This window comes from Equus caballus, chromosome 5 (genome assembly GCF_041296265.1).
Source record: "Equus caballus isolate H_3958 breed thoroughbred chromosome 5, TB-T2T, whole genome shotgun sequence".
NCBI lineage: Eukaryota > Metazoa > Chordata > Mammalia > Perissodactyla > Equidae > Equus > Equus caballus.
Genome location: NC_091688.1, coordinates 39,106,956 through 39,179,044, shown reverse-complemented (window position 1 = coordinate 39,179,044; position 72,089 = coordinate 39,106,956). Strand labels below are relative to the sequence as shown.

The 72,089-nt window shown below is 44.6% G+C and overlaps 2 protein-coding genes across 2 annotated transcripts; both read right to left on the bottom strand.

Annotated features, from left to right (window-relative positions):
• Positions 1-36,059: 36,059 nt before the first annotated feature.
• On the bottom strand, positions 36,060-42,515 carry LOC138924182 (Fc receptor-like protein 5). Its single transcript, XM_070267584.1, has 5 exons — positions 42,495-42,515; positions 40,387-40,687; positions 37,257-37,535; positions 36,690-36,797; positions 36,060-36,136 (listed from the first exon to the last, which is right to left on the bottom strand). The coding sequence occupies exons 1-5, from the start codon at positions 42,513-42,515 to the stop codon at positions 36,060-36,062; spliced, it is 786 nt and encodes a 261-aa protein (XP_070123685.1).
• A 5,533-nt stretch (positions 42,516-48,048) lies between these two features.
• Positions 48,049-65,899, bottom strand: LOC138923984 (Fc receptor-like protein 5). Its single transcript, XM_070266422.1, is given in 9 exon segments — positions 48,049-48,101; positions 49,533-49,811; positions 52,657-52,979; positions 53,238-53,439; positions 55,529-55,813; positions 57,379-57,663; positions 57,963-58,217; positions 59,176-59,430; positions 65,806-65,899. Coding segments are annotated over 9 exon segments (2,031 nt in total).
• Positions 65,900-72,089: the final 6,190 nt, after the last annotated feature.

Here is a 72,089-nt window from a genome sequence, read left to right as displayed (position 1 = left end):
TCTCCTCTTAAACACCAGCTTTAGCTAAAGACAAAGGATGATGTTGGGGGTGAGGGGAGTCAGTTATGGGAGATTACCAGAAAAGCACAGTAAAGGAGAGTAAGGTTATTATGCTGATTAGTCCTTGCCTTCCACATTGGTAAGAGTTTCTGGAAAAAAGATCCTGCCCCCTCCTTCCCGGTACAGCCAGGGAGTACCTTTACAGTTGGAGATTTCCCTTACAAATGTAAATGTCTCTCACAAATGGTGAATTCTACTTTTATTTGGTTTTCAGAGATGTTTCCTATGTTTGCAGTTTTTGAAAGTAACCAGCCCCAAATAATCCTCATGCCAAAGAGACACAAAGGTGGCCAATTCTGATCCATCATGTTCGTGGACGCCTACTGACGTGGTCAGACACGGGGAAAAGCAAGGAAGTGGTTATCTGGGAGGGGAGGGGGCCTTGCGATTTGTAAGGGACACAGAGACTCCTGGGTGCCAGGGTGTTCCACCTCATGACCCGTTGTGCTTACATTGAGTGTTTCTTCATGACAGTTCACTAAGCTATACGCTTGTCATTATGTTCTCCTTGTGTTGTGTTTCTCGATCAAAAAGGTCTGTAACAAGGAATACCGTGGATAACTTTTGAACATAAAGTGTTTCCAATATTTACGGTTTTTTCCTTAGGATTTAGTCACAGATTCAGCAATGAAGCACATGGTGATGTGGATTAAGGCTGCCCCAGAGAGAGAAGCCCAAGGCCTTCTGGCCTACCTGCTGATCTATACCACCCTCCAGGAAGTATAGGACGTCCTGACCTGATTCGTATCTAAAGTCATAAGACCACACGATAACCAGACCCCACCTGCACTGATAGCATTTTAACGACGTTTTTTACTTGATCTTTCCTTTGTCTTGTAAAAAATAACTCACATACCTATGCCTTATAAATTCATCCCTACCCTCAACACATTGCAGCTCTTCACTCCCCATGGGTCCTGTCCCCATGCCCTTCTCTGAATAAAGGAGCACTACCACCAGAACTTGAGAGTCCAAGAAATCTTTCTTTCAACTCCTCGGCTCGCGGAGCCCGCATCACATGGTATGAACACTTTATAGTTCTTGATACACGTTACATTTGCATGTCTATGAATACTATTAAGTTAGAAAATGTGCCCAAATGTTTCTTAGCTGGTTGGATTTTCTACTTTGTGAATCATCTACACATATCTTTGAATATTTTCCTTTGAGGAAATCTAGTCATCTTTGTGATGGTGACTCCTCAGCATTTTGAGGGGAGAGAAGGACCCACGGAGAGGAAGATACTCCAAACACTGAGGGGACCTGGGCTACTGGAGGAGCAGCCAGGCCGCTCTTCTTCCAGAACCTGTGACGAGCTGGGGCCCCTTCCCAGGCTGTGGACACAGAGTGTGCGAGTCCTTTCCTGTGGCTCCATTCATTCTGTGTCCACTGCAGCAGCTCACAGGCAGACCCTGGGGATGCGGGTGAGCTGGCTTTCTACCTGCCCAAAGGGAGCAGGTCCAGAGGGGTGGCAGACAAACCACAAGACAACTGAGCCCCAGTTGGATGGAATACGCACAGTGATGGGTGTAGACGATGCACACAGGTGGGGTTGGGGAAAGGGGCACTTGAGCTGGGCCAGGAGGAGTTCTGGAGAGAGGGCTGGTGGGTGGGGAGATGAAAGAACCATGAGCAAGTAGAGAACTGCAGATTTTGGGTGAAACATGGGGCATGTTCGAGACTAGTCTGGAGAGACCACAAGAGACTGTGAAGGCCTTGGATGCTGTGCTCAAGGTTCAGCTTTATCTTATAAGGCAGCGTTAGTCATGAATTTAGCAGGCGCTCAGTAGAGCTTTTACTTGAAAAAAGAAAGAAGGAACGTGGAATCCCATGGTCATGTATGTTGTGAATTACCAGATGAAAGAATTTTAAACTGATGTTCCCTCCGGAGTCAGGACTCTGAATATCTCAGAAGGGATCCGGTCTGTAGCATTTCCCAAATTTATCTGAAGTTTGCACCCCACTCCTTCTTTGAGGAACATTCCTCAGAATGGGTGTTCCATGGAGCACACAGAGGATATCTGACGTAAGTAAACTGAGTGCCAGTTTGTGGATTTGGTGAGTGACAGGGGCCAAGCTATGTGTGTTCTCCCACGAGCCCACGCCTTCTTCTCGCTCTCCCCACCTGTGATCGCTCATCAGCAATGTGGGCCTTTCAGTGAAACCCCGTTTTGGTCACAGTAACACAACCATTGCTACTCACTAAATATGAGCTATTTAGGGTGGACCTGTCTGCCCCCCAACCAGGACCCTCCTCAGTGGTACACTCAGTTCTTCAGCAATGGTCATGAGCTCCTGCTGCATGCCAGCCACTGGTCCAGGTGCTCAGGACACATCCATGAATGAGTTCAACAAACTCTCTGCCCTCGACTAACAGGAAGAAGGCACTACACAATAGTCGTAATAGACAAGGAAATGGTACAGGATGTGAGAAGGTGATAAGGGCTCTGGAAAAGAGCAGGTTGGGAGGGTCAGGACCTGGGGGGGAGGTTTCAATTTTACATCAGGAGGTCAGAACAAGCTCCATTAAGGAGCAGACTTTGAGAAAAGACTGGAAGGAGGTGAGGGAGTGACCAAGTGGACATCTGGGGGAGTAACTTTCCTGGCAGAGGTGACAGCCTTGCAATGCTCTCAGAGGGGACCACGCCTGGTGTGTTCCAAGAGCAGGAGGCCAGTTTGGCTGGACAGATGTGAGCACAGGCAAGAGAAGTAAGAGCTTCTGAGATCAGAGAGGTAACAGGGAGCCAGATCAGGTCCATCCTGACCTAGAATCTCGGGATGCCCGAATCCGAAGGGGCCTCGGACACTGTGTGGTAACCCACCGCTTGCTGGACAGGTGAGAAACGAGGTGGTCAGGGTAGGATGCATTGGGTCCTGGACAGTCCTTCTCAAACCCAACTCTTGCTGGAGAAGACCTTGCCTGGGCCCTGTGCAGGGCTGTGCTCCCCACTCTCCAAGTGTCCAGGAAAGACCGGCCACGGGCCAGGGTGCAGGGCTGGGGACCTGGCTCTGGGTGGCTGCCGCTGCAACACTCTCCACCAGGGGGCGCTGGCCCAGTGCGCAGCTTCACCCTCGCTCTCTGCAAACCCCCTGTTCTGGGTTCACAGGGCAGCCCCCACCCCATCTGACCCTGACTCCAGCCCACCCAGTGATTCCTTCCCCCCTGCTTGACCTTTTGCCTCAGTTTCTCTCGCTCACCTCTGCCCCTGGCTGTGGGGTGGGACAGCCCAGCCCCACGAAGAGCTCTGAAGAGGGGATCCCAGCCTGGGTGTTGAAGGGCAGAGGAGGGGGAGACAAGGAAGGATGCCTGAGGGCCGGTTGTGGGGCGGTGTGGAATGTGCACAGTCACCCTGTTGTCTGCCCAGTGCCCGGGGGGCTTGCTCTTGCTCTTTTCCTCTTGTGTTTGCTGGGAAGGGGTCCCCAGGGGCTCATTTGGAGCCAGGGAACAGGGCAACCAGGGGATAAGGGCAGAGGCGAGAGTCAGAGAGGAGAGAGAGGCCTCGGGATGACTGGGAGGCATTTACCAGGCCAGAGCCACTGGGAAAGGAAGCCATTCCCCCACAGCTCCGTCCACAGGGGTCATCACTTCCTACAGCAGCAGACCCAGACAGGGGGAAACAGGCACCAGAGAAAAGGCTGGCCTCCAGGTGCCCTCCTTTCCTGCCCCTAATTCCTGGATGTCTCAGGTGTCTCATGGGGACTCTGCCCACACACCCGCTCTGCTCTGGGGCCACAATGGGGTTCCCATGAGGGCTGGGGAGGGTGGTGCTGCCACAGGCCCCTTACCGACACTCTGTGCCCTGCCACACCCACCTGGCACACAACCCAGCTGGGAGAGGAGACAGTCCCTGCTCCATAGGCTGAAGGATGGGGGAAGCCAGGACTGGCAGAGGCAGGCAGGGGCAGCATAGAGTGTCTCTCACCCACTGCCCTCAGTGCCTCCTCTACCTCTTGCCCCAGGCCCTGACCTTGTGCTCTGGGCCTCTGAGGCCTAAACCCCCAAACCTGAATAGTAGAGGTCAGTGGGAGTCCCCAGCTGACAGGGAAACAGGCTCCTCCCCTGAACTTTGGTCTGGCTTAGTAGCTGGCCTGAGGCCAACTATCAGGTTTCCCATATCCAAGGCCTACTTCCTGCTGGCCCCCAGCTGGGGAAATCCCAGAACATGAACTGTCCTTGCCCCCAGGGACTCACAGCCCCCCCCAGGTCAGGGCAGGGAGCTTCTGTGCCCTCCTGATGGCAGAGGGGGTCCCAGGGCAGAGGGTGGGGCTGGGCACTCAGGGAAGGGCTCAGGCTGGGACAAACCAAAGAGGAGGGATGGGGGTTGAGAAGGGGGCTGGGAGATACAAGAGGACAGGGCGGGGCCATGCGGGAGAGAGAGATGACTTCATTCACCTCATTGCCTCTTGGTTATCAGATTTTATCTCTATCAGCCAGCTCAGGGCAGAGGGTGAGGGCTGGGGGAAAGTGGACAGGAGGGGTGGGGGCCGGGAGACACTGTGCAATGCTCAATTTGTCTGTTGGGACCAGACTGTGGGCCCTGCCAGCCAGGAGGAAGGGGTGGTGATGGGCTGAGGGGAGGCAGGAGGCACCTGGCAAGGCCCACCCTCCCCCACTTGCTGGGGGGTGGTGGCCCCACCTCCCCAGGGTCTGCTGGGGCAGAAAGTTGGGGAGTGGAGGAACAGGGAGTGGGAGTGAGGGGTGTCCACATGGCAGAAAGCAAAGCCCCACAGGGACAGAAGGCCCTGAGCATGGAATGGGGCTGGGCACTGGAATGGTTATTGTCATCCTGTCTCCTAGAGATCTCATCTGGGCCCTCACAATAGCTGTAGTGTGTTCTTTCTCCAGCATCCTGCTGACGGGTTAGGGGACCAGCCTGGACTCCCAGCCGGGGGCAGGAAGCCTAGTCTTCCCTCAGTGAGCACCCCCCTCCCCAGTTCTGTCTTCCTCTTTTGCAGCTGACTGCCCCCTGCTGGCCAAAGCTGAGCCTCCTCCCCGCCTCATCCTCTTCTCCAAGAAGCTCTCCTAGACTGACCCCTGTGCACCCCACTCACTCCAGGGCTCCTCATCCTCCCACTGTGACCAGACACCCTTTCTTTTCAAGGCGTTGATAGGCAGCTGTGTAAGTGTTCTAACACTGTGGGTTCCTGAGTGTGTCTCAGGTGTCTCCCTTTAGGAACAACTCGTGGGCCAGGACCTTGACGTCAGGTCACATGCCAGTCCATGATGAGGGCGTGAGGGAGCTGCCAGAAGGGTTGAGCAGCCTGGAATGCTAATTCAGTGGCCACCATCTCTGCATCACAACCTGCCTAAACCTGACCTTTGCATCTCCTCTTCCCCCACTTTCTTCTCAAACCCGAGCCATCAGCTTCTCCCAACTTCCCTTTCTCTGCCAACAGTTCCACCTTCCCCACCTACCCAGATGTGAACCCTGGAGTCATCTTTGTCATCCCAGATATGGGCTCATGTGGAGCCCTGCCTTTTCCAGGAATCCCATCCCCATTCCCTCCTTTCAGGTCAGGTCAAGAAGCATTCTTGCGCACCTTCCAGGGGACGTCAGTGCTGGTCCACAAAAGATGAGTAAGACACCAGCCTTGCCCTCGAGGGAGTCCCTGACTATAAGCAGACTGTAACAAGTGTTATTCTAGAAGCACAGAGAGCTTTGGCATCAGGGAGATGAGTGTCCACTTGGATGAGGAAGGCAGTCTGGACTGTGTTTCTCCTTCACAGAAGGATGGGCTTCTGGCTCCCCAGTGACGGGCTGGGTGGCCTTGGGCAGGTTACTTAACCTCTGAGCCTTTGTTTCCTCAACAACAGTGTGGGGATGATGCAAATCTTTGAGGGATTTGAGGGGATCGGCTATAATAATAGCTAACGTTTATTAGCTCTCATCAGGTACCAGGCGCTGTCCTAAGTGTTTCATAAGTATTGTGTCATTTTTTCCTTGCACCCGCCCCAGGAGGTAGATGACATTGTTGTCTCTATTTTCAGATGGAGAAACTGAGGCTCAGGGAGGTAAGGTAAACTGTCCACGTGAGACCAACTAACCAGGAAGGAGCGAGGATTGGATGCAAGACAGTATTTCATAATCCAATCCATGCGACTTTGTCTTCAAAATAACTCTACTAGTAGCTAGCTTTTTTTCAGCATTACTCTGTGCCGGGCTCTATGTGATTGTTTTCATTCCTTTTATTCCTTAAAGCCATCCTAAATAGGAAAATACTCTTATATGATATTATGAGAAAATTGAGGCCCAGAAAGATTAAGAAATGCCCAATCTTGCAGGTAGCTCCCTGCAGAGCTAGACTTAACCCTAGTCTGTCTGAAAAGGAGCCTACCTAGCCTAGAGTAGAAGTTTATAGAAGGCTTGGGTTGGGAGAAAAGGCAGATTATGCAGCCGTCACAGGCTCCAGAAGCTTCTCTCCTGCCCCTCCCTCACTCAGCTTTGAGAGCAGGACATGCAGAGAGCTCCAGGCTGGGTCGAGGAGGGGAGGTTGTCATTTTCCAGGGTCACTCAACACAAGGCAGTGGCATCAGGTGCAGCAGTGGGAGGGAGAGCAGAGGCATTTCCCCTTCTGCGCTGGCAGCTGCTTAACCTGGGTTCTCACTGCTTCTGCCCCTTCAGAGCCTCAGACCAGGATCCTGGGCCTGGGAGATGCAGAAGCTGTGAAAGGGTGGAGGGGAGGAGTGCACCCAAGGGCACCTCCAGCTATGCGTGGAGCACGACATCAAGAGCAACCACAGTCTTGCCAGCTGAAGGAGCCAGAGGTCAGAGATCAATGCTGTCAGGTAGCTGGAAGTTTGAAAGGAAAATCTGGAAGCATGGGAATTTAGGAGTGTGAAATGCAAATTCATGAAATAAATTAAGTGCCTGAATGGCAGCTAAACTATTTAGATATGAGCAGGAGATGCTCATGGCCCGGCAAAAAAGAAGGGATGCAGCAAAGAGACATCAGTTGTTGTCAAATAGAACAATGCAAACCAGACCTGTGAATCTTTTTTTCTTTTAACTGAATTCATGCCCCAAATGTGTGCTGCTTGATAGTAAAAAGCTGGAGCCAGGCAGGCTTGAAGTGTTAAAGAGCAGAGTCCACATGTGACAGAGCAACTGCAAAAATGGGGGAATACCTAGAAGCAAGGAACCGATGGAGAGGGTGAGGCCATCGCCGCTCAAACCTTGGCTGATGGTCTGTTTCCCAGGCTCAGGAAGTCCTACGGGCTAAAGAAGCAGCAGTGGCAAGTCGGAAGAACAGATATTGGCAGCTGCATACTGCAAGGGAGATGACTTTTTCAGCTTCAATTTAAGCAAATTAACTGCCCGCTAGAACAATTTTCATCTTCAGAAAAACGTGGCGGAATCCAGAAATGCTATGACATATTGTTCACAATGCTAGTTTTTAACCAAAAATACTAGACATGCAAAGAAAGAGTGAAGTGTGATCTATGTAAAGAAATGGTAAAGTGTGATCCATATGCAGGAAAAAAGACTGTCAATGGAAACTACCTTTACAAGGACCCAGATACAGGATTTAGCAGAGAAAAATAAAAAATTAAGTGTTGTAAATATGTTCAAAGAATTGAAGGAAATATGCTACCAATGAAAGACCACGAAGAGTATCTCAATGGAAAAATGGAAATTACAGAAGAAATAAGATGGAAGTTCTGGACTTTAAAATTACAATAACTGAAATTAAAAATATTTGATTTGCTCACAAGTATATTAGATATGATGGAAGAAAGAGTTCATTAACTAGGAGATAGATCAATAAAAATTTCTCATTTTGAAAAAAATTAAGATTGAACATTGAATGAAAATGAACAGAATCCCAGACCGGTGGGACAATATGAATAAGTCCAAGGTATGTGTAATTGAAATTCCAGAAAAAGAGGGGCAAAGAAGTGGAAAATATATTTGAAGAAATAAAAATGATTCCAATTTGTCCAAAATTTGATGGAAATCATTAATTTTAGAATCAAGAAGCTCACAGAAAATAACCACTAGTCACATTATAGTCAAACTGCTGAAACCCAAAAGTACAGGAAAAATCTTGACAACAGCGGGAGAAAAATAGTGTCTTAGCTACAGGGGAACAGTGATGATGACTAACTTTGCAGCAGAAGACATTGGAATGGTTATTCAAAATACCGAAGGAAAAAAATGTCAATTGATATCCAATGAACTTGAAATCTAATGATGTTCTCCTTCAAAAATGGAAAAGTAAAGACATTTTCAGATAAACAATAATACAGAAATTTGAGTCCAGCATATCTGTACAAGTAATTCCAGAGACTTCTTCAGTCCAAAGGGAAATGACTCAAGAGGACAACTCAGATAAGCAAAAAGGAAAAAAGACACTGGAAATGGCAAAAATGTCAATAAATATAAAAGATCAAACATAATTGTGGTTTCCTTCTCTTGAGTGTTTATAAAGACATGGTACTATAAAGCAAAAATTATAACACTATGTTGGAGGCTTTTATACATCTTTCCCAGAAGTTAATACAACAATTAGAAAAAAAAACCCACTAAGAATATAGGTGATCTGAATGACATAATCAACTTCTTTAACCCAGTTGACATTTATAGGAACTACACTCAGCTGCTAAAAAATGCACAGTCTTTTCAAGGGCACATATAAAATGCCCATCAAGATAGACCATATTCTCAGCCATAAAACAAACCTCAATAGTTGTTGAAATATTGCAGAGTATGTTCTCTGACCACAATGAAATTAGATTAGAAGTCAAAAAATATAAAATATCCTTAAAAATGCCCCCAAAGTTATGGAAATTAAACAACTCTCTTCTAAATGACCTGTGGGTCAAAGAAGAAATTACAAAGGAAGTGAGAAAGCATGTCTGAAGTAGGTGACAATAAAAACACAGCATATTAAATTTGGGGGATGCAGCAAAGGCCCCATAGCATTACGTGCTGATAGAAGAAAGTAAGAAAGTTCTCAAATGACTCATCTAAACTTCCACTTTAACAAATCAGAAAAACAAGAGCAAACGAGATCGAAAGTAAGAAGAAGAAAGAAAACAATACAGACAGACCAGAAATCAACAAAACCGAAAGCGAAAAACAATAGAGGAAAACCAGCAAAATCAAACACATGAGGAAACAATGGAGAGAGGACACAAATCAGCAACATGAGAAGAGAGAACATTGCTACAGACACAGCACACATCACAGTAATAATAAGGAAATATCACAACCAACTTTATCAATAAGCTTGATGATGTTGATGATATAGACCAATTCTTTGAAAGACACAAGTTACAAAAGTTTACTTAAGAAATAAATAATTTGAACAGGACTTTATCTGTTAAAGAAATTAAATCTATAGCTAAAAATCTTCACACAAAGATAATTCTAGTTCCATATGGCTTCACTGCTGAATTTTACCAAACACTGAAGGCAGAAGGATCACAAATCTCCAGAAATGCTTTGAGAAAATAGGAGAAGAGGAAACACTTTCTAACTCACCTCATAAGGCTGGCATTACCCAGATGCCCAAACCAAACAAGACACGACAAGAAAATAAAGCTACTGACCAGTCTTCCTCATGAATTTAGATGCAAAATTCCTTCTGAAAATATTAGGAAACAGGATCTTGCAATATACAAAAAGGATACAATATTTTGACCAAGTGGGGTTCAAGTCAGGAATGCAAGGTTGATGGAACATTCAAAATCAAGCAATGTAATTCACCATATTACCATACGATCATCTCAATAAATCCAGAAAAACTATGTGACAAAATTCAATGCCATGATAAAAATTCCCAGCAAAGTGGAATGGAAGACAACTTACACTGATGAAGGTCATTTATGAAAAATGTTTAGGGAGTCCATAGAGTAAGAGAAAATATTTGTAAAATGTATATCTGATAAAGAACTTCTGTTAAGAATATATACAGAACTCTTAGGTTCCATAAGATGAACAACCTCTAAAAAACAAGTAAATGACCTCAACAGACATTTCACCAAAGGAGACGGACAAATTGCAAAGAAGCATCTGAAAGGTGGAGAAGTGCTTATGTCATTAATCGTGAGGAAAATGCAAATGAAAATCGCACTGAGATACCACTACACAACCCTACAATGGCTAACACAGGATAACTGGAAATACCAAGTGTTGGAGAGGATTTGGAGCAACTGGAATTCTCATATGTTGCTAGAAGTAATGAAAATGGTACATCCACTTTGGGAATTTGGCAATTTCTTATAATTTTAACCATACATTCACCATATGAGCGTTCCACGCATAGATATTGACTCCACAGTGCCGTTCCTAAGGAAATGAAAACCAAGGCTGAGATTAGGTGAGGCAAGATAGGGGCCCAGGGAGCACAGTGCCTCCTTATGTTTTGTACCCTAGATGCCTGCCTTTCCTCAGACCAGTCCCAGCCCTGAGGAAACATATCTACACAACTGTACGCATGTTCACAGTGCCTTTATTTGTAATAGCCAAAATCTGGAAGCAACCCAAATGTCTATCCATCGGTGAATGGATACCACCTAGTGGTCCCTCCATACAATGGGTACTACTCAGCAACCAAAAGAAATGAACCGCCAGTACTCACAGAAACATGGAACACTCTCCAAGGCTTTACGCTAAATGAAAGAAGTCAGACGCAAAAGACTACCTACTATGTGAGTTCATTTACACAAGTTTCTAGAAAAGACAAAGTTATAGTGTCAGAAAGCAGATCTGTGTTTCCTGGATGGAGGAGGATGCGGAGGGAAGGAGATTGATTGCAAAGGGATACAACGGAATTTTTTGGAGTAATAAAGATATTCTACATCTTGATTGTGCGGTGACTACTTCACTGTATACGTTTGTGTGAATATGGGAACGAATGCATCCCTCAGAGGCAGACAGAGTTTGTTGGATCCCTGAGACAGACTTAGAAGCCCTGAGGCTGAAAGACAATATACAGACTCTGCTGGTGACTGACCCAAATGCCAGAAGAGGATTTCTTGAGTCCAGGGACTTTTCATCTTCCACGGACTGGGTGAAAGGTAACATCCTGGGCTCATCCGGTGATGAGCAAGCAGCTTCTTGTGGAGCTTAAATCTAAAGAGAGAACCACACATTAAAGAAACAGACATATCCGTCCTTAATTACAAATAAATGCTTCAGAAGCACAGTAAAGGGTGCCAGAGATCAGATGTAGTAGGAAGGAGCTGGGAGTTGGGAGAGAATGGATATCACATTCCAGGCAGAGAGAATGGCATGTGAAAAGCCCTGAGGTAGGAGGGAGCAAGGTTCACTTTTCAGAGAATGACTATTTTATATTGAGATGTCATTTACATACAGTGGCCAATTTTAAGTGCATAAGAAAATTTTCTTATGTTTCCTAGAGAAAAATTTTAGCTTTTCTACAACTGTGTATTAGATTCATCCAGGGTTTTATTTCTTAAATTGGAGTGGGAACAAATTGGTCTGGCATTTTCCTCAAGATGTTAGAGTACAACCATGCCTCCCTATCCTGTTTGGAACTTCCCTCGAGAAGCTAAGTGGTTGGGCCAGATGTTGATGTTGGCTGTGTAGCTACTCACTTGTTGAAACAGGTGGATTTAGACATGGGACTGTGGGTGGCCATTCTGAGAACTTAGTCTGTGTGGTTTTTCTCTGAATTTGCTAGAACCGCTTGCACCTCAGGCCAGTGCCCTGGGCATATGAGTTTGTTCTATTCCGTGATGCAGTAGTTCCCCTTTGATTTATATGTGTGTGTATTTTCATTTCTGCGTGGCCCAGCAAGTTTGGTAACCAGCATCACTGGTATTATTATCTGTAGGAGCACAGCCTGGAGAAAACAGCATGCTGGCAAACATTGGTCACTACAGACCCTCCCGGAAGAAATTCTTGGGTGACGATGAAGATGTTGGCAGAAGTTACAAAGATTTTTTTTACTGCAGCAAAAAGCATAGTAGGGTATCTAGGCTGTTGTAGGACCGAGATTTGGGTTGCCTTGGAAGTAAGCAGTTCCTCTCACATGAATGTTCATCAGTATTGGGGCAGACCAGCTTCCATTGTAGAAGGTTGGAGAAAATATTGAAACTACAATTGAGTATTCGGGAACTTTTTTCAACAGATGCCTAGCCACATCTTCCAACATCTTGTCGTGTACAGTAGCATCATGGTAATGGACTGGTAGCTGAGGTGAGCTGATGGGGCTCCTCTCCTTATACTTTAAGTTTCAGAGGCTTGGGGATGAGTGGAACGCTGGCATGGATTCCCTGCATCATGAGGTGCAGAGCTGAGGCCCCTGAGCTGAGCTGAGCTGAGCTGGGAGGGGACCCAGATGCTTGGCCTCACAGATGAGATCAGCTGCAGCAGCTCATGGCCCTGAGGTCAGCGGTCTCTGACGCAAAAGCTGGTGGAGGCGGCTATGTGGGGCCTTGAGGCTGCAAGGACCTCCAGGGCAGGGGCGAGCAGCTGCACATCTTGGCCCTGGCTGCACCACCTGGGTTGTTAGGAGGATGGAGGGGACCTGGTGGCTTCTACTCCCCAGGGTCTGGCCAGCTGTCATTGGCTGAGGAGCATGAGGAAAATATTAATAGTAACTGCAATGGTTTGTGTTTACGCATAACTCTTTTAGGAGAATATTTCAAAGGTCATTAGCCTTAGAATGAATCAATACTGCAAGGGGTCGTGTAAAATGGGGTATGAGTGAATTGAGTTATTGAGGTTGCAGTCTTCAATTTATTGACTCATGGAAATAAATGGTTGATGGCTTAAAATGAGTAAATTTTTAAATAGGAATTTTAGAAATGACTCAAATGATGGTCAGTCATGTTTATCGTAAATCAACTCAAGTCAATAACCTTTGGAACAAAAACTGTGAATTCACAGTAATCTTATTAAATTCCAATCACCCATTTAGTTGCAGCAGAATAACATTGCCCACCACATGAAATTAATGTTAACTTGAATTTTATTGCTCTGTTTCAGTTTTTATACTTTAAACTTTTATTGATATGAGACAAGCATAAAATGTATAGATTTTGTATTTATAAATCTTTAAGTAATGTACCAATAAAATAATTTAAATCAAAACTGGGGTTCGAAGTGTACGTGATGAGTTTTAAAGAGATCTTTGATTCTCAGTCCTAGGGCAAGTAGTGTCCGCCAAACGTAATGTCAGTGACACCTAGTGGTTGCAGGAAGCACTGCAATTCACTGAATGCTGGCCCGTTTAAACAGCCTTGCCTTGGATAAACTTCTGCGTTCTTCTGGTGAGGTCTTGAAATGAGGTGAGCACCAGTCCCTCATCTCTCTCATGTTGGCCTGTTCCATACTGCGGTTCTCTAGCTATATGAAGCAACTATATGAGCGCGAAAATTAGACTCTGTGTGCTGAGAACAGAATGTGGGAACAAATGATGACTTTCAGAGTGAGGAAGTTTTCAGGAAAGTGTTGCTAACAGAGTGATCCAACAATGTACACAGTTTGGCTAGAAATTCTCTTCTCTTCGATTTTTACTTTTGGAAGCTCTAACATTTCTTGACCTTTTGCCCTCTGGGTAATCCATTCCCCACCACCAGAAGAGTTTAACCAGCAGCTAATGACCAGCGGTCAGGGATTCTATTGACGGGCCTCCTGCATTTGGGTCAGAAGGCCTCCTGGCTGGGCGCAGTGCAGCCCTGAGAGTCTATGGGCTCAGAGTTGAATTTGATTCCAGCGACTCTATGAAGGTAGGAGGGGGAGAGGAGGCCCAGAGCAGGTGGGCGGGACGTGTTGGTCCAGCTTGTTGGGCTCAGGCCCACTCTGCTCCATCCGCTTCTGAATGGTGTCCATCCAGGTCTCCATCCTCACTGTCTCCATGTCACTTGAGCTCTTATTAGGGTCACTTGAATAAAACCTTGCTACTGCCCTCTCCACTGGGGTGTCCTACAAGTGACTTTGCTGACCAGGGGACAGAGACACTCAGCCCCTGGACTGTCCTGAGCCAGGCCTGAGGGGGCATCTCTCCATCTTGTGGAGTCTTTTGCCAAATGAGTGAGGAGGTAATGCAGTCAGCTCAGGGCAGGTTGGGTTCAGACTCCTTGTCCTGGGGGTTGGGGATGCCCTGGCCCCCACCTGGGCACAAAGCAGGAGCTCCATGGAGCTTGAAACAGGAGGCACCCCATGAATGGAAGCCAAGCAGGCCTTTCCCTAACTCTGTCTTGAGCCACCCTAGGAGAAACGTTGAACCTTTTCCTTATATGATAAACAACAGCTGAATGATAAGACCTATTGTTTACATGAGGAATCTTGGTTAAACCAGGTTACAAAGTACAGGTGTGCCGTTGCTTTAGTTTTATATCCAGTGCTTGTGTGACAATGGCCGTCAAAAATATGTACAGGATTAACCAAAAAACCAACTCAATGTAGGAACGTAGCCCTAAAAGACAAAATATTATGTGGGAGATACATGTTGAAGACTGACCCAGAGACAAGGCTGACCTCCTGGTTGCCACTCCTGCCTCCCACCTGGGGTGTGGCTCTTGTCAGCTCCCCGAGGTTGAAAGCAGTGGCTTTCCTGCCCTGGGAGTGATGGAGCAGAGGCCAGAGGAACTCTGGGTAAAGAGGTACCAGAACAGCGCGATTCTTGAACGTTTTTGCCCCTGACTCACAGTAAGAAACACATATTACATCACCAGCTCTAGGAAATCTGATGAACTCTGGGACTTCCATTCCATTCCATTTCATTCCATTCTGTTTTCTGGTCCACTAATTGGCTTTTACAACATTGGGTCTTTGAGACTTTTGTTTTATTTATTCGTATATCCTCAGTCCCCAGGACAATATTGCTTGGAATAGAGGAGAGTAGATGCCTAATAAACACTGGTCAAAGGATGAAGAACTAATACGGAGTGATGACTTGCACCGGGACGTTTGTGGTTCGGGATGCTCTGAACATTTTGTGATCTGTTGACGTGTGCTCTAAAGTTATGTGTTGCATCTGGCTCTTTTATGATTAATTAACTTTATCTGAAAAATGTAATACTTTGTCTTTTAGGAAGTAGGTCCCTGCATTGAATTAAGTTGGAATGTGTGTGTCCCTAATTAGTTTTGGATAATTATGTACATATGTTTGCCTGCCATAGTTATGTAAGTGCCAGATATAAACCTAATCCATACTTTGTAACCTCATGAAATCAAGATTCCTCATGTAAAAAGCGGGTCTTATTTTTCGGCTATTTCCTGTATAAATAAAAGTTGCTGCTTAAAGGAATCTCCCTGCATCTCCGACTGACAGAGCCTGGTAAAGGAGATCTCCTTTGCACCAGGACATGTTGGCAGCTTGGGCACGTGACTGCCCTGACGCTGGAAGCCGAGGGGTAGAAGACAGTGTGACTGTGGGGCTCAGTGGGGAAGGGATGCATGTCCTGCAAACCAACACGACTCTGCTCTAGAAACAACGGTACTGCTTAAGCCAGTGGTTCTCAAGGTGTGCTCCCAGGACCAGCAGCATGGACATCATTTGGGAACTTGTTAGCCATTCAAATTCTTGGGCTCCACCCCAGGCCTTCTAAATCAGACACTCTACGGGTGGGGCTGGCATCCGTGTTCCAAGAGGCCTCGGTGGTTCTGATGCAGCTGGAGCGTGAGAATCCATGCCCTAGAGGAGGCTACCTAGGCCCAAAGATGGTTCTTGAAGCTCTTTTTGAGAGCAAACATGCCCCAAATGGCCAACAGATCAGGGAAAGAATTGCGCCTTTGTCACTATGAGAGAATCAGAGGTGGCCATGTTCTTAACGTGTGACAATAGTGCAGATGGGGACTCAGGAATCAAAGTCATAGATTTACAGAATAATCCCAATAAGAACAGTAGGTGCAACCCCTAAAATCCTCTCACCGGTGTGAGGCCTGTCCACTATCACACCTGAAGGGAGACCGACAGAAGCCAGGAAGAAGAGTGGGGACAATGTGAGATTGTCTAAAACAAATATGATAAAATCAGGCAGGTCATGGGCAAAATGCAACCAGAGGTTATGAGATATTCACTATGAGTACCACTGTGAACGAGGTCCTGTTTAGAAAGAAGAGACTTATGGGGATCCTGAGATAAGAAGAACTTGTAATCTAAAGAAATATTGAAAACAGAGCAAAACCAAGGAATTGCTGTGGTTCCTACAGAACTAGAGTGGAGACAGAACAAGGGAGTTCTCATTAAATGAAGGAGGCAACCTAACACATTCAGAGGCATGTGAAGGCCTCAGGGTTCCAGGATCCCCAGAACTGGGAAGACATCATGTGCAAAAGCCCTTCTCAGCAATGTCCCGAGGCCTTTCCTTGGGATTGAATTTCTGGCCTCAGAGCCTCTGTGTTGCAGGCCCTGGATCTGTGCTGTTTGTGGGAGGTGCTGCTCACTTTGGGAAATCTACTTGATCTAAGACCAAGATCCACATGTTATGCAGGGTGACCTGACCATCGTCTCCATAATTGGTTTCCTGCCTGCAAACTACCAGGTGGAGATTGCGGGTGCCCTGGCTGAACTTGACAGGAATTTCCTCAGAATCAGGTGATGCTGTGATCTGCTGCCCAGGGAGAATGCAGACTTCTTCAGTGAGCCTGGCCTTTGGGCCCATTTGGGGTGCCCCTGGCAGCATGGCCATATTATTGGGTACAAGCCCAGGCTTTCCATGTGGGGGCAGGGCTGGTCCTCATGGAGATACAGGTGGATCTGATGTCCTGCAAGGATCAGAGGGAGTTTGTGTGGCCTGGGGATGGGGCATGGTTTTGTGGGTCCAAAATGTGACTGACCACCTGGAGACGTGCTCTGAGAGCAGAGACTGAGTATGCAGGCCTTGCAGACAGGCGGCGAGCTCTGTCACCTTCTAGTTGAATGAGCTTGGGCAAGGTAGTGAACTCTGAGCCTTAGTTTCCTTTCTTTCTAAGATGAGGATGTGAAAGTATTAATTGCACCTACCCCAGAGGACTGCATGGAATAATGCCTTGAGGTGCCTAGGTCAGTGCCAGGCACATGGCAGGACCTCGGCAGAGATGAGTTGCAGTTACTACAAACCTGTGGATAGGACAGACCAGGGCCAAGGGGTCCATCTGGTTGTCTGGGATTTCACAGGACAGGCCTTTGCTGTAGAATACTGTTAAATGGTCTGGATTATGAAGATTGGGTTTATAAGATTTAGGAAGCCAATAGAGACCAATCATGAGGCATCTCTCTCTCTTCTCTCCTTCTCCCCCATCCCTGGTTGCAAAAAGACAATTATGAAAAGTCCAGAAGTGTTTGGTGCCTCCATGATGCTACAAGCAACTTTTCTCAGGGTGCCTGTAACTTGGGTGCAAAAGCTTGTGTGGTAATGGGAGTGGGGTCAGGCATAGGCCGCCGAGGAAGGATGTTGTAAAGACTATGATGACCTTTGGAATTCTGTAACTTAACATCAGTAGGTTTGATTATCGATGAATGACCTGAAGGTCTGTGGCATGTAATGCATAAATTTACTAGTACAAAACTTCAAATCATATGCTCTGTGAGGCTAGTGTGCGTTGTAAGTTGCTTAGCTAGTGAGCGAGCCTAGGAGACAGCCCAGCACACCCAACCAACGTGGTTCTCTATGGGTCTTCATGAGCATGGTAACTCTGGAGATTTGATTAAGAATGAGTGTGTGTAGGGCCAGCCCTGTGGCCGAGTGGTTAAGTTCATGTGCTCCCCTTCAGCGGCCCAGGGCTTCGCTGGTTCGAATGCTGGGTGAGGACATGGCACCACTCATCAGGCCATGTTGAGGCAGCATCCCACATGGCACAACCAGATGCACTCACAACTAGAATATACACAACTAGGTACTAGGAGGCTTTGGGAGGAAAAAGGAGGAAAACAATAAAAAGATTGACAACAGTTGTTAGCTCAGGTGCCAATCTTTAAAAAAAAAAAAAAGAACGAGTGTGTATGTGTATGTGAAAATGGCTCTCCAAGGAGAGGAACATATTGGTGAAAGACAGAATTGTCTTAAGGCACAAGGATATTCACAGGAAACATCTGACTCTTAATGAAAGTGTGGTCCCAGGGACAGAAGAGAGGCCACTCCCATGGCTCCGTACATGTGAGTTTGGGGATATTTGCAGGGGTCCAGAGAAAACCTAGAAAATACCCATGGTGTCCTGGATGATCGTAATGTCCTGGAGGAAGTGAGGCCTTGTCTGCTCAGACTCTGAGGGTGCCCATCACGCAGGGCCAGGGACGGACCCAGGCTCCCGGCTGCTATCAGAAGCCGGCCCTTTTGTGAATGGAGCTTGGGGTCTATCAAGTGGTAACAATGTTCATTGATGTCAGGGTGTGACAGCACTGTGGTGACATACGTATACATTGCACTGACACTCTGGTGACCCTCCTTATGATGAGATCTTATGCCTATGTGTTGATGCTGTGACCAAAATGATGAGGGTTGAAGGAAAGCTAAGAAATCTGTATGTGTCTCTGCCTTAAGGAAACACTAACCCTTTGAGAAACTTCCCCTTTCTACCCTTTCCACCATTATGGCTGACAAAACAAGCATACTAATAAAAGGAAATTGTTTTCTCTCCTCTTCTCACCTCTTGCCCCTAGCTGGGAGAAGCACACACACACACATGTCCTCTCTGGAGGGTCCTGGACACAGGAACACTTTCTTCCTTCAGGTTGAATGCTTATCAGCTGCTTCATGTGGGGCACAAATCTTCAGTGTGTCCATGGATGTCAGTCTGAAGACCAGGGAGAGATCACGGTGAGAAACACTGAGCCACCTTGCCTCCCCTCCCTGCCACCGCCCCACCCAGTGGCTTTCTGTTTGGATGCTTCTGGGCTTTGACAGTGAGGCCCTGGTTGCTCAGTCTGTTTATACCCCTCCTTTGCTTTTAACATAGGCATGCTCCTTTGCAGAGCATTCGCAGAAATACTGGAAATGGCCCCACATGGTAGAGCTCTTGCCTTACTGGGCGATAAATTCTTCCACATGTGCTGAGGCAAGAGATGTTCTTACCGACACTGATAAATGATAGTTGTGTCCTAGTCAAGCATCTTTCCATCTTTCTATCATTTTACCAAGGGTTCTTTTGCAATCATATGTTGCTGCGCAGACTGGGGCAATGGTCCGGTTGTGGGGAGGGAAGGTGTAAATTCTCCGTGGAGAAGCCGTGAGCTCTGTAGTGGCTCCGTGGATTTCTGCCCGGTGGAAATGAGGCTCTCCTGAGTTCATTTGTCAGGCCCAGGCCACTTCCCATCATTTGTCTTGAGGGCTTCTTGTTTACTTTTCTGTTTGTTTGAAAGCACTCGTTTTATTCCTTAGAGTGGCAGTCCTGTGAAAATAGCTTTTCACAAAGAATAAAGCATAGATGTTACTCTAGAGAATATATTGTGAAAGCCTTTTGCATCCAAGTGGGGGGTTTTTGAGGCTTCAGACATTACGTTGTCAATCATCAAAAAGTTGACATTCCCCTTGGGAAATGGTTATTGAGTCCACATGACAGTCGCAGGCTGACCCCAAAAGGGAGCTGTGAGAACTTGTGCTGTGCGTCCTTATACAGCCCTGCAAAGGACTGTGGTATCTGACAATTTCTTCAAGTCCACATGACAGTATTTGTTATCATGTTTTAGTTTTTTGGTTGGTCTTTTACGAACAGCCTCTAACCAGAATGGGCGGAGGTGGGAGGGCCTGGGCGACGGGAACCCCTGAGAAGGGCCCTGTGAGCACCTGTCAGGGGCTCAGCAACCAGGAGCCCACTTTTGAAATGATCAGTCTGGACTTTTACGTGTTTGCTCGGTGTGTACAGCAGTCCCCCTGGTCTGTGGTTTCACTTTTCACCGTTTCAGTTACTCATGGTCAACCGCAGTCTGCAAATATTAAATGCAAAATTCCCGAATGAAAAAATTCTATAAATTGCCTGACATTGGGAGTAGCATGATGAAATCTCACACCGTCCCGCGCTGTTAGACCTGGGACGTGAATCATCGCTTTGTGCAGCGTATCCACGCTGTGTACACGACCCGCCCATTAGTCACTTGGTAGCTGTCTACCGAGGGCTACCACCCTCTGCCTCTGTCAGATCGACGGTGGTGGTATCGCGGTGCCTGTGCTCAAATAACTCTTATTTTACTTAATCACGGCCCCAAAGTGCAAGAGTAGTGATGCTGGCAATTCGGATATACCACAGAGTAGCTGCAGAGTGCTTCCTTTAAGTGAAAAGGTAAAAGTTCTCAACTTAATGTAGAAAAAAATATTGATATGACAAGGATGCTAAGATCCACGGGAACTCTTATTACACTATATTGTGGTAATTGCTTTATTTTATCATTAGTTACTGTTGGTAATCTCTCACTAGGCCTAATTTATAAATTAAACTTTATCATAGGTGTGTATGTATAGGAAAGAACATAGTATATATAGGACTCGATATTATCCACCATTTCAGGCATCCACTGGGGGTCTTGGAACATTTCCCCATCAATAAGAGGGACTACTATATTTTTCTCAAGCTTCGTCTCATTCATTTAGCACTTCCTGTGGTGGAAAATCTTGGTCTGGTGCTCGACCATCTGCCTATTACCACAGACTCTTCTGGAAAACACTGTTGATGATGAAGCCTATCTCTGGAGCCCTGATGGCCTCGCCTTACTCAGTGGCCACACAGCCACCATATGTCCTGCTTTGGTCACTCGAGTCCTGCACCTGTTATGTTTCTGCCTCCCTGTGTTGGTGGTCTGTGCACTTTGTACCCACCACACAGGGTGACGAGCTCTCAATGGTCTTAGAAGAAGGACAGAAACTGAAGACTCCTTCCGTTTTGTGGCTGGGGACCCCATGAATGTGGGTCCCTGTCCTGCTGAGGATGAAGAATCTGAAGAGTGTCTGGCGGTCCCACAGGCCTTCCTGTAGGAATCCGGCCCTCCCTGACCCCCTTCCCTTCCCTCCCACAGGGCCGAGGGCCTAACTTATTCTTCTTTCCTTTTAGAGCTTTCACCACCCAGTTTACCTGGGGTTTTCTCTTCCCTTGACCCTGACTTTGGATCCAGCTCCCTTATGCTTGCCTATTCCTGGGACCCTTCATTTTCAGGATTTTACTGGGTTTATTCTGGGGGTGTAGACTAGGGGTTCAAAAATAGGCAAGTTATAAAGTTCAAGAAGTCTTACGGGTGTAACCTGAGGCTTACCAACTGCTGAGAGTTTTCGTGAAAACCTGTCTGGCTGCAGGCTGCCAACGTGAGAAAGGGGGTACTGGGTGGGGAGTCATGGCCAAAAGCCTGGGGGTATTTTCCACCCCTACTGGGAGCCAGAGAGATAGCCGAGCGTGTTTGAGATGAGAAAGACGGTGATCACCAAAGTGAAATCATCACATTGGGTTTGGGTTTTAATTTAAAAATTCAGAAACCACTTGAAAATTTTTTGTTCTTGTTGGAAGAGAACAGTGAAATTGTTCCCCTGACACCACAATTAACTTTTCAGCATTAAAAATAAGTCCTTGACTACTATGGACTTAAAAAGTTTGATCAGTTTACTGCTGAATTATTTCTATCACCCTATGTAATTTTCCAAATCACCTTTCATTTTTACCCTCATTATTTTCTTATGGCTTAATTATCTAAACAACATTTCAGTCCTTCAAACTATTGAAACATGAAGGTTTTAATGTGTATCATGTGAACAAAATTGGCAAGTTTCTTTGGATTAAGGGAGTCCTCATTACTGTGGTTTGTTAGGGGTTTGAATATAGTAAGTGCAGTCAAAGCCAGAGAAAATAAAAACGGACAACAACAACAAATGTTTGCCCTGAGACTTTTTATTTAAATCTCAATAGCTACAACTTTACTGATTGGAAGCTGTTTTATTCTATTAGAGATGCTGTATTAGCCAGGGTTCTCCAGAGAAACAGAACCAATAGGATAAATAGACGATGGATGGCTAGCTAGCTAAAAAAGGATTTATTATGCGGGATTGGCTCACTCCATTATGGAGGCTGAGAGGTCCCACAATCTTCCCTCTGTAAGATGGAGGCCCCGGAAAGCTGGTGGTGTTAGTCCCAGTCTGGGTCCACAGACCCAGAAATCAGGAGCGCTGATGTCTGAGGGCAGAAGATGGGTGTCCCAGCTCAGTCGAGGGCAAATTCATCCTGCCTCTTCCTTTTTGTTCTCTTCAGACCCTCAGCAGGTTGGATGACACCCACCCACCCACAGTGGTGAGGGGATCTTCTCTGCTTAGTCCACCAATTCTAATGCAAATTTCTTCTGGTAAGACTGTCACAGAACACTCAGAATTAATGCTTTACCAGCTACCTGAGCATCTCTCAGCTGAGTCTAGTCGATACATGAAATTAACCATTGCAGCCGCCATAACAAAATACTGCCAATTCTACATGTATTTATAACTATAGCTTTGTAGTATCGTTTGAAATCAGGGAGCGTGTTACATCCAGCTTTGGTCTTCTTTCTCAAGATGGCTTTGGCTATTCAGGATCATTTTTGGTTCCATACAAATTTTAGAATTATTTCTTCTAGTTCTGTGAAAATTGCCATTGGAATTTGAATGGGGATTGCATTGAATCTGTAGATTGCCTCAGATAGTATGGGCATTTTCACAGTTCGAATTCTTTCAATTCATGGGCATGGAATATTTTTCCATTTATTTGTATCTTCTTCAATTTCTTTCATCAGTGTCTTATAGGTTTCAGTGTACTAAACTAGAAAATACATTAAAGAAATAGACATCTAAAGTATTATTTGGGATTGGCCTTGAATTTCTGCGTCCACACGTTAACCCATCTTAAGTGTTAGTGAAACTTGCCCTGCTGGTGAGTCTGAGTGTTGGACTCTGCAGTCCATCTTCCTTCACAGGCACCAGTGGTCTATGACCTAAGCTGCCTAAAGTGCAGCCTGTGTCAACCTGTTGAGATTAGAACTCCTATTTGCCATTGATGGGTGTGTCTGTAGGGGTGGGTGGGTAGAATGTGCATAGAGGCTGAGGATGGACAGAAAGACCATGGGTTGTATTTAGGGAAGAGCTGAGACTTGGTTGTAGGAAGACTTGGGTTGTATTTAGGCAGGAGCTGAGAGCAAAGAATCAGAACCATTTGTCTGTATGCATCTCCATTTCCCCTCTCAGCAGGGCTGAATTCCCCACACCAAGGAAAGGGTGGAGTTGGCCCACATCAGCGTGATGGCCTGCAGACCCCATGCCTTCTTGGGTTTTATAGCAACTGTTCTATGCCTGGACAGCCGGAACAACATGACCTGCCATTGGCTGAGCCTTTGCAATATGTGTGGTACTTCGGCTGAAGAGAAGTCTACTTACATTACCCCCAATGTCATTTATCACGTTAATAATGACAAATGGACTGGACCGATTACTACTACTAATAGTGATAAATATCATGACATATGATGATGGTAATAGCTAATGTTTAATGAGTTCCCTCCATGTGCTAGGCATTCATCATTCATAAAATACTTAATGAGCTCCTACTGTGTACTAACTATGATTCTAAGAGGAGGACACGCAGAGAATGGGACAGACTCAGTCTCATGGACCACAAATTGGAGCTGGGCAGAGAGCAGATAAACAAAGAAACAGGCCTGTGCCACCTGAGGTCATGCAGTGATAAGTGCCATGAAGAAACTACAAGCAGGGCACAGGGACAGTGAGTGATGGAGGGAGAGCCAATGTGTGGCATTGTTTTCAGTAGAAGGGTCAGAGCCAGCCTCTCTCAGGAAGCATCATCTGAGTAGAAAGTCGAATGCAGTGCAAGAGTGAGCCCTGCGAAGATCTAGGGGAGAAGGGGGGGCACAGCAGGGCCCAAGTCTCTTAGGCAGGAATAACCTGCACTGAAAAACAGCTCCCCTCACATTTAAAAATTTATCCTCTTTTTAGCATATAGTCTATGAGTTTTGACAAACATACCCATTCATATCACCACCACCACAGTCAAGATAGAACATTCCATCGCCCCCAGAACCCTGGGTCCCTTTGTAGTGAAACTTTTCTGCCCCCCCCTCAGCCCACCCCCATCTCTGGCACCCGCCGATGTGTTTGCTGTCCCCGTCATTTGGCCTTGTAGGAAAATCATGACAGTGGCATCCTGCAGGCTGTAGTTCTGAGAGTGGCTCCTTCCACTTGGCACAGTGTGTGAGATTCATCCGCGTTGCTGTAGTGTCAGCAGCTTGCTCTTTTGAAATTTGCTGAACAGGGTTCCATTGTATGGACCTTGTGCATTTTGCTTATCCTATTCCCAGTTAGGGAATATTTGGGTTGTTTCCAGTTTGGGGCCACTGTCAACAAAACTGCTGAAAACATTCACGTGCCGGGTTTGGTATCAATGGAGCTTTCCGTTTCACCTGGGCAAACGCCTAGGCCTGAGATTGCTGGGTTGAAGAGCGAGTGTGCGTTTCACTTTACAGGAAACTGCAAATTGAGAAAGAGTTTTTAAAATTTTTTAAATCTTAGTCTTTACAACAATTGTTTGGGGTGGGTACCATCATTATCCCACATTCCAGGTGAGGGTTCTGAGCTCTCCTGTGGTGGATCTCGGGAATTTGGGCTCAACTCTCTTGCCTGATGTAATTGCTTCTCTCTGCCCAGTGGCTTCTTTCTGGTCTCTCAGGCTGGTTTCCTCGGCTTTCTCGCAGTTTCTGCCTCTCCTAGCATGCAGGTTGGCCCAGGCCTGGCCTCCTGGGGCATCTTCTCCATCAGGACGTGTTCTCCCATGGTGGTGCCATGGGGGGCTGCCCAGGCACTTCTGCCACTGCTGCCTGCTGAGGGGCCCCTGACACTGTGCACTCCCCATTGTCCAACCTGAGGCTTCCCATGTCTGGGACACAGCTGGCTGTGTGCAGAATGCCAGCTCTTGCGGCAGAGCCACTGGTCTCCAGCTGCTGCCTCCTTCTGCCCCCTTCCCTGTCATGGCCCCAAGGAGACAGGAGGCAGCTCCCCCAGGTTGTTACTGGGTACTAGTCACCCTCCCAGCCTGGCACCAGCCCGGGGACACAGTGACCTAGCGGTCACTAGTTAGAACTGTGGCTTTACATTGAATTTCTGATGAGTTGACAGTACCCTCTCTGATGCACCTCCACACGAACTAGACACATTCCTGTGGACAGGATTCACGCTCGTGTTTACAAACTCACACAGGAGATGAAAGTACACGATAATAGTAACATTCTCCTCCCTCTTGCTCCAGTTTTAGTCCTTCAATTACCAACTTCTGGTTTTAGCCACCTAGTTATTAGCACACAAATATAAATAGCATACTATATATATGTAAATTATTGCTTTATCAGCTTTAGATAGTATCTGTTAACTACGTTGTAGGAAAGATAAAGAATTTAGGGCATTATACGACCTTCCTTTCTTCCTGCCCTCTCTGCTTGCTGGTTTTGATCTGTAATGTTACGGAGTTTTCTAGTGGTTAGATGCATGCTTAAAATGAGTGTACTTAAATCTCTATTTCTTGATGGATCGTCTTTGCTCAAAATCTGTTGATGCTCCACAACCCAGAACAAGGAAATTAGTGCATGTAGACTTCCCTCCGCTCTCCCCTCCAGATTTCCCTCAGCCATACTATCACTTTCATACTGAGCGTGTTTATAGCGTTTAAATACTGAAGCAACTATAATTAAGTATTCTATACTTTGGGTTGATTCTGAAAACTGAAAACCCTTAAACAGTGTTTAATGCATTCTGATTATGTAAACATCATTCACTGCAGAACCAAGTCCTCTGATTAGACTCATGGAAAAGGAAATAAAGGACCGTGTAATTAAACTTTGGGCACTCAAGGACAATGTTCTGTGAATGAAGGTCTCTTTTCTTCCACTCTGTCATTTACCCACAATTACCGCACGCTTCAGTTTGCATCAAATTTGAACCATGACTTTCTTAAACTGTCTCGTTTTTCCCAAGGTTTCTAATTGCCATTTTATTTGTTGTTTTTAGAGAATCACATATATCTTCATTTTATCATTTGGAATTGACTAAGACCTGCTTAGGACCTTTATTTTGAGTTCTTATTCATGTAACTTGTACAGTGGAAATGACTTGCTTTCTGAATACAATCTGTACAGAGTCCTCTGACTGTTTTGGGGCCATTTGCTTCCTAGGGCTGCTGTGTGGCTGTCAGCTTGGGAGTTTTTCATTGCCCACTTGAGTCCCACATTTTCTTGGATCTGGGGTCATTTTCTTTTTTGGAATTCATTATCATTGCTGAAATTTAGATTTGCTGGGTGCATACTCCATCAGTGTAGCATAGCAGTTAAGAATGGGTCTCCTGAGTCTGAAATCTGTCTTCACTACTTATTAATTCTGTGCTCTTGAACAACTGTGTGCTCAGGGCCTTGGTATCCCCATCTATAAAATGGGTGGACTATAGCCCCCACACTGGGTATTTCAGGATGGGCTAAGAGTGACCAATAAACAATACAAATTAATATTTTGGTGGATTCCGGGAGGGAGAGGAGTAAATTGGTGTGCTCATGTGACCATCCTGGAACCTGGCAGACAAGCGTATTTCTGAAGTAGTCATGAAGGACTGCTCTGCCACGATGCACTCCCTGATTATCTCATGCTGTATTTTATGCCCAAGAATCCCACACGCATGTGTCCAGACCTCCCTCCCAAGCCCAGACTCCCATCGCTGTCTCCACTTGCATGTCCAGTACCCATCTCAAATGCAACAATTCAGAACTAAAGTCCTGATCTTCTCCCCCAAACTGGTTCCACTCACTATCTGTTTTCCGCTGCTAGAATGACAGCTCCCTGAGGACAGAGTTTTGATCTGTTTTGTTCACCGATGGACCCAAGTGCCTAGCACGTGCCTGGCTCAGTTGTAGGCACTAAACAAACACTTGTCGAATGAATGAGTGAATGGCAGTGGGGAGAGCCAAGGTTCTCCCACACTGCCTTGCTCCACTGGTGCAGCTCTTTGAAGGTAACACCTGGAGGGGTCCATCTGGTTAATAAGTTAAGAGAGCAGAATCTCCTTAAGGGTAAGAGTCACAGGGAGGTGGCTTCCAGAGTGCAAGAAGGGAGACAAGAAACATGAGGATTTCCCACCCCAGCCGTCACTACACCAGCTGGTCTCAAGGGTTCTCTCCAGCTCTAACCTTCTGTGACCTCACACCCTGCTGAGCTCCCTGGCCCTGGAGGTGTTCCAGCATAGGCTGGATGATGTCTCAATAAGGATAACAAGGGGGGACTCAAGCATGAGAAAAGTACCAAGAGTGGATGACCTTCAAGTTCTCCTCTAATAATAAGATTTGATAATTAGGTGACTAGCCTCCCGCTTGTCTCTGCCATCTCCCAAAGCCAGAGTCACAGCCCTGGAATCCATGGCCTGCTGTGTGCTCTTGAGCCCTGTCCTGACCCTCACTACTACGCTATTACTCCATGGTCAAGGCCAAAGAAGCTGGTTTCCATTCCCTACAGAATTTATTCTATGTTTGACGAGCAATATGGAGTGTCTTTGACTGAGAGAGGACATACTGGACAGATGGAGGGGAGGCTAGAGAGGGACATCTGCCTCTCAGTCTTGCTTTTCCATCTCTTCTCCCAATTCTCGCCCCTCCTCACTGACATGGCCACATGGCCAGCTCTGGAGCAGACCTATCCATCAGGATGCACTGTGGCTCTCCACGTGGAGCCACAGGTGGACATGTGGGTTCAGAGGTGTGGAGCAAGCCCGGGAGAGATCTGGACAAGAACAGTGATGATCAGGTGGGAAGTGAGGCTGGGGGCTGGGGTTAGGAGGAACCGCCCCGAGGGTCCCATTAGCCTGAGTACTCTCATTTTGTCTCTTTTCCTCCTAGTTCTGGGTCCTTCAGCTTCCTGGTGCCAGGAAACCTAGCGCTGCAGCATATGCTGCCCCTTGCCCAAAGAATTGGTATTTATTCCAAGCCCTCTTGAGAGCAAACGGCATGCTCTTTGGTCAAGAAGAGACCTGGAAGAATGCATCTAGGGAATTCACTCCTTTGCTCTTATTTCTCTGGAAAATGGCCAGATAACACCCAAATCACAAAGGTCAATCCCTGAAATGCTAAACACCCATATTCCCACACCTCCCACCTAATTATCCCATTCCCCTCGTGTTAAAAAGGGTACCAAGTGATTTTCCACCGTTTTTCTTCTGATGTGTCTTTTTGCCAGTTCAGCAGCTGCTTCACTGTAATGATGGGATTGGGACCAATAAAGCAAACAGAAACCAAGGCGAACTCTGTAATGAGCACATACACCTCACCATCTGCTTCTGAGGACACCTGCTCGGTGTGTACACAAACCTCCTCTCCTTCGATATGTAATCCAGTCAGCAGCTGTTATTATTTTTCCCATTTACAGATGAGAGAACCAGAGCGTGGAGAGGCTAGATGGTGAGTGATGGACCCTTACAGGAGTCAGGCCTTCTGACTCCAAGGTTCATGCGCTCCTCTGCTTCTGCACAAATGCCTCTGTCCAAATGGGACTAGTGGCCCGTGAAGCCCATCCAGGACATTTGGTGAAGTGGTTAAGAGCATGGACCTGGGCGCAGGACAGTTCAAGCTCCAACTTACTAATCTGTGACTTTGGGTAAATTGCTGCATGTCTGTAAACTTCAGTTTCCTCATCTGTAAAAGGGACAGCAATGGTTACTCATTGTGTAGGTTTGTTGTGAGAATTAAACGATGTATGCAGAATGCCTAGCATGATGCCTGACACATTAATTCTTCAACAAATAGTGACTATTCTTATGAGCTAGGTCTCTGTTGAGTGGGCAGAACCGATCAGAGGGGCAGGAGGAGGGGAAGACAACAAGGTTGGCTAGTGGAAGTAGAAGGACTTAAATCAGGAGACGTTGTGCAGGTCGGACAGATGTCAAAAAGAAAGATGGACTTGAAGAGGGCTAGAGGCCAAAACAGAAAGAGAAAACAGGTGCACCGTTGATATGATTGACATTCTTTTAACCACAAAGTGAGGGAGGCCAGGCAGGCACCTCTCCTCCTTGAGGAGACCCCCAAATAATGCCCCTCTTTCCTGTCAGAGTTCTGAGCCGATTGAGAAACAGACCAAAAGATTTAATGGTGCCAATAGACCACCTTTGTGACTGTGATGGTGAATTTTCTGTGTCACCTTGACTGGGCCATGGGGAGCCCAGACATCTGGACAAACATTCTGGGTGTGTCAGTGCAGGTGTTTCTGGATGAGATCAGCATTTGAATTGGTAGTCTGAGTAAAGCGGATTTTTCTCCCTAATGTGGGTGGGCCTCATCCAATCAGTCGAAGGCCTGATAGAACAACAAAGGTTGACCCTCCTCCAAGTAAGGGGCAATTTCTCCTGCCTGACTATCTTCAAGCTGGATAATCATTTTCCTTCCCACCCTGGACTCAAACTGAAATATTGGCTCTTTCTGGGTCTCAAACCTGCTGGCATTTCGACTAGAGCTACGGCATCAGCTCTTCTGTGTCTCCAGTTTGCCAAATGCAAATCTTGGGACTTGTCATAATCACATGAGCCAATTCCTTATAATAAATCAATCTCTCTTCTCTCTCTACATATATATTCTATTGATTCTGTTTCTCTTGGGGAACCCTAATGCAATGATTAATAAAACTGAGTTGTGAGAGCCAAATGGACTCTCTAACTGCCTACTCTCCAGGGTGACCTTGAGACAGCCCACCTCAGGGAAAATTTCAGTCTTCAGAGAAGATACACTTCTCTAGATTGCAGGCTTATGCTGGTCCTGGGTAGAGAGGAAGGAGAAAGAGAGCAAATCCTCACGCTTAGGACTTGGATAGAGTAGATTCACCAGTGAAGACGAGTGAACCAATGGCCCTCACCCACTAACTGAGGAAGAGTAAGGGGTGTTTAGAGAAAATGCTAATGTTCTGTAGCCTTTGTTCAGACCATTGTGCTCATCCATTAAGCCTGTGGTTGATCAGGGGTGAGGTCAGCAGAAAGAATATCTAGACTGACCACCTATGCAGGGCTGCTCCTCCAAATCAGATATTCCGTTTCTGTGCAGCCTCCTGGGAACACTGCTGGGCAGGTGGGGTTTTGTCCCTAGGGACCTCTGAAATGAGTCAGAGCAGTGAGCAAGTTGGAGTCCACTCCAGGTCACCGGCACCTGACGCTGAGCGCTTCCTCTCTGTTCTATTACCCATCCTGAGTTATTTCATCCATATGTTCCAGCCATTTATCAGAGGCTCTGCAATGAGATCCGATGACATCATTGAGCCCTCCAATCATAACATGCCAGCAGATAGATACTCTGATGATGAAAACAAACTCCATTCCATTAGGGAATCCTCAGGGAAGAAGACAGTTCAAAGGTTAAATTCCCAAGGAAATTAAAGCAAAATATTTTAAATTAAAAAGCCCAGCCGTCGTCCTCGAATGAAGTCTTATCTGGCTATATCCTTCGGGGGGCATCCCAGTGCCTGAGCCAGGCAGGGCTCATTCCACACTGGGAGTGGCAGATGGTGGCCCCCAGGACAGAGGGAAGTTCTATCGGCAACTTGGGGCACTATCAATTCAACACTGAGCATCTGAGGGGCTCCATCCTCCCCGACCCAATGTTTTAATTACAGAATTTTCAAATTTCAGAAAACTCGAAAGAGAACAATGTAATGAACACTGGTGTGCCCTTCCTTGCATTCACCAATTGTCAATTTTCTTTGGGTTACGTTTGTACTCTTTCTCTCTCTCTCTCTCCACACACACACATTTTAAAGATTTTTACTGAATCATTTGAAAGTATTTCAAATATTTTCAAAAATATTTCTAAAGTAATGTCAGATTATCGATTCAATAGTATCAGTAATACATAGTCCATATTCAACTTTCTGTAATTATCTGCAGAATTTTTCCGATGTTTTTTCCTCTGGATCCAGAATCCAATCAAGGTTCCTCTGAGGTTGTTGCGTGCCTTCAGCTTCCCTTAGTCTCGCTGCCCTTTTGTTTTGTCTTTGTGACTTCCGCAGTTTCAGGAGTCTCTCTCCGAATGGCCCACGTTCTGAATTTGTTCATCTTCTCCCATAGGTTCTGGGTGAGCTTCTGTGACAAGAGCACTCTAAGGGGGAGCCTGGACTCGCCCCTGCTCCCATCAGAGGGCACATAGGGTCAGTGGCGCCCACTACGGGTGATGCCATGTCTGATCACATCATTAGGACTGGCCCTGCCAGCTCTCTCCATTGTAAAGGTACATCCCCCCTTTTGTGTGTGTGTGTTTTTTTTTTTTTGGAGGAAGATTGCCCTCAGCTAACTACTGCCAGTCCTCCTCTTTTTGCTGAGGAAGCCTGGCTCTGAGCTAACATCCATGCCCATCTTCCTCTAGTTTATACTTGGGACGCCTACCACAGCATGGCTGCCAAGCAGTGCCATGTCCGCACCCGGGATCCGAACCAGTGAACCCCGGGCCAGCGAGAAGCGGAACGTGCGAACTTAACCGCTGCGCCACCGGGCCGGCCCCAGGTACATCCCACCTTTTGATCGACAAGTACTGAGAGTGGTGATGCATTGAGATCCTGTGGATCGCCTGTTGCCCAGCAACCTCTCATCCAGTAATTTTAACATCCACTGGTGATCCTTGCCTGAAGCAATTGTTACTAGGGGATTGCAAAGTGATTTCCTAAGGTCAACATTCCTTCAACACTTACTATCTGTTTTCTTCTGTAAAGAAGAGCTTTTGCCTACCCTTTTTTTCTTTTGAGAATAGTTATCTCGTGAATTTTTTTCAAATTCAATGTTATAGCTTGTTACTACCAACATTCTTTTTCATGCTCACGTTATCCCAAGGTTAGCTAGTGGATGATTTGTCTTACAATTTGCCACATACTGAATGTTTGTGTCTCCTCCAAAATTCATATGTTGAAAACTAATCCCCCACGTGGTGGTAGTAGGAGATGGGGCCTTTGGGAGGTGATGAGGTCATGAGCACAGGGCCCTCACAGAGGGGATTAGTGCTCTTATAAAAGAGGCCCCAGGGAGCTCCCTTGCCCCTTCTGCCATGTGAGCGCATGTCTATAAACCAGGAAGCAGGCCCTCACCAGACACTGACTCTGCCGGCAACTTGCCTGTGGAAATCCCAGCTTTCACAGCTGTAAGTAAGCAATTTCTGCTGTTTGTAAGCCACACAGTCTAGGATGTTTTTCTTACAGCAGCCCGGGCAGACTGAGACACTATTTCAAACAATCTAGAGAGTAACTAGGACACGCCAGACTACGCAGCACTGGCCCTAGACTCACCGACTATGGAAAAGGAGCCGGTCTCAAGCTCCTGAGTAGTTATCCCAATAAAATCGTGGCCCCAGGGCCCGGCATTTAGCGTTGCCAAAGAGACTGTGTCTGAATCATGGAGGGGAGATGGAAAAGATCTTTTTAATGTTAGTCTTGCCAGAATGACCACAATCTTTATATCTGTCTGGAGTCTACAATTGTAACTCAAGTGGAAGAGGTCTTTCCAGAAGAGGTTTGCTTTGCCAGGATGCAAAGGGGAGGGGGAAGGAGGAGACATCCACCTGGGAGGAGCCTTCCTCTCCCCTTGAGGAATTTTAACATTTCCTATCTTGAGCCTGGTGCTTCTGAGTTCCCTGAGCCACACCGAGGCTGAGCTTTACTGGGTCATGTGGCCTCCATAATAGAGTGGGACAGAGTTCTTCCTCTGGTCCTGGGCTACTCTTGCCATTGGCATCTCTTGATTTGCAATTAGGCCTAAAGTCCTGCCTCCCAGGGCCTGCTTGCCCCCGCTCCACCCTGGGTTAGCTGCAGTTCTGTGGCAGAGAGCAGGTCTCTCCCTCCTGCTCTGCAAGGCAGCACAGGGTGCGGTTCAGGCTCCTGTCTCTGGTGTCTGGTTTCCTTTTTGAAAGGCTCAGCTGAGGCTGGGGCAGCAGGTGCAGCACTGCCTATCTTGGCAAGAAGCTAACACCTAACAGCTTGAAAAGCTTTAGGACGCACAAGAAGTCAGCTGCCTTAGATTAAAAGCAGAAAACATTGCCCTGGCTCCCAATATGTCAAAGGCCTTTCATGAAAAAGTTCTTTTTTATGGTTGAATCTTTGTCGCAGCCACAGCTGTTCAGGAAACCCACATCTGTTGAAGCAAAAGTGGGTATTTTTCAAGGCCCTGGCTTTGCTGAGGATCTCACCACGCCCTCCCACTTGCTGAGGCCACATGCGTGGCATCTGACTGTTAGGTCCCACATGGCAACCATTTGGCTGAAACTCTGTGTGGCTTGAGGCCTATGGAACCTGCTGTCTTAGCTCTGGTTCCCTAGAAAATAGCCTGAAGAAAAGCTCACGGACTAACCCATTATGAGTGAGTACAATCCCAGGGAAGCAGGAGTGAGAGGGGATGGGGAGGCTGGGGGAGAAGGAGGACACATGTGAGAGTGTGTGTACCTGACTTGGCCACAGCTTACAATAGGTTAATGGCTTGTTCTCTCAGGATGTCCTCCGAGAGGTCACATAAAGCCTTTGTATCTCTGAGTAGTCCATTGAGGAAGGGTTTAGAGTGGAGAAAAGGAGCAAAATTTATTCACTGATTGCAATATCCCATTGCTAAGGTCAACTTCTCTGCACGTCTGCACTTCAGCCCAAGAGAGGAGCCCCAGGGTGGAGCTGGAAGGTGCATGGTGTATGTGAGGGAGGTGCTGTCAGGTCATGCCTCCATGGGAGGAACTGGGACCCTTGCCTGGTAGAGGAAGCTGTCTGAATTCATAACCACAGGAACAGCGCAAGCCACATCTAGGGCCGCTCCAGCCTAGAGAGTCCAGTGCACCTGCTCACCACCGCTTAGTGGTCAGTGTGTGCAGCCCCAGCCCCAAAGCCCTTGGTCAAAGCCGGTCCAAGCTCTAGAGACTTGCCAAAAAACACTGCAGCCTAAGGCTTGGAGCTCCTCCCCCTAGTTCAGCATCCAAAAGCCCACTTCATTCTAAACAGATTGATGGCTCTTGGTCAATTGCCATGAAGAACCACAGTAAAACCCACATGGACTGTGCTGGGTAAGCACCTCCAAAGCGTGAAGGCACCTGCCATGGCTGGAGCAGAAGCCTCCATCTCTCACTGTGCATTTTGCTCCCCTGACTCCCCTATTTTTATTTCTTAAGGTTTGAAGATTCATGAGCCAAATATTGAGGTTGGGGTTATGGCTGTGAAACCATAAGCAGCCCTCTGAGATGCATGTCCTTTTCAAACTTAGAGCAGAGGAGAACACAAGCTCCTGTGGGCAGCTGTTGGCCTTGAGGACGGGAGACCGAGAGGCAGGGCCGTGCAGGCCCGTGTTCACCTTCTAAGCCCACTAGAGACATAAGGAACTGTTCCTCCTCTGGGGAATGATTGAGGGCAGGAGTGTTACACTCACGGAACCCCTTCCCCATGGGAGGAGACAACAGGAGTGGAGAAGAAGACATTCCTCTATAATGTTCCCAAACTCCAGGGACCTTGTGTCAAGATGTCTTAAAAGCTTTCTCACTGGGCTTTGATCTGGGGGCCCCTCCAGGAGAGCCAGTGAGTTCCTGATGCCCAAGAAATCTCCTTGAGTGGTGAGGGACTGTCTTCCCTTCTCTAAGCAATTATCTAGGGGTCCTGTCTTCCCCTGGCTGGAGTTCAGATGGGAGGTAAAATGCCCAGGGCCCCTCACTGGATCACCATCTCCTTCCCTATCATCATCCTTAGTGAACTCTAGACATCAGCTCATAAAGGATATATGAGGAGCCAGGGAAGTGCTCAAGAGTGGTGTGGCCACTTCTTAGTTGATCCTGTGGGGATGTGTCTAGAAACTGCTCTTCAGAACACGTGGGTAACTATCAACTGTTGAGCTCAGCATTGGGGCTTTAAGTGTTACTCTGAGAAAACAGGAAACGTCCCATTCCACACCACTGCCCATTCATTGTTTCACTAGGAATTGAGCATCTGTGATTTACCAGACCCTGTGATGTGCGTTGGGGTATGTGAGGATGCGGGGAGGATTCTAAACTAGAGCAAGTCATAACACTCGATACTGGAGAGGCTTTAAATAGTCCAGGAAGGGAAGCAGACACACACACACACACACATGCACATGCACACAAACACACACACTCCTGCAAGGACTACAAGAAATGTGGATTCAAAAGGCTATGGAAACTCAGAAGGAAAAGTGAGGCTTCATTTGACATTTGAACTCGGTCTTGAAGGATGAGTGAGTTCGACAGAGAGGAAAAAAGGGAAAAGTTAGTAGGAAAAGGCATAGCATGTGCAAAGTCACGGCTGCTTGAAAGGAAGTGGTACAGACAGGAAATCGAGAGGTTTGTGTGGCAGCAGCACATGGTGTATGTCCTTGTTGGTTCATGTTTCCAGACTTTACGGACGCTTAGTATATACCAGGCACTGAGCCTCCACTCTCAGAGAGATGAGGATCTCAGAGAAATCAGTAATTAGAAAGGCTCTGAGGAAGCCTGTATGTTTTGGATGCTGCTACCATGGGCTTGCCCAGGGATAGTTGTGAGCTATGGTGTGCCTCCTAAAGTCAGCCTTTGGGATCCAAGATGGCAGCTTCTTCTCCACAGGCACCACCTCCTGTTGGTAGAGTGGTCTCTCTGAGTGGCCAACTTGTGTTACTCCATCCTCTTGGGTCTCATCACAATAGGTATTGGTTAGGTTGGCCATACCCTGACTTTCCAGGATGATTAAGCTAAGATCATCTGAAGACTTGGGCAGATTCAGTGGTCATAGTGATCACTCAGGCAACCAAGTAACAGTGGTACAAGCATGTAAGTTAAAAAATAATAAGCATCAATATTTGATGCAAGAAAAGGTCCTATGTGGCTAAGGCTGTGGGAGGTCCTGGGAATTGCCTTAAGATATCCCAAGAGTGGTGGCAACGTGAAATTGACACAATCCATCTCAGTGACATGAAGCAGCGACTGTGCTCTCAGCAGTAACCAGACTCAACTCCATTTTTATACCCTGTAGTCATTTCATTAAACACAGGAATACAGCCTAGCTCTTACCTGGAGAGGTCAGAGGTAGGCCTTCTTCCTGCAAAGGAAAGCAGAGGGGCATTGGATCCGGGAGAAGGAAGACTTCACAAGGAGCACAGCTTGTAGGAGGCTCGCCCAGAACCTGCCGGAGTCGCTTCACTCAGGTGTGAACCCTTCTTCTCTACATCCAAGGGAGGAGGCAGATTGGGCAAAAACTATGGCCCCTGACTTCCAGAGGGGTAGAGTTATAATGTGAAAGGGGAACCCACAATCCATAATCCTTCAACCTGGAGTTTGTAAAGAACAATGGTCAGTAGCTACAGGTGGGAAAGCAGACTTGATCAGCTATGAAAATAATGGACATTTAAGAAATCAGTAAGTTATCAAATCCCATTTGGTTCCTGTTTTCACTCCTGTTTCTCAGAGTCTTTCTTCTCCTCTTCGCGTTCTTTGGGGATGATCTTGTAAGTGGAGAGAGGTAAGTACACTGCAGCTTATGGTGTTGAATAAACTACATCTAATCAAGTCATCTTCTGCTCAATAGGGTTGTTTTGGAAACTGTGCGTTTGGTAAAGACAAATTCTGGGGGACCTAGAGGGAAAGTGGGGACTGTGGGACAGTGGTGGGAGGAGCTGTTGAGAGCTTGGGGGTGGTTACAAAGGCAGCAGGAGCCTGAGGGAATGGAGATGGGAAGGGCATAGACTCAAGCACAGGTTAGCCAGGGAGTTACCCACCTGCTTTTCTTGGGAGCCAGTAATAAAACAGCAGTCCCGCAGCAGCAAGGCCCAACACACTGAGCAGTCCGCCGGTGACACCTGTGGCAACAGGGCCACTTGTGCTCCCTGTCAGCCATGAAGGTGAAAACCGGTGCATGAGCCAGAGGGAGAGGCTTGTGGTCTTGGACTCCTGCTTCCCCTGGGTCAGAACGGATGCCTGGGCATGGGGAGAGAGGATAAACCTAGGGGACGAGGGTTCCTGAGGCTAAGCAGGTGTTGGTGTGGCACAGGAAATGGCTCTTCTCTTTGTGCGGAAGCTCATCTCTGCTGATGAGGCAACGGGTGAAGGTCAGGATGGACAGCACCAGCAAAGGGCATTAAATTCAGTGATCCTCCTTGGCCCCTCTCTCCTGCCCCAGTACTATCACTCCAGAAATACTGCAGAAAACAACAATTTAAAGAACTGCCAGCTTTGTGTACCTGTGCCTGAGAAGCACTGTCCTGGTCAAGCATCAGGACGGTTATCAGAGAATCTTTGGAGGAAATATTTTCTCCACATCTATGGCACAGGCGTAGGAAACTTACTTGTGATAGAAAGTGTCACTGTGTTACTGCGCTGGATACCCAGGCCATTGTTGGCCTCACAGGAGTAGTTCCCAGAATGTTCTTCAGTCAGAGAGAGGTTGAAGGAAGATCCTCCTCCAGTGAGGCTTGAGTTGCTCTCCAAGTTGACATCATTGCGATAAAACCGGTACTGGATTGGGGGAGAGCCTCTCTGGGCCTCACAGTGAAGCTCCACCACGTCGCCCACCACAGCCTGGGCCCCGGGAGCCCTGAGGGTGAGGACAGGGCGAGACACTGGAACTGAGGGAGACAAAAAGTCAATGGAAGTTGCTACTTCCAATCTATTCATAAGTGAACAAACATCTCAAACAAATGGCAAAAGTCAGGTCCCAATTTGGAAAATAGACTGAAACGCATATGACAGCCAAAGCTAGTAACTTTAATCTAAAAATAGCTGTCAGTGCACAAGAACAGCCAACAGAAAAGTGTAGAAAGGGTGAGAACCACGAAAAACTTCAAATAGCCAAGAAAGGTATAAAAAGATTATCATCTTCCTTACTAACTGAATATACACAAATGAAAACACCCATTGGATTGACAAAGCTCACCGGGACAGATAACGCTGAGGAGGTTGTAGAGAAACAGGTGCCTTCATGTGCTGTCCATGGGAATGCAAATTTGAGACCATTCCTTGAATGGCAATTTGGTGATATCTACCAAATTTAAAATGCACGTAAACTGTGACCCAGCAAATCTACCTCAAAGACTCTTTCCTGTAGGGACACTGACAGAAGATATGCAAAGATGGTTGTACAAGGATTTCTATTGTAGGATTATTATAAAAGGTAAAAATGAGAGACAACCTAGTTGTCTGGCTAATAAAATATGAAGCATATCTGGGGTGTATTTTGTAAACTAAAGTCGAGATGTATTTTTAATTGAAAAATGCAAGTTGTGCAACTATATGTGTAATATGATTCTACTTTTGTGAAAAATCTTATGCCTTTATGTTTATAATATATTTGATTATTTCTAGAAAAATATACATGGAGCTATCAACAGTGGTGAAGTCTTGGAAGTATGTGGATGTGTCCACACAAGGAGAAAGAGGTATGTATTTTTCATATTGTCCCTTCTGTACCATGTGATTTTTTTATCCTGAAGATTTATGTATTCTTTCACAATAACAAATTATTAAAAACTCAAGAGTTTGTTAAAATGTGGCCACAAAAGATGAAGAAACCTCATACAGTCAACGTATGTTAAGAGTTGGATAAGCCCATGTTTCAACCTGACTTTGTCATTGCCAGCTGGGTCTGTAAGCAAGTTACTTCACCTCTCTAAGCTTCCATTAACTCTCCTGCAAACCCTCACTGGTTGATACTTAAGCTTAAATGAGAAGCTGCGCATCAGGTACTAAACACAGGACATGGCACATGCCAGGGCTCAGTTAGTGTTGATGATAATGAAGATGATGATGATGGTGATGGTGGTGGGTACGATGATAACAAGAAATATTCCTTTATCTTGCAGTTCTCCCTGACCCGTTTTCAACTTCTAGGACTCAGACAAAATTTAATTAGGCTGGCAAGAAGTCCCTTAGGTGTGATAGCAGCCTCAGAAATAATGTGCATTTGTACCAGGCAATCATATAAGGAAAGGAGTGGGGATGAGCAAAAAAGCATGAATAGAGTGTGGGAGGTATGATGTGTTGGTCCACTGTGTTGTGAAGAGAGAGGGAGCAGCTCTTGGTCAGTGGTGCATGGTCGTGTGGTGGATGTAAACCATGTGGTAAGAATCCCCATGAATCACAGAGGAAAACTGGCTGAGGTGGATGCTGCCTGTCAGTGGGGGCAGAAGAATGACCTGGTTGAATGGAAAAAATCAAATCTGAAATCAAGTTGCCTCCTGGATGCCAAAGAGATGCCTGCACTGGCCACCTTGATGAGATGCTGAATCCTGAGCTGGCATCCCCAAACCAAGCTTCTCCTGTGGCTGTCGCTATTTTTTATTATATTCAGGCACTCAGCCAAAGCAGACTAAGAGCATCCATCTGCATTTGGCTTTAGCTATCTCCGGGGGCATTTACATGCCGTTTCACGGTATCCTGCTTTCCGGGATGTACCCCAGGAGCAGGGACCCCCAGCTATTCCTGCTCATGTCTCCTTCCAGGGACCTTTGAGTCTGAAATACTCCATATTCCCTGTGCAGCAAACTCATAGGATTCTAGGGCTTTGAGGATGGCCATAATGTCCGCCACATCTGATTTTCCCACTTTATAGGTGAGGAAATTGAGGTCAGTCTAGGGAAATATTCTTGGCCGGGGACATCCAGCTGGCTATCTTCAGAACATTTATCTCAAGCCTTTAGCATGCTTTTGCTATACCTCACATCTCCCTATACAGGAGTTTGGAGGTTGGGCCTGTAGGGGGTCATCACAAAACAGACTCAGAGCTCATAAGAAGCAGTTTTCCTTGGCGATTACACTTACAGGCAGGGGATCAAAGGACAGCTTAGAGAAGGAAGGAATTTGATTGATGGCTGGCCATTTCCACTCCACGTCCTCCAGCTCTCACCTTCTCTGCGCTGGTCCCCTCTGTACCCATTGCTTTAAGAATCACTTTGAAAACTAACTTGGACTGGTTGTGTCTCCCGAAAGGCCGTGCACACAGCTAACGTCAACAGAGAATTTTTGACATGGAAATGTGAGGCCTGTTTATACCCCTGGTAATGAAAGAAACTCAAGAGTAGAGACTTGTGGGGAGTCAATGAGAGAAAAACCAGGACAAGGAATGGCCAAACATTTTTTGGAACAGGGACAGCCATACGCAGAATTCTTTAGTTTCCCTTTTGTATCATAACTTCAGATAGGAATGCAGTGTATGTTCTAGGAAAGTCTTCTTTGCATTTTTAGTGAGGAGTTTTCAAGACATTCAGGAGGACTGCTTGAACTGTGCTTCTGGGGAGGTCTGGGTTTCTGAAACCAAAACCACAGGAAAGGTCCTAGACTTCCAAATGGAGGTTCCGTGGGCAGGAGGTCTGCTGGGGTACTTCATAGCAGCAGGTGGGAGAGCTGGAGCTGCATTTCAGCTGTTTGGGAGAGAAGGCAGTCAGTCCCTGTTTGTGCTGCTGGTGGGCAGGACCAACTCACCTAAGACATTGAGTGTCACCACCTCACTGCGCTGGGGCCCCAGGTCATTGTTGGCCTCGCAGGAGTAGTTTCCAGAATGTTCTGCACTCAGGGAGATGTTGAAGAATGCTCCTCCTCCAGAGGGGGCCATGCTGCTCCCCAGGGTGACATCCTCATGATAAAACTGGTACCAGATTGGGGGACAGCCTCTCCGGGCCTCACAGTGAAGCCCCACCACGTCCCCCACCACAGTCTGAGCCCTGGGAGCCCTGAGGGTGAGGACAGGGCGAGACAGTGGAAGTGAGGGAGAAAAAATAGTTAACTATCACTTCCTACTGTTTACGCTCTTCCGTAGGAGAGACATTTCAAACAGGGAACTGCTTTTCTCAGTTTTTAATGACCTTGTGGCATCACTCAGAACTCAGCTATAATTTCGTCAGACTGGAAGAAACAGCAACACTTGTGTAGTGCTCTGTGGAGTCTGCAGTGCCCGGACACACAATCTCAAGTGTGTTTGGGGGATCTGAAGAGAAAGATGAAATTGAACCCTGGGGTCTGAGAAGTCAAGAGACAACTGGGAAAAAGGAGATCAGCTCGTGGAAAATAAGGAACTGGAGAGACCTGTTGCTGACAAAGCCAAGGATGTAACTGAGCCTGGGCAGCATCAGAAAGGAGGCCCACAAGAGAATGAATATTGATTACTTCATTTGCTCATTGTTATATTCATTCATTCATAAAAATAATTGAGCAATTAATACTGGCACTATTTTCTGGGGAATCAATAGTGGGAAAGACACAGTCCCTGCTCTCATGAAGCCTAGCATCTAGAGGAGATGATAGACAGCAATGAAATTAAAAAATGTAGATGTAAAACATTGATAATTGATACAAAATAAAAAATAGGGTGCTATGAAATGTATAATTCAGGGGTCAAATGTGTTAACGGTTAGTCAGGGAACACTTCCTCATTAAGTGACATTTGAAACTAACTAGGTGAAGAGGGATACGAAGAATGCACCAGGAAGGCCATCAGTATGTGCAAAGGCCCTGAGTTTGGAAGAAGGTTGGAACTTTTGAGTTATTCAAACAAGGTGACAACAACGCTAAGAGAAGTGTCTGAAGACTGCTGTGAAATAGAAGGCTGGAGAGCGAGACAAGGCTTCAGGAGCCACGATAAGGGTTTTGATCTTTCTTCACAGAAGAATAGGAAGTCTATAAGTGTCTCTCTACAGGGGCATGAAATGATCAAATCTGTCTTTTTAAGAGATCATTCAGACATCAGTTTGCAAAATGGATTGCAGTGGGACAGAAGTGGAGTGGAGAGGTAGTTAGAAGTGCAGTGGAGAAGTAGCATTGCAGTATAATTTGAGTGATGGTAGCCTTGACTAGGAGAGTGGTAGTGGAGATGGAAGGCAACGATCCAAGAAATATTCTGGAAGTAAAATCCACAGAACTTAATGATTAACTGGCTATGAAGAGCAAGGGAGAGAAATGCCAAGGAAGACTGCTGGGCTTTGCCTTGTATATCTGGGTAAAAGCTATCTGGCTGTTATCTGGCTGTATCTTGACAGAGGTAGGGACATGTGGAGAGGAACAGGTCTGGGGGGAACAAGACGAGTTCAGTTTTGGAGATATCCAGGTTCATGAGCTTGTAGGCTATTTGAGCGGAGCCATGGTGTGTGCAGGTGTTCAGGTGGGAGGTCTCCTTTGGACATAGAAGCGTAGGACTCATTTATAGATGACATCCTCAGGATCATCCAGAGAAAGAATACAGATAAGAGAAGAGGGTGCATGCAGGACAAAGCTTGGGAAAAGACCTACACTTAGTTTGTCTATAAAAGGAGGAGCCAGTAAAGGAGACTGAGAAGGAGGGCAGAGAGACGAGAGCCAGGAGAGGGTGGAGTCATTGAAGAAATGGAAAGGAAGGTCAAGAGGCAAGAAAAGATGGACAATGTGGGCTATTTCTGAGAGTTCAAGTAAGATGAGGTTTGGAAAACGGCCATTGGATTTTAAGTTCTGGAGGTCATTGGTGACCCTTGTGAGAACCATTTTGGTAGATAGGTCAGAAGAAACCAATGAATTAGAATGCAGGGGGTAACAAGGAAAAGGAAACAATCTGTGTGGCTCACCCTGTTTAGAAATTTAGCCATGATAGAGCAGTGGCTGGAGGCATAAGTAGGATCGAGTTTGGGTTTTTCTTAGCCGTGGGAGAGACATAGCATATTAAATGTCAATGTGAAAGATCCTATACTGGGGAACATACGATAGAAAGGGATAATTGGTTGTGCAAAGTGTCTGAGAATGCAAGAAGGATCTAATCTAGAGATCAGGTGGAGATTTTGATTTTTCATAGGCAACAGAGTCCTCTCTTCTATACCTTAGGAAGAGGAGGGATGAGTCACTGGATGGATACAGAGACAAACACCCAATATGGTGGTGAGAGTGGAGGGTGTCATTGCCTCAGAGGGAGTAGAGGTGTTAATGAACTGAGGGTTCTGGGGATATAGGAGAAGAATAGTGATTGGAAGAGTTGAAGAAGCGAGTAGAAGGATAGGAGGTTGTGGTCAGACAATTGGAGTGCTGTGTGAATGTGGGAGTGGGTGGTTGATGTGGAGAGAATGACAAGCCATGGTGTTGAGTGGATCATCCATGTGGACATTAGAGTCATGGAATGATGGCAGAATGTAGGGTATAGACCTCCTAGACTATGAGCCTGGACATGCGAGGACATGACCTGGAGGTCAGCCTATGACAGGGCCAGGTGGGAGACAGTGCTCTAGCTGAGTGTATTAGGGACATATAAAAAGTCAGGAGAATGATGTTGGGAAGTCTTTTAGCAAGGGTTCTGGGTCAGGTGCTGAGCTGCTGTGGGACAGGGGCAGGAGAAGCTAGAGAGAAACTCATGAGCCACTGAGAGAATGAGTTGGCCTTTGGATTGATTGACAGACCGTGGAAGCCCCAACTAAATTTCTTCTGAGGTCAGACATGCTGAACTTCTTAATTTCCTTCCCTGCTGATTGTGAGTTGACCAGGACGTGATTTCTGTTTTGAAAGCGTTTACTCCTACGTTAGGTGAGTTTGGTCACGATGGCTGCACACTTGCTACCAGGAAAGGCATAGCAAGCAAAGGGAAGGTGCAAGTTCCTGGAAATGTAGAATCCAGAACTCTCAAATGGAGGCCTACTATGATGTCACACAGCAAATGGCCCTGTGGGACCTCCAATCTTGGCTATTGGGGAAAAGGGGAGATGGTCTTTCCCCGGTTGTACTATAGTTTGTAGGGTCAACTTACCTGTGACTCTGAGTGACACTGCATCACTGCGCCAGACACCCAGACCATTGTTGGCCTCACAGGAGTAGTTCCCAGAATGTTCTTCAGTCAGAGAGAGATTGAAGGAAGATCCTCCTCCAGAGAGGCTTGAGTTGCTCTCCAAGGTGACATCATTGCGATAAAACCAGCACTGGATCGGGGAAGAACCTCTCTGGGCCTCACAGTGAAGCTCCACCACGTCGCCCACCACAGTCTGGGCCCCGGGAGCCCTGAGGGTGAGGACAGGGCAAGACACTGGAACTGATAGCAAAAATGAGGTAATTGACACCAGTATTTTTTCCTATTTTTTTAATTTTTATTTTCCAGAGATTAATTCTGTTGAGTATTTAGTGACACATTCTAGATCTGTTCTCTGTTTAAGAACACTCACTCATATCAACACACAAATATGAACATTAAAGCACGCACACACACACACAAGTGCATGGTTTCACAATATGCATACTGGTTTACAACCTGAGTTTTCCTCTTTGCAACATATCCTGGGCGTCTTTCTGTGTTATTACTTAAAGATCTATCTCATTCACTTTGAAAAATCAGCTTTACTAGGACATAATTTACACAAAATAAAATGCATCTTTCTTAAATTTAGAATTTGATAATTTGGGGTAAACATTCCTTGATTATTTTTAACAGTCACAAAGCATTCCCTTGTATGGATTTACTGTAATGTATTTGAGCAATTCCCCTTTAACGGATATTTAGGTTAGTTATTTTCTAGTTTCAGATAATGCCACATGGAACCATTGTGTATATATATCATTTTACATTGTGCATGCTTTTTAAAGAAATAATTCTTATAGGTAAAATTTTGGGGATGAGGGATAGAGGCATTTCAAATAATGATATTTAATGCTAAATTGTTCTTCAAAAACTTTGTACCAATTTACACTGCACTATTGGTTTACAAGAGTTTCAGTGTCCCAACTCAGCGATCAGTTATAGTCTTATAAAAGTAAAAGTTTATTTTCATTACTTATTCTCTTTTCCTAGTCTTTACAGTTATTCTATCTGAACAATTCACTCATTCTGTCCATCTGAGCAGGTCACTCTAGCAGCCCTACAGTCTATTATTTGACTTTTCATGGATGACTAGTGAACTATAATCTTTTTTTTTTAAGATTTTATTTTTCTTTTTTTTAGCCAAAGCTCCCGGTACATAGCTGTGTATTTTTAGTTGTGGGTCCTTCTAGTTGTGGCATGTGGGATGCCCCTCAGCTTAGCCTGTTGAGGGGTGCCATGTCCGCGCCCAGGATTCGAACCGGCGAAACCCTGGGTCACCGCAGCGGAGCACGCGAACTTAACCACTTGGCCACGGGGCCGGCCCCTATGAACTATAATCTATTAATGATGAGTTACTATCTGCAAAGTTTTCAAATTATTTGCAAAATAGAAATTTCGAAATCTGTCATAAATTTTTCAAAATTATCACATTAATTCTTTTTTGTTCTCCTCTACGAAATAATAATTATGAGAAAATTATTGTTCTTTTATTTCTTCTCTCTCTGACCAACTGATTTTTTGTGTGTATATTTTTTACACTTTCAGCATTAGTAATACTTGATTCCTCTCCTGTAACTATAATTCTCACACTTGATTAACCTTTCTTTTTATATTTGCATCAGTGGTTTTCAAACCCATTTGAACAATAGTCTCGTCTGAGGATGTGTTAAAAAATATGGATTCTAAGGCCCCATCTGAGAGACTCTGAATTTAATTTGTCTGGAGAGGGCTTAGTATAAGTTTTTTTCCCAAAGTTCCTAGGTGATTCTAATATGCAGCCATGGCTGAGAACTCCTGATTTAAACAGATTCAGTACTCACATTTCATACCACAGTTTCCTCATTTTGAGTCTTTTAAACTGATTCATAGCTCGGCTGCCTGGATTTTGTCATCAAGTAATTTTCTCAGGAAGGGTTAATGGGTCCCAAGTTCCCTGAGTCCCTGCGTGTTTGAGAACGCCTTTTTGCTTTGACATAAAGTTCTCAGTTCTCATTCCTCCCCTGAAAGTGCAAGTCTGGACACCACCCCTTTCTCTTCTAGCACTGACTTCTGTGGAAAGTCTAAGACCAACAATATTTTTTCTTTCTGAGATGATGGCTGCTTTTTTCTTTTGCCATGATCACACACACACACACACACACACACACACACACACATACATTTTTAACCTTGAAATTCAATAACCTCATTAGGATATGTCTTTTCATCTACATATTAAAGTTTTCTTCCCTGAGGAAAAATTTCTGTTACATCTTTGGGCTTTGCTTTTGTCTTCAGTTTGGTTTTCTAACTTAGAGACTCAATTATTGATCTAAGGGGTCTCCGTTGTCTGATTTCCATATTTAAATTTTTTCTTTTTGTCTTTATTTCTGCATCTTTCTACTCTGTGTTCTGTACTGTTTTCTCAAACTAATTCTCCATTCAATTAACAGTTTTCAGAAAAATACAACATATTCTTACTGCCTCAACTTTGGGTTTCATTTCTAAAATAACTTTATAATTTTCTTTGGTTTTCCTCCTGAGCTTCACTAGGTGATTTTTTAGTCTCTTCTGTTATCTTATCACATCTTCTTTAATCTTTTAAAATTCCTGTTTGTACTTTTTTTCCCTGGAGTCCATATTTTCTTTAATTGTGTTGAGAATATCCAGAAGATTTTTTTTTCTATTTCCTTTAGCAATTCTTCTTAAAAATACTGCTTACTATGTATCTTTTCTTCCCTTTTATAATTTTAAATGCATCAATGCAAAGATTCTCATATTGGGCTTGTTTTGATTATCCTTCAATAAATAAAGTTATATTCAGAGTCTTGTGTTTGCTTGAGAGTGTTGTGTGTGTGTGTGTGTGTATATATATTTCAGTGACCAAGGGCTGTTGATAGAGTCAAAATGGGTATATTGAATCAGAACACATTCCCATGAAATCTCTGTGTCTTTTCTTTGGGGTACATTCCCTCAAATAAAGTAGATTATTCTGCCAGAAAGCCTGCCTGGCTCACAGTGAAGCTTTTCAGCTCACAGACAACTTGTTTGCTAATTTAGAGCTCATTTATTTGTCCAGTTGATACAAGCAGATGCAAAGATCAGTGTTCTTTCCCTGCTCTTCTCTTCCTCATCTCACCTCAAAGACCTTTTGTTCATTGAATTACAAATGCTGACTGAGGACTTCCTCTGTGCCAGACACCAAGCAGGCACAGGGATGTAGAGGGGACCAAAGCTGATGAGGTTCCATCCTCATGAAGCTTATATTCTGGTATTGAGGCAGACAGACAAGAAACAGGAAATAAAGAGGTTTTAGATATTGCTAAATTCGAGAAGAAAATAAAACATGATAATGGGATAGAGGATGCCTTAGGGCTGGGGGCTATCCTACATAGATTGGGTTCTGGCTTTGGAGTCTGGGTCTCAGAACATTTGATTTTCTTAAATAATCTCTTTACCCAACAATTTATATGGGGAAGGCTTCCTTTGGTCATTCTTGATTTCCATGATCTGAAGCAGGAGCTATCGAGGAGCAAGTGATCCTTCAGATACATATGTTCCAAGACAAGACCATAGTAATAGGAATTCCAAATGGACTCCTGTGTTCCCAAGACCACAGACTGTTCCTGCAACTCGACTAGTTGACAAATTCTGACCAGACCACACTTTCGGTTACAATCACACTCTCACTAATTTCTGCTTCTGAAACCCTATAAGTACCTCCCCTAATGCCTCCCTGTGAGCAAGGATGAGACTGTCAGGGGGATGCTCTCTCTTGCTTTGCCAGGTAAGTGAGCCCAGCTCTGTGGAAGCCACAGTGTCCCTGGTCTTCTCATATGGGACTTTGGCAAATGCTTCTCAGCCTCTTCTTGCCTCATTTCTTCCAGAACTTTGTGGATTCCTGGTCTTTGGGTTCCTGTTCCAGGTCAAATCCCAGAATTCTGAGGCTAGAGGGATACTAATTATTATCTTATCTAACTTTCAATATTTGTGGAAACAGTAAGAGAAATAAAGTTTAAATGTTTTGCCCAAATTATGAACTAGCTATTTTCATAGCCAGAGCTAGATTTCAAGTTTTCCGACCCATACTTATACCAGACAACCCAGGCAATGTGTTTTTCACATACACTGGTTTTCTCCAGGAGACCTCAGAGTCTCTGCTGTGCCTGGTACTTTTATTTCTTACCCCCAAAGTAGTATTTTCTTAAACATAATTCATTATGTGTCATGTTGTCCCAAGTGACTCTGCTATCTTGTCCATAATTTACTGAACTAGCGGCAGGCAGTTTGTTTAAGAACAACCCATGTATTGACTTACCAGTGGCCTAGGAGGTGGCTTAGAGGCTAGGCTGCCCTACTAGTTAGACTAGTTAGGACCACTGGTTGGCAGTGAGCCGTATAGCATTGGCAGTTGGAGCAGAAGCTGAAACAGAGCAAGTAGTCATTACCATAAGCCCAAGGCAGTCAATGCTGGGGTCAGCAGAAGCCCAGAGTAAAGAGAAGTCATGAGATAGAGGGAACGAGAGTGGAGCACACTTTTAGAAGCTGCATGGGCAATGGGGCAAAAGGACACAGAAATAAAATTGTTGATGGGCCTATGAGTAGAGAGTAATGGAAGCTTCTAGGCTCATCAGGGATCAATATAATCTGTTTTTGAGAAATAAATTATATTCTGTGAGATCTCTCCATTCTCCTTCGATTAATCTCGGTATGTCATCATTCTTATTTTTCTTACTACCTGAATATTCATACAACAAACCCTTACTCACTGGGGACACCTGGGGTCTCTGTTTTCTTGTGATGTAAAATGTTCTGAGGAACCAGACTCAGGATTTTTCTATCATACTTCTGCTTCTCTGAAAAGAAAGCTAAACTTTCACTCTACTAAACAAAGATCCAGGTGTAAACAGAAGCAATGTTGCTTTTAAAATGACTTTTTTTTATGATTCCATGGGTAACCATGAGCTATAGACCTATGAGGTATATACACTTTTCTGAATGTATGTCATACTGCAACAAAATTTTTAAAATGTAAGACAATAGTGGCTGGCCTGGTGGCATAGTGGTTAAGTTTGCACGCTGTGCTTCGGAGATCCCGGGTTTGCAGGTTTGGATCCTGGGGGCAGACCTACACACAGCTCATCAAGCCATGCTGTGGCGGTGTCCCACATACAAAATGGAGGAAGATTGGCACGGATGTTAGGTCAGCAACAATCTTCCTCAAGCAAAGAGAGGAAGATTGGCAACAGATGTTAGCTCAGGGCCAATCTTCCTCACAAAGAAAAAAAAGCAAACAAAACACAGCACAATAAAATGTCACTTAGTTTAATGGATTAAGACAAGAGAGTATAGAAACCCCAGAAAACCAAGGAGTTGGTTCCCAGGAAGCCATTTCCTCCCTTCCCTTCACCTTCAGCCCTCTCCAAATCTACTGTGAGAGCTGGAACTGCTTGGGAACTCTTTGGAGAAAGTAAGATCTTGCCCATGCTTTGTCCACATGACTGTGCTTGCAGCTAAGTCAATATTTAAGCGTTAGTAGGGAAGTGCAAGATGCTTCTGTGCATCGAGTTAAGAGAAATTGGCTTAGGAACTGAACTTACAGGTCATGAGAAGATAATTTGAGAAAATACATTCATTTGGTAAAAGCTGGGGAATGTACTGAGCTATCTTAGCGGTCTAGCTGAGCCAGGGCTGGATGAGGACTGAGGCCCACAGATAGTTGGCTCTATGAGATAGGAGCAAAGTGGGACATTAGGTTGATTGGGGTAGGAAACTGGAAGGTACATGAAGACTTCTGAAGGGGTTGGTGCCAGAGGGGTCAGGGATGAGTGACTGGCAGGAATCCAGGGCTTACCTGTGACAGAGAGGCTAACGGCCTCACTATGTTTGGAACCAAAGCCATTGTCAGCTGTACAGTGGTAGTTTCCAGAATGCTCTGAGGTCAGAGAGAAGCTGAAGCATGCTCCTCCTCCAGATGGAATTGAACTGCTCCCCAGGGTGACGTCCCCATGATAAAACTGGTACTGGATGGGGGGAGAGCCTTTCTGGGCTACACAGTGAAGTGTCATCAAATCTCCCTCAACAGCCCAGGGCCCAGGAGGGCTGAGGGTGAGGACAGGAGAAGACACTGGAGCTAAGAGAGAGAAAAAATTAGTCAGGAGTTGCTTCTGCCCCTTACTGTAGATTTCAACCAGTGGTCAGTGAAATGCCAGTCTCATCTCCACTGGCCTCAGGGTGGCCCAGCGGCCTCCCAGGCTGTTCGCAGCAGCTCTTTCCTGTCCTCACGCTGGTCTTTTCCTTTCCCCTCAGACCTCTGACCCCTTCCCCTCTCCTGTCTCCCCTTGGTAGGTGACCTCACTCCTGTTTACCAGAGGAAGAAGTCCTTTATCTTGCTGCCATCAGACCCACACCCTTACCTACATCAGCCCCTCGCTCCTCCTCTCTGCCCAGTGACCATGGAAGGGCTGTCCCTCCCCGCTACCGAAGGAGGATCCTTCTTTTGCTTGACCTTGAGCCCCCCTGCCTGTGTCCTGGATGTAAATTCTCTGATTCTGTTGGCTTCTTGCAAACACCATTTAGATGCATTTAACCCTGTCTACACTAGAAAATAAAACAAACAAAACAACCCTAACTGCACTTAATTTTCCCCATGGCCCCTTTCTCCTTTTTTTCTGTGGACAGATTTCTGGAAAAAGTGGCCTAAATTTATTGTCTCTATTTCTGTACCTCACATTTATTTTTTGTCCATTACAACCTGGTTTTTATCCTCACCACTCTACTAAAGTTGATAGCTCATATTTACGATTATAATGATGATGCTCATAATGATGAGACACTTATAATGACAATGTAGTGCTTTAATATATGTTTCTGGTGTACATGTATTTGTCATATATAATTTGTAAATACATGTATGCAGATGCTAATTTAACTATCAAAACAATCCCATGAGGCAGGTACTTTTATTGTTTCTATTTTACAGATGAGGAAACTGAGGCCCAAAGGGGTTAAATTGCACAGTTAGTAAGTGGTGAGCCAGCAGTCAAACCCCAGTATTCCAGTTCTCATTTGTGTTCTTCTGCTTTTGTATTCAGTGTTTTGTGACTAAATTCAGGGGAGGTGACTTTAGCTTTCCTCATCTATCAGCTCTGCCTTATCTGAATTGGCCCACTATCTTTTGCTTAAAACACTCTGTCCTTTGGTTTCTGTGGTACACACTTCCATAGTGTCTCTTCTCTCAGACACAGTCCCTCTCAGTGTCCCTCCTTCTCAGCAGAGGCTGGCCTGGGGTTCTGTCTGACTATGCACTCTCCTCTTAGTCCATCTCCTCTATTCCTGGCTGCTCCCCAGACTGGCCCTTCTACCATCCATTCTTCACCCTGCGACTGGAGTGATGTTCCCCAATATTAAAACCATTCTCGGGCCTCAGATTACCCTTAAGAATAAAGCCCAAGCCCTTACCACTGCTTCTAAGTCCTAATAACCCGGGCCTGCCTCCCTCCCCCACCTCATCCCACCCCTTCCAACCATTTCCCTCTATGTTGCGGTCAATGAGAAAAGATCTCCTTCCAGTTCCTTGAACATTTCTTCCTTCCCTCACCACAATTCTTCAGCACGTGACTCAACCTGGAACACAGCCTCTTTCTTCCTCCCTCAACCTCTCCTTTCTTCTCCTGGAATCTTCCTATTCACCTTCAGGTCTCAGCTCACACATGAACTCTTCTAAGAAATTTCCCCTCATCCCACTCAGGTTGAGGTGCTCTCCCATTTGCCCCACAGCCTCCTGGTACTTCTCTCCCTTGGATTGGTGTTTGCCCTCTTGCTCACGCACATCTGCTCTTAGACCCTAAGCACTGTGTGCACAGGGCCATGTTGGTCTAGTCTGATGCATCCTTGGACAGCAGTACAGTCTGGCATACAGTATATATATATATATATAACAATCATTTATTTGGTGAATAAATGTGTCATTGTATAGAACTTTATACATCTCTGAGAACATTTGATAATAACGTCACTGCCTCTAATTTCCTCGGGCCTCTGGATTCAGGAGCACAGCCAGTCTGTCTCTTTCCTTTGATATCTCCCTCAAGGGTTTTCTGATCCTCGCCTTTGTAGTCTTTTGCACATCTGTCATGGGATAGCCTAGATTTTAGCTTGTCTCCAACCTCGTTTTGTTTTTTTGCAGAAGAGGAAACTGAAGCTGCTTCCAGGACCAACTAGGACTGGACTCTCTGCCACTAACACAAGCCTAAATCACACTGTCCCCTAAAATTGGGCTTGGAATTTGGCTGTACATAGATGCACGAAACTGAGATTCAAGGCTCAACAGAAACCGTTTAACTTCATAACTGGTTGACAATTCCCTTCACGGCCTTGGAGGCATCAAGCTTAGTGAGCAGAGGTGAAGGCATCTCTGCTCACGAGGGTCTCTCTCTTGCCCTTCTTCCAACTGCTCCCCTGTCTGTTTCTCCCTCCCGCTATTGCCTAAGCAACTCCGAAAGTGCTTAAGGGAGATGGACACCTTTTGAGTAACTATGACCCTGCTACCTGTCTTTGTATCTTACATGGTTTTGTACACTGTTCGTGATCGATATCCAATATTAATTGGACAGAAGACACCTCTGTGCCCTTGGGAACTGATTTTGTAGCTACTGAGAACAACTTACTAAATAAAAAATCAGGCATCTGAGGATTCACAGACAAGTGGAGAGAAAGAGAAAAGCATTTGGCTCCTCAAAGTTTGGGGGCCAGGAGAGAGAAAGTGCCGTGCAGACAGCCAGGGGTGTAATGGTACCTGGCTGCTCAAGGAACAAGGCTCGAAAGCAGCCAACAGCTGCTTCAGTGAGCCAGGGAGTCTCAAAGGACATGGGGTTAGCCTGAGAAAGAAGCAGAGGAAACTGGAAGGTAGGAACGCATTTGTGGAGGGGTTGGTGAGAGAGGCCAGGGCTGGGTGATTGGCAGAATCTAGGGCTTACTGATGATGGAGAGGTGCACTGCTCTGCTGCGCTGGGCCCCCAGGCCATTGTCAGCGGTGCAGTAGTAGTTCCCAGAATGCTCCGCAGTCAGAGAGAAGCTGAAGGAGCTTGTTCTCAATGAAGTGACTTCTATCTCCTTGAGAAATACATCTTCACGAAAAAACTGGTACTGGATTGGAAGAGAACCTCTCTGGGCTTTACACTGAAGTGTCACCTCATCTCCTTCAGGAGCCCGGTCCCCAGGAGGGCTGAGGGTGAGGCCAGGAGGAGACAAGGGAACTGAGGGACAGAAAAAATTAATCAACAGTTGCTTTTGCCCCTTACTGTCGATTTCAACCAGTGGCCAGTGAAATGCCCCATCTCATCTGCTCTGGCCTCAGGGCGGCCCAGCGGCCCCCCAGGCTTTTCTCAGCAGGTCTCTCCTGTCCTCACCCTGGTCTTTTCCTTTCCCGTCAGACCTCTAGCCCCCTTTGTCCTCTCCTGTCTCCCCTTGTAGGTGACCTCACTCCTATTTTCCACAGGGAATGCCATGCTCAGGGAAAAAGTCCTTTATCTTACTGCCATCAGACCCACACCCTTACCTTGTTCCTTCCCTCTGCTGTATGACCGTGGAAGAGCTGCTCCCTACCTGCCAAGCCATTCTGAGTTTCTTGTCAGTCACTGTTCTCCCTTCACTGGAGTTGGCCTCAGGGCTCTGCATGTTCATTGGCAAATACAAACTCATACACTCTTCCAGGACCCTCTCCTCTGTTCCTACAGTTTCCCTGCATCCAATATGACCCTCTGTATTTACAGGTGAGTATATGGAGTCAGGAAGAGGTTAGGACACCTGCCTGTCACCACTCCGTAGGCTGTTTCCAGAGCCACACAGGACCTGGCTCTGTCTCCTCACCCTTGGTCCAGTGCTGAATAACATTATCTCCTTAAAAGTGGACCTGGAGTTTGCCATGAGTGGAGGGGATGGCACAGGGCTCCACAGAAGCTGTTTTCCTCTCACCACCACAACTACCTTTGCAGCTTTGAGGGCAGGATGGCATCAGATACTGGTACAGAAGGTGATGAAGTCTGGGGTTCTCCCTACCCCCACAATTACATCTTTGGAGTAACTATGATGTTGCTACTATGATGTTGCTACCTGTCTCTGTAACATACATGGTTGTGTACACTGGTTATTGTCAAAAATTAACTTCATTGAGACAACATGTGGATGGATGCTTCCATATCTCTGGTAGATAGAAATGACTTGTGAGCTACTCAGATTGATTCAGCACTTAAGTATCTGGGGATTCAGAGGACAAAAGAGAGAAACAGAGTTCTACAGATGTTGGAGACCAGAGAGAGAGAGAGGGATGCTGCAGACACTTTAAGGAGTGTGACAGTATCTGGGCTGGTTGAATAATGAGGCCCACAAGAGATAGACACTTGTTCCAAGATCTGGGAGCCAATGAGGACATTAGGATGGTGGTATGAACTGAACTGTTTCCCTCCAAAATGCATACGTTGAAGCTCTAACCCCCAGTAACCCCCCACTGTGACTGTATTTACAGATAGGGCCTTTAAGGAGATAATTAAGGTTAAATGTGATTATAAGGGTGGGGCCCTAATCCCATAAGACTGATGTCCTTATAAGAAGAGGAAGAGACACCAGAGACCTCTCTCTCTCTCTCAGCCCACGTAGAAGAAAAGCCATGTGAGGACACACTGAGAAGGTAGCCAACTGCAAGCCAGAAAGAAAGCCCTCCTTAGAACCAATCCTACAGGCACTTTGATCTTGGACTTCTAGTCTCCAGAACTGTGAGAAAATACATTTCTGTTGCTTAAGCCACCCAGTATTTTGTTATGGCAGCCTGAACACACTAATGCAGATGACTTGGGTAAGAGACAAAAAGCAGGTAAGAGTAGAGATTTGTTGGGTAGCAGTAAGAGAAGGAGTGAAACCAGGAGTGGCTGGACTTTTGTTGATTGACAGAAGACTCAAGGACTGAGTATTATCTAAGTCAGGTGATGCTGAACTCTGTAATTTCTCTTTGGCCAGAGATTGCTGATCTGACAGGGTTTGGACTCTAAAAAGTTCTCATAACTATGTTAGTGGAGTTTAGGTCAGACTGTATGTTTTCATGTTGATTCACTCTAAGGAATTCCTGAGTTCCTGAGAATGTGGTCACAGGGAAGAGCTCAGAACTGCCAAGTGGAGGTAACAAGCTTGCTCTGATCCCATGTGAGCCAAAGCCTGCGAATTTCAGAATTGGAGTCTCTAGACTGTGGAGAACATGCAGCCTGAACCTGGCTGTGACTTCTTGTGGTCAGTTAATTCATTTTTGATAGAAAGTGGCCTCTCCTTGCTGGCTGGATCCCCAGGCCACCATCTTGGCACAGGAGTCATTCCCAGAATGTTCTGTGGGCACGGAGATTGAGGGACACTCCTCCTCTATAGAGGTCTGGGGTCCTCAGGATTTCAGCCTCATGATAAAACTGATACAGGATGGGAGAGAGGCTCCCTTGATTTCCCAGTGAAACTCGACCACTTTCTTCACAACATCCTGTACCCTAGGGGCCCTGATGGTGAAGAAAGGATGTGTTACTGGGGCTGAAAGAGACAACAAGCTGGTCAGGGAGGGTCCCTGCACATCCTTAAATCAATGAGGCTTAACGAGAGACACAGAGCCAGATGAGACCTGGTTTTAATATTGTATTTGCTATGCCTTTATTCCCAGGAGACATTTCACTTACACTAAGAAGGAATTTGTAAAAATAAAGGGCTATTCAGAGTATTAAATTGTTGTTAACTATCGATATCCATTCCCTCCCAACTACCTTGTAGTCTTCACTAAGTTTAATAACCCATTCCTCAGATAATATCTAGCAGACGCACCTTTCACGTTGATGGTCACTGGCTTGCTGCGAAAGGAGAGACGACCGTTGTTGGCTTCACAGTAATACTCTCCAGCATCTCTCTTTTTCACCATGGTGATCTTGAATTCTTCATTCAGGGAATTCTGAATCTTTGCTTTCATAGGCTTCTTGTTTGATGTTTTGTACCAGAAGATTCTGACAGGCCCTGGGACTCCATCTACTGAGCAGATGAGGACCAGTTCCTGCCCTGCAAATACCAACTCTAAGGCTGGGCGGGTGTGCATTTGGACGTTGGCAACAACTCCTAAATGAATAAAAATGACGTATAAGACTCTTGGCAGTGGGGTACTCATGGATAGAAAAGAGTCATAGGATCGGAAGGGCTAAATCTGCTGATCCAAGGTGAAGTATTGGCCTGGGGTGGAATTGGGCTTTTTCCTTGAGAAGAAGGAGGAAGTCGTGGAGAGACTGTGTTCCCTCCATGCTTTGGGAGACTCTCTGCTCCCTAATGATCTTGTGGAGGATCCTGCTCAATGAAAGAGGCAACCCTGTCCACTTTCCCTCATGTCCCCCCTATCTCCTGGCAGAGCACAGGCCAGTCATTCCAGAGATTACATCCAGTACCCAGGCATTGCTTGGGGGAAGTGGTGGGGGTGGTGAAGGGGCCAAGGAGATCTGGCATCAGAGATGCTTGTCCTGGAGCTGTGGTCACTGCAGTGGCTAGATGGACATCAATCATTGGCATATACAATAAGTTTACCCTCAAGCAAGCACTTCTTATCCCCTCTAGCTTGTCAGTTAAATGGTCAGAGGAGGCGGACCCAGGACAGTCCTCCTAGGTGGGAAAATCTGTGATGAAAATGCTCCACTCTCTAGGTGGATACATACTGATATTGGACTAGAGCAGTGTCTTTTTGAGTCTTCCTGGGGTCACAAAGATCAAGATACCTGAACACAGTGGGAACAGAGCTAGAGGCTGGGGTTCCATTAATTCTGTTGGGGGAGATTTTATGCTAAAAATTACTGTGTTGCAAGTCTTGGGGAAGAACCTCTCCACCTTCTCTGAATTGTCATTCTTTAAACTGGTGTTGGAAGAAATACCTGCTACCTGTGATTGGAGAAGAGAAGATTATAAAATCTAGGAAGTTTAGAAGAAATAGTTATAGAACCTTTTTTTTTTTTTTTTTTTTGCCTAGGATTGGGAATGAATTTATAGAGTGTCCTACCACTTTCACTCCCTTCTCACTCAGCAAAGCATCCACCCCAGACTTTGTATCCCTTCCTAATGCTCAAAAAGATTTCCTATTAGACAGATCAAATTTAATCTGGGGAGGCAATTGACCACTGGGTAGCAGTTGTGCTTGAAACCTATACAACTTCAGAGACTTAGAGAAAAGCAAAAGTTGGTACAAAACCATCCCTGGTGGCATTAAGTTGGAACCACTTATTCCCAAAACTTCTGTCCTTTGATTGTCTTATTCTTGCGTGTTCTGATCCAGGCATCTAACATTCTAGGAATCTGTCCATCTGGCTGAGCAGAGTCCATCCAGCCTAGCCAGAGGGCTCTGCCATAGCCCACAGTTTATGCCTATGGGCCTAATAGGAAAAAAAATGGTGTCAAGGAAGACAGCTTTCAGAGGGCAAAGAAAGAGTTCTATCTCATGGGGCTGAAGGAAAAACATAACCTTTTCTTAGACTTTCTTGGTTCTAAGTTCTTCTAAGATGTCCACAAGAGTTGATGTACAGTTCCCTTTCCCATAGGTATGAGAAGCACTTTCCACATGGACCAGTGGCCCAAGAAGATGTGCAACCCTGTCTGGCTCTGGGAAGCCCCAGTCCTGGGAAATCTCAGAACCCACTGACACTCACTCTGCACATATATCTGGGATGTCCGGCTCTGTTTCCAGACACGGGAAGTCACTGTCTGTGCCTTGCACCAGTAAGACCCTGAGTCTTCTCTCCATATGGTGTTGATCTGGAATTCTGGGGAGCTGCTCCACCCTGGCCCCAGGATCTGTCCATCTTTGAAGAAGCAGAACTGGAGCCGGACATCTGACCTCTGTGGTGGGAGCTGGATCTCACAGGTGAGGGTCACCGGTTCCCCCTCAGTGGGCCAGGAGGAGTTGGCTCTCAGCACAGGATGGTGAAGCAGCTCTACAGAAAGATTACAACAGTCCCCAAAGCAATGAGGCTTGGAAGTGCTCTGGAGAAAAACGTAATTCATCCTCAGCACCGGCATGCAGAGCATACAAAAGCAGGCACAGAAAGAGATGCCACTTTTGATTCCTAGCATCCTTCAGCCCAAAGCACAGTTGCGCTTTCTCTGTTCCTTACAGAAATGCACCCGGAGGTTCAATGGTATTCCAGTCCACCCTTTTCTTCCTATTCTCCCTTCTACAACCTCAGAGACCCTGCTTCTGACTAACCCATTTCACAAGTAATGAAGTCTTTACCTTGGACTTGGATATTGACTCTGTTTGAAATAATAGAGCAACAACCTTTCTTAAATCCAGTACAGTGATATGCTCCATTGTCCTTCAGATCTGCTTGATGAATCTGAAAGTCGGAGGTGTTACTAAGGAATGCCAGCAATCCATCATTCTTGTATAGGGTCACATTAGTCAGTGCTACTCCTGCCTTTGCTCAGCATCTCAGAAACACGGAGTCTCCTTCAAACACATAAAGTGGAGCCTGCAGGATGAGGGTAGCTGTAGGAAACACAAGACCAGTTATTTCTTTCACCTCATTGTTTCTCCCTTCTTTTTGTTATTGTTCCAAGTAGATTTTATAGGAAAGAGGGCTGGGAAAAGCATTCTTAAAATAATTGTCATTTCTGCTTTCTGATTTTACATTGAACACATATGTCTTGAAAAAATTAGGAAAGCAGAAATGTAAATAAAAATCTCCTATCATCTCACCACCCAGATTTTGGCATATGCTTTTCCAGTTCTCTTTTCCATGTGCATGTATGTGAGAGTGTGTGTATTTTTTTTTATGAAATTGGAATAATATTCATCTCTTTGATAACTTGCTTTTCCCTTACTATGCCCTGAACACTTTTCTGTTATCAATATCACTACTGAACCCAGTTTTCAATGGTCATGAAGTTTCCTTCAATGGCAGCAAAGTAATTTATTTAATGAGTTTTCTTTTCTTGACCATTTAAGGTCCTGCAGTTTCGTAGGTGTATATCCATGATTGTTTCAGTAGGTAAATTCTTAAGAGGGGAATTGTCGGGTCAAAGAGGATAAGCATTTTATTTATTCATTGCTACTATACTGTTTCCTTGTTCACTAAATTAAGGAGCATTATAACTAGAGAGATACTGCTTCAAATTCAAAACAGGTGGCTTTTGGACAAAAAAGGAAATGGTTCTTCTTTTCTCCAACTCTCTATCCCTGTACCCATCTATCTATCTATCATCTCTAAATATGAATAATCCTCATGCTGCTTATTATTTCATGTAAACGATCTATTCTTAAAACCATCCATAGATCCAGGAACCATTCAAATAAATTGTTCTCAAATTTCCTTTTACTAGAGAGGCTTGTACAAAATAAAAATTCCTCAGTCCTATTCCTATAGATTCTGATTCAGTAAATATTGGGTAAGTTTTAGGTAACTATATGATTTCAAAAGTTTTTAATTCTTTCACTTTTTTCTCACCTGCAGAAAAGAGCAAGCTCACAGGGTTACTTAGGAGTGAGCCTGAGGTCTGGCAACTGTACTCCCCAGAATCATGAACCTCATGGGTGTTAGTTAGGGTTTCACTTGATATTTTTCCCTTATGGTACCAACGGTACCATGTTGCTTTCCCTGGTTGGCTGAAGTGAGGTCCATTGCAAATCAGTTTCACCTTCTCTCCTTGGGAGGCAACGGTCCATGGAGGATGGAGGGAAATCACAGATTTAGGTCCAGTTGCTGAGGAGAAAAGACAAAAAGAATCTGAGCTGAGTTGCTTGCAGTCCCCATTACTGTGGTTTGGGGGGACAGACTGGAGGATATGACTTTAGAAAATCCCAAAGAAAACCCCCTGGGAAGGTTATTGATCACTCAAGTCTGCGTGTCAGCCAGAGCACTCACCTCCCAGGGGACAGTGATTGCTCAGGGGATGGCAATAAGCAAAATGACTTTAAGAGGGCAATAGCAGCAAGATTCACTGCCAAATGTCAATGGGAAAAAATGGCTACTTATCCTGTTATGTAACGGATCCTAGAAAAGTCACCCCTTGCCCCTGCCACTTCATCCTGTTCATAAAACCATAAGAACTTCCCAAAGAGTTATTAAAATCACAATTTTGCACTTTCTCTAAGAGGATGAACTATGTTATCTTAAGATTTTGGCACTGAGAAAAGCTTGAGAGATGAACTTGTCTAACACCTTCATTTTGTCCATGATGATGCAAATGATCAGAAAAATCCCATCATAGCTAATTGTGGCAGAGCAAAGGATGAACAAGTCATTCACTGGAGTCCAGACATGACCTAGACAAGGATGAAATTCTGCTGCAGCTGATTTTGGACAAAGAGCGAGATTTAAGAGTGTTCTTGCTATTCATAGGTCCTCAAGTATCCAAGACATTCTCTGACCGAGAAGAATGGCAATGAGAGTCAGAACTAAGAAAGTATGTGAAACAGACAATTCGTCTTCTCTCGTAATCTCCAATTTTTATGCATTTCTTCCTTTTAAGGGCTCAGTTGTTGCATGTTCTCATGCTCTCACATTTCCTGGAGGATTTTACTCCTGAAACTGTATAGGATGCAATATTGCTGCCGTATCTCCACAATGTGATGTTTTCAGAGGAGCTTTTCTGGCTTGCTGGCTCAGGAAAATCTTATCCCAAGCCCTGCACATTTGCAGTGAAGTGGAAGATATCTTGTCTTGTTAACTGGAGTCCATTTGCAATAGGACTAAGTGTGGGGCATGGCAAACACCAGGAGCTGCTTATGCATATACCACTTCTTCCAGGGAGGTTCAGAGGGTGATCATGAAGCTATCCTGGGTAATGTCAATAGACCAGGTGACATTGTCACATCTCTACTGGTCTTCACAAAAAGAACAGGAGACATTAGGGATCCTCAGACAGCCATTATAAATGTTTCATATTTATTAGGGAGACATTTTTATCCAGAGACACTGAAGAGCAAAAGAAAGGAGAACTCACCAAATTGTCCACTGATAGGAGCTGCAAAACACAAATAAATAAATAAATAAATAAATAAATAAATAAATAACCAACCAGAGGTAAGCATAGAACAAGAATTCGTTGGCTTTTCAAAGGCAATGCCTATTTTTTTTCTGTCCATTTATTATTTCTTCCATTAAAAACTCATTTTTAAAAATTTAATGGTCATTTATTAATTGTCTATACATATTAGGCATTGTGCTTGGACCTGTAAGATGAGTGAAAAATGGTATCTGCTAGCAAGAATTTGATCGGTGGGAGAAACAGAAATATGAAGCAAAGTAATATAATTATCATACAAGGTGTAAGTGAAATACTAGAAACACACAGAAGGGCCGCCCATCCCAGTGTATAGGGTGTGTGTGTGTGTGTGTGGTAAACAGGATAAGCTGATCATTAAAGGTACCTAAAGGAAGTGATGCTTGAGAAAACTGAATGAGAACATAGGAGTCAGCCAGGCAAAGATGTTTGTGTGTGGCAAGAGATTATAGGGAGGGTAATCAAAGGAGAAAGGGCACAAAAGTGAAGAAATGGCATTTGTGTTCATGAGTTGGGGGTTCTGGGAAGTAGGGAGTAGTGGGAGAGATCAGATGAGAGAGTCATGCAGGGCCCAAGTCATGGATGGTAAGTAGCTCGGATTTTATTATAAAAGCAATGGAGATCCATGGAAGGGTTTCAAGTAGGAGAGTGACAAGGTCAGAATTTGTAATTTAGATGTATCACTCTGGCAGTAGGTAGACTTCAGTGACACCAGATGTAAAGCAGAGAAACTAGTTAGGATGCAGAGCAAGAGATGACTGTGTTTCATTTTCTTCAGAGTGTTTATCCGAAATTATCTTACTTACTTCTTTACTTTGTTTGTTTACTTTCCCCTCTCTAGAGTAGAAATTCTGTGAGCTCAGGTTCACCATGTATTCCCTAGGACCTATAACAGTGCCTGGCAAATAGGAGACATTCCATAAATATTTATTGAATATTTATTCATTATGTAATCATTTAATTAGAGAACTAGTTCAATAAGTAGAGATAGGTGGGTACAGGTTTCAGAATTGGGTAATGGGGAGAGAAAGGAGGCAAAATTGGCAAATTTATAAGTTGATTAGACATTCCAGATGAGGGCTAGATTTGGTTAATTTATTCAACAAAAATTTTTGGAATGCCAACCATATGCTAGGAACTGGACAAGACAATGGAAATCCAGCAGTGTGTGTGTGAGAGAGAGATATTGTTCTGGTCCACATGGGGCTGATAGAGGAGTCATCTAAACCTAAGTGTTTTATAGAGATCAATGGATTCTTTGCCATTACCTAGATATCTTGGTCAAATGGATTTTGTATTGTTTTAAATGTAGTTAATATTTTTCTGAATGCATTCTATGTGGTAGACATTCACATATATTATTTCATGTAATCTTGTCAATATCCCCATGAGATAAGTTTTATGATTGATTATCCCCATTTTACACACCAAAAATAGTTTAAGTAGACAGTAGGTGACAGAATGGAGTTTTGAGCCCATTAATTTAAACCCATCCTGTTTGACCCCAAAGCGCATGCTCCTGGCCATTACCCTGTTCTGCCTTTCTGTATTGGTGTCACACTAGAATGTACTTCCTATTTCTGAAGTATTTCATGCAGCTTCCAACTGTGGGGTCCTTTTTTATTGCATTGTGCTCCATTTCATCCCTGCCCCCTCCAGCTCCTAGTCCCCCTCTGTTTCATAAAGTCATTACCAGCTACCTGCATATACTTTATTAGCTGCTTGCACCATCTCTGGTAACTTTGCCTCGACAGTTATTTAACTGGGATCTTGTTACATAGCTGCTTCTTATACATTGGTCTTGTTGGGGGCCCTTCTGTATAAGGAGCTTCCTGAGCACAGAAATACTGCCTCCCATGTCTTCCCATTATGCTCAGCACCTAGTGAAGTGCTGTGCATAAATGTTACTAAAATTTTTTTGAGTAAATGAATAAATATTTTTTATTCTAATATTCTCCACTTTGGTGAAAACCAACCAGTTTATGTGTATGAATTGATAGAGGCTTATACACACTCACAGGCACAATTAGAATATCATGTGCTGGAAGCAAGATGGTGGAATAAGAGGTCTACACCCTGCATTCCCCCCAAAAAGAAACCAATATTTGGCAGCCATCTTCAGAAAAAAGTGGGAAGATTCCAGATCCAAGTAAGGGGGTTGTGAAACCCCAGTGGAGCCCAAGACCAAGGACAGCCACTTTAAGAAGGCCGGCACATGCCCTGGTGGCAGCCTCACTGACTATAACCCCATCTGCAAACTGAAAGCTGCCCCATCCTCCTGTGGATTCAACTCTAGCCCTACTTGTCTGTGTTTCTGCCACCAGCCACTTCTGCCATGGGACCAAGGAGGAGCCATGCCTATCTATGCCCTGGTAACATGCTCACCGACCTCAGACCTGACTGCTGTTGCTGAAGCAATCCTGTGACCTTGCTCCACTCCCACTCCACTGTGGTCCAAAGGTAGTTCTTGCTCCCCAGGGACCACCCAAGTGACCCAACAGAGCTGTACTCAAAGACCCAGCAGAAATCACACCCATCCACATCCCCAGTAACACAGTTGCTAACTAAAGACCCAAGTGCAGACCCAGCAACAGCTGCAAGGCCCAGCTCCAGCCCTGCTCCATCACAATCCTGGAGGCAGCCCTGTAAGTCAAAGGAAGCAGCAGAGGATGGGATTTATCTGCCAAAACCAGTCTGTAAAGACTGGAAGAGGTGCCTGCTCTTCTAAATACACAAACACCAATGCAAGGCTGCACAGATCATGAAGAGTCAGGCAAACATGACAACACCAAAGGAAACTAATAGAGTGCCAGTAACTGACCCTAAAGAAATGGAGATCCATGAACTACCCAACAAAGAATTCAAAATAGTTGTTTTAAAGTAGCTCAATGAACTACTAGAGAACCCAGACAACTAAATAAAATCAGATAAACAATACATACACCACATGGAAATTTTAAAAAGGAAATAGAAAACATAAAAAAGAACTAAACAGAAATCTTGGAACTAAAGAATACAATAACTGAGCCAAAAAGTTTAACAGTAACCTTCAATAGCATAATCAATCATGCAAGAGAATGAATCAACAAACTCGAAGACAAGTCATTTGAAATTATCCAGTTAAAGGAACAAAAAGAAAAAGGAATGAAAAAGTGTAAGAAAGCCTATGTGACTTATGGGTACCATTAAAATAACCAGTATACACACTACTGGAGTCCCAGAAAGAGCAAACGACAAGGGCATAAAGATTATTTAAAGAAGCAATGACAGAAAACTTATCCAATCTGAGGAGGAAAATGAACACCCAGGTTCATGATTCTCAAAGTACCCCAAATAAGTTGAACATCAAAAGATCTAAACCAAGACATATTATAATCAAATTCTTAAAAGTCAAACACAAAGAGAGAATTTTGAAATCAACAAGAGAAAAATTACTCTTCACGTACCAGGGAGCCCCGGTAAAACTTAGAGTGGATTTCTCAGTAGAAATATTACAGGCCAGGAAAGGGTGGGATGATATATTCAAAACAGTGAAAGAAAAAAACTTCCAACCCCAAGTACTATACCTGGCAAAGCTGTCCTTCAAAAATGAAGGGGAGATAAAGATTTTCACAGGACAAAAAAAGCTGGGAGAGTTACCATGAGAACTGCCTTACAAAAAAACTAAAAGGAACTCTTCAAATTGAAATGAACAGACACTGATTAGCACATGAAAACACACAAAGGTATAAAACTCACTGGTAAAGGTAACTGTGTAGTCAAATTCAAAACTCTCTAATCCTGTTTCTTAGTCCATTCAGGCTGCTATGACAAAAATGCTATAGACTGGGTAGCTTATAAACAACAGGTATTTATTTCTCACAGTTCTGGAGGCTGTAAAGTCCAAGAGCAAGGTCCTAGTATATTCGTATCTGGTGAGGATCCAGTTGATTGTAGACAGTCATCTTCTCACTGTAACCCCACATAGCAGAGTGTGTGAGAGAGCTCTCTCTGACCTCATGTATAAGGGCACTAATCTCATTCATGAGGATTCTGCCCTCATGGCCTAATCACCTCTCAAAGGCCCCATCTCCTGATAGTATCAACTTAAGGGTTAGGATTTTAACATGTGAATTTTTGGGGACACAAATATTCAGACCATAGTACACTATAATGGTGGTACATAAATCATGTTTAACTCAAGCAGAAAAGTTAAAAAAGAAAAAAATATTAAAAACAACTATAACTACAATTATTTATGTACAAACAGTATAAAAATATATAAATTGTGACATCAAAACAAAATGTGGAAGGAAGAGAAGAAAGAGGAGAGTTTTTAAATGCGATTAAAGTATAGTTCTTAGTTTAAATTGACCCCTTAATTATAAGATTTCTCAGTAATTATGGTAATCACAAAGAAAAAAAAACTACAGTAGAGAGTGACATCAGCATCATGGCAGAGTGAGTTGTACCCTTCGCTTCTCCCCTCTAAGTCACATCCAATTGGACATATTCTCATATCCAACAATGAGTTCAACATCCATTGACCAAGAGAGGATTCCCTACACAGCACAACAGAATGCATAAGAAATCCAGGCATCTATATAGCTGAAGGTGGGTGGACTGGACCCTTGGAAGGAAGTGGAACTAGAGAGACGCCCCCTCCTGCCTGCCTTAGCAGCAATGATTAAAGGCACAGATCCCCAAACTGGTCCAGAAATTTGCAAGGATACAAGCGTGGCTTGCTTGAACAGTCTGGCAAGGGCAGAGAGTGTGGATCAGAGTGCTCCCTGCCTGTCTACCAGCAGATCCAGTGTGCATGCCCCTTACCCCTTCTACAGCATTGGCCAGGTCTTTCCAACAGTGGAGATAGTATTCAAAGCTTGATTTCCCAGCTGGGGTGGGACACTCTAACCTGAGTTTTAAAAACACACCAGCTACCACTAGAGATCAGAAGCTGCACAGTGAGCAACCACAAAAACTTAAACCTGCTTAGCCCCTCCTCCCCCCTAGTGGTAGCAGGTGGAACCTATGACCAGATGCTTCAGTAACCACAGCAGAACTGGTGATCTAGCCCCCAGTCATGGCATCACCAACATCAGCTCCACCAACAGTGGGGGCTGTGCACAGTTCTCCAAGTCCCTTGGCCCAAGCAGTGACAGCAACACCTATGAATCCAGCACCCATGGTTGCAGTGCAACCAGAAATCACAGAAAAGCCAAGAACAGCAGCACAGGTGGTGCACAGGGCAGCAGCATCTGAACCCAAGAAGAGCCTCTGGAGAACCACTTGAGGAACACAAGACCAAGGTGACCACAGAAATATTAGAAATGCTTGCAGCCTGGTGACACTGGTAGTGACACTTGAGACTAAAGGAAAGGCATCAGCAGCCACAGAGGCATGAGCTGCACAAGGAGGGCACTGATGATGCCCCTGGCAGAGGCAGTGGAGAGAGGAATGTGTAGGCTCTCAAATATAACCCAAAGCAGTACAGAAACAAAGTAACCAAAGCCATACCTAAATAAGAAAGGTGATTAGTATCATAAAAGTGTCAGCAGAAGACCAATTCATCAAACACCTTGAAGAGCTACAGTAACATGGCAGAAGAGAAGGAGAAGGACTGCTCTCCAGAAACCAAACTTAAAAGTCACAGATTACAATCTGACTGACAGAGAGTTCATAATAGCTGTCATAAAGAAAATGAGCTACAAGAAAACTCAGAGAGATAGTTCAATGAGGGCAGGAATAAAATTAGTGAACAGAAGGAGTACTTCATCAAGGAAATTGAAACTCTAAAAAAAAAAAAAACAGAACTTCTGGAGATAAAAAACACAATAAGTGAAATGAAAAATAATGTAGAAAGCAGTAAAAACAGATGAGACTATATAAAGGAGAGAATTAGTGAGCTCGAGGATAGAAACCTAGAAATGAGTCAAGTGGAGCAGGAGAGGGAACAAAGATTTAAAACAAAATGAAGAAATTCTTTGAGCAATATCTGACACAATTAGGAAAAATAACATAAGGATCACAGGTATCCCAGAAGGAGAAGAAAGGGATAATGGAGCAAAGAGCTTGTTCAAAGAAATAATAGCTGAGAATTTCCCAATCCTGGGGAAGGAATCAGTCTTACAAATACCTGAGCCAATAAAACTCCTAATTACATCACTGTAGAAAGATCTTCTCCAAGGAACTGGAAATCAACAATTCAGTAAGATGTATGCTCCCCTATGATCATCACAGCATTCTTTACAATAGCCAAGACATAGAAGCAACCCAAGTGTCCATCAATGGATGAATGGATAAAGAAGATGTGGTACATATATACAATGGAATAGTACTCAACCATAAAAAGGACAAAATTGTGCCTTTTGTGACAACACGGATGGACCTTGATATTATGCTGAGCAAATAAGTCAGACTGAGAAAGACAAATACCATATGATTTCACTCATATGTGGAAGATAAAACAAACAATCAAACACACAGATAAGGAGAATACATTAATGGTTACCAGAAGAGAAGGGGGGTATGGGGAGGGTGTAAGGGGTGAATGGGCTCATATGCATGGTGACAGATAAAAACTGAACTGTTGGTGGTGAACATGATTCAGTCTACACAGAAACTGATATATAGTGATGTAGAAATTTACACAACGTTGTAAGTCAATATGACCCCAATAAAATAAATTTTAAAAACTGTAGTAGATACCGAAAAGATCAAGAGAAAGCAATCATAGTGTGCCACTAAAGAAAATCATCAAATCACAAAGGAAGGCAATAGAAAAGGAAGAAAGGAAAAAAAGAACTACAAAATAGTCAGAAAACAATTAACAAAATAACATTAGCAAGTCCTTACCTATTAATAACTACTTTTAATGTAAAAGGATGAAATTTTCCAATAAAAATCATAGAGTAGCTGAATGGATAAAAAACAAATCCAACTATATGCTGCTTACAAGATTCATTTTAGATTTAAGGACATACATAGGCTGACATTGAAGGGATAGAAAAAGATATTCCATGCAAGTGGTAAACAAAAGAGCGCAGGAGTGACTCTACTTTTCTCAGACAAAGTAGATTTTAACTGAAAAACCATAGAGGAGACAAAGAAAGTCATTGTATAATGATAAAGTGAACAATTTATCAACAGGATATAACAATCATAAACATATATGCACCCAATATTAGAGCACCAGAATAAATAAAACAAACGGGGCTGGCCCCGTGGCTGAGTGGTTAAGTTCGCGCGCTCCGCTGCAGGCGGCCCAGTGTTTCGTGGGTTCGAATCCTGGGCGCGGACATGGCACTACTCATCAAACCACGCTGAGGCAGCGTCCCACATGCCACAACTAAAGGACCCACAACGAAGAATATACAACTATGTAATGGCGGGGAGCTTTGGGGAGAAAAAGGAAAAAAAAAATATTTAAAAAAAAAAGAATAAATAAAACAAATATTGACAGGACTCAAGTGAGAAATAGATAACAATACAATAATAGTAGGGGACTTCAATATCCCACTTTGAACGATGGGTTGATCATTCAGACAGAAAATCATTAAGGAAAAAGCAGAGTTGAGCAAAACTGTAGACCAAATAGTCTATGTATCTAATGTGTTCACCTAATGGGCTCATACAGAGCATTCTATCCTACAGTAGCAGAATACCGTTCTTCTCAAGTGAACAGGGAACATTCTCAAGGACAGATCATATGTTAGGTCACAAAACAAGTCTTAACAAATTTAAGAAGATGGAAATTACATCAACGATATTTTCTGACCACAATGGTGTAAAACTAGAAAACAATATCAGGATGAAAAATGGAAAATTCAAAAATAAATGGAAATTAAGCAACACATTCTGGAATAAACAATGAGTCAAAGAAGAAATCAAAAGGGAAATCAGAAAGTGTCTTAAGAGAAACAAATATGGAAACATAGTATACTAAAATGTATGAAATATAGCAAAAGCAACACTAAGAGGAAAGTTAATAGCAAGAAATGCCTACATTAAGAATAAAATAAAGCTTTCAAGTAAACAACCTAATTTTATGTCTCAAAGATTTAGAAAAAGAAGCCCAAAGGTGGCAGAAGGAAGGAAATCATAAAGATTAGAGCAGAAATAATCAAATAGAGAATAAAAAAACAATAGAAAAGATCAACAAAACTAAGACTGGTTTTATGAAAAGATAAACAAAATTGTCAACCCTTAGTTAGACTAAGAAAAAAAGAAGACTCAAAATCAGAAATGAAAGGGGAGACATTACAACTTATACCACAGAAATATAAACAACCAAGGAGATTGCTATGAACTTTGTAGGCCAACAAATTGAATAACCTAGAAGAAATCAATAAATTTCTAGAAGCATACAACCTACCATGTCTGAAGCATGAATAAATAGAAAATCTGAACAGGACAATAACAAGTAAGAAGATTGAATTATTAAAAAAAAAAAAATCTCCCCAAAAGAAAAGCCCAGGACCAGATGGCTTTCCTGCTGAATTCTACCAAATATTTAAAGAAGAATTAACTCCAGTCATTCTCAGAAACTTCCAAAAAAAAAAAAATTAAGAGGAGAGATTACTTCCAAACACACTTTATGAGGTTAGCTAAACAAGTACACTACAAGAAAACAAAACTACAGGACAATATCCCTCATGAGCATAGATACAAAAACCCTGAAACAAAATACTGGCAAACTGAATTCATCAGTATATTAAACAGATCATACACCATGATCAAGTGGGATTTATCCCCGGCATGCAAGTAGATCCAACATCTGCAAGTCAATAAATGTCATACACCACCTTAACAGCATGAAGGATAAAAATCATACAATCTTCTCAATAGGTGCATAAAAAGCATTTGACAAAATTCAACGTGATTTCATGATAAAAACTCTCAACAAATTAGGTATAGAAGCAAATTATCTTAACATACTAAAGGCTATATATGGCAAGCTCGCAAATAACATCGTACTCAGTGGTGAAAAGCTGAAAGTGATTCCTTTGAGATCAGCAACTCCCTGGTTTTTGGCTGGAGGCTGCCCTCAGTTCCTCACCATGTGGGCCACTCCACAGGGCAGCTGAGAACATGGCAGATGGTTTCATCGTCTGGAGGGAGAGAGAGAGTGCAAGCAAGATGGGTCACCTTGCATCGCTAAGTGACATCCCATCACCTTTGCTGTATCGTGTTCCTTAGAAGCAAGTCATCAGATACAGACCACACCCCAGGGGAGGTGGTTACAAAGGGTGTAAACATGAGGAGGGAGGGCTCCTTGGACCCACTTTGGAACCTGCCTCCTACAGATATGCACTTAATATGTGTCAGAAAATATGCTGACGTTTTTAATTCTTGAGCTTATTTAATTCACACTATCATTTTGAGGCAGGTAGGGAAACTGCTGGTTAGCAAGTTAAGTAACCTGTTCAAGGTTACACTCCACTGGAACCAGGACTTGATTCCAGAATTGCTTCAAATTCATCGTACTAGGCTGTCCTCCAGGAATCAAGGGAGTGTATTGGATGGATTTCATTTCAAAAGAGGGCTTGTGGTTCTCTCTTTTATCCTTGATCAAAAAACACTCACTTTCCTGTTCCCAATGCCCTGGTGTCCGCACCACTGGGATCAAGATTTCTGGAGCACATGGTTCTGCACTTCAGGATTCTGGAGCCTACATTCCTCTGAAGGGGATCCAAGGAGGTTCTGTGTTGTTTCATGTGATCAAGGAGCCAGGAACAGAGCAGGAGGAGATCTTGTGGGGCTTTGGGCCTGACTTAAAATGGAGAGCCATGCTCCAAGTCCATAGTGGGACAGAAGAGGTTCCACCCTGGGTCTGACTCCAGGACAAGTATGAGCAGAGGGTCTACGTGCCCAACATGACATCCCTGAGAATTGAGAACTTGACCCATAAGTACAGTGGGCAGTAATGGGCTGTAGCCAGCTTAACTGGAGGGGTGGAATCTAGCCATATTTTTCAACTCACTGTCTATGGTACATGACAACCCCTCACCTCAATCCCATGGCTACGGTCATCTTTTGTGCCTAAGAGTGTCACGTGGGCCCTATTTTGCAGGACTCCTTTCAGATACCAGCCATCAGGCTCTACTTTCCCTCTTGAAATTAGGAGAAGTGGTTTCAGCACAAATGGAGAGCAGAGCTGAGACTCACACCAGGAATAAAATCACTTCAGTGTTTTGGGAGAGGAAAATAGAACTTTGGGGGAAATGGAATTTTTGCAATAACACCTATTCTTTAGAGGATTAAGTTGATTTATTTTGTGTATTAGTTTTCTATTGCCGCTACAACAAATTACAGAAGTACCCCATTATCCACGGGAAACACGTTCCAAGACCACCAGTGGATGCCTGAAACCATGGATAGTTTTGAATCTTTTATATACTATGTTTTTTCCTATGCATACACACCTATGATAAAGTTTTCTTTATAAATTAGGCACAGTAAGAGTTTAAAAACCATAACTAATAATGAAATAGAGCAATTATAACAATATACTATAATAAAAGTTACCATAGATTTTAGGATCCTGCATAGGGTTTTTTTTTTATTTCTTATTAAGTCAAAAACTTTCACCTTTTCACCTACAGGAAGCACTTTTTGGCTTCTATTTGGCATATCCAAATTGCCAGCATCACAACTCTTGTTCTTTGAGGCCATTATTAAGTAAAATAAGGGTTACTTGAACACAACAAATGCAATAATGCAATAATCATCTGATAACTGAGATGCCTACCGAGTGACTAATGGGCGGGTAGCATATAAAGTGTGGATAAACTGGACAAAAGGACAATTCACATCCTGGACAGGATGAAGTGGGATGAAGCGAGATTCCAACACACTACTCAGAGCAGTGGGCAATTTAAAACATGAACTGTTAACATCTGGAATTTTCCATTTAACATTTTTGGGCTGCAGTTGACCTTGGGTAAATGAAGCCAGGGAGAGTGAAATCTCAGGTGAGGGGAGACTACTGTACTACAAACTCAGTGGCTTAAATTGACACAAATTTATCTTACCGTACTGTACGTAGGTCAGGAGTCAGAGACGTGTCTCACTGACCTAAAGTCAAAGTGTCGTCAGGGCTGTGTTCCTTTCTTGAGGAGCCAGGAGAGAAATATTTTCTTGCCTTTTCCATCTTCTAGTCGCTGCCTACGTTCCTAGCTAGTGACCACCTCCCTCTATCTTCAAAACCAGCAATGGTGGGATGAGTCCTCTTCACTTTGCATCCCTCTGAACTCCTCTGTTTCTTCTTTCACTTTTAAGGACCATGATTACATTGGTCCCATCCAGATAATCCAGAAAAATCTCACTATTTTAATGTCAACTGGTTAGCAACCTTAATTCTTTCCATTACCTTAAT

Excerpts from the sequence above, each read along its gene's own strand:
- LOC138924182 (XM_070267584.1), bottom strand. The coding sequence starts at position 42,515 with ATGGCTAAATTTCTAAACAGG. Across the intron at positions 37,536-40,386 it reads GGTGACACTCAATGTCTTAG|TTCCAGTGTCTCGCCCTGTC; the intron begins GTGAGTTGGTCC and ends TGTCTCCCTCAG. Across the intron at positions 36,798-37,256 it reads AGTGACACTTTCTATCACAA|GGAGCACAAGTGGCCCTGTT; the intron begins GTAAGTTTCCTA and ends CATGGCTGACAG.